The 72,089-nt window shown below is 42.3% G+C and overlaps 2 protein-coding genes across 2 annotated transcripts; both read left to right on the plus strand.

Annotated features, from left to right (window-relative positions):
* Window positions 1-1,576: 1,576 nt before the first annotated feature.
* ASZ1 (ankyrin repeat, SAM and basic leucine zipper domain containing 1) lies at window positions 1,577-41,702 on the plus strand (the record flags this gene model as incomplete). Its single annotated transcript, XM_082498564.1, has 13 exons — window positions 1,577-1,681; window positions 2,913-3,009; window positions 8,305-8,427; window positions 11,551-11,662; window positions 21,050-21,161; window positions 21,428-21,562; window positions 23,913-24,025; window positions 27,494-27,569; window positions 27,936-27,992; window positions 33,621-33,733; window positions 38,752-38,857; window positions 39,285-39,398; window positions 41,556-41,702. The coding sequence occupies 13 exons, from the start codon at window positions 1,577-1,579 to the stop codon at window positions 41,700-41,702; spliced, it is 1,410 nt and encodes a 469-aa protein (XP_082354690.1).
* A 9,405-nt stretch (window positions 41,703-51,107) lies between these two features.
* WNT2 (Wnt family member 2) lies at window positions 51,108-69,134 on the plus strand (the record flags this gene model as incomplete). Its single annotated transcript, XM_082494212.1, has 5 exons — window positions 51,108-51,201; window positions 52,711-52,934; window positions 56,028-56,305; window positions 59,304-59,568; window positions 68,905-69,134. Exons 1-5 carry the CDS (start codon window positions 51,122-51,124, stop codon window positions 69,132-69,134), a joined length of 1,077 nt encoding a protein of 358 aa, XP_082350338.1. The 5' UTR covers window positions 51,108-51,121.
* Between the last annotated feature and the right edge of the window lie 2,955 nt (window positions 69,135-72,089).

A 72,089-nucleotide genomic window follows, 5' to 3' on the forward strand; every position in this document is an offset into this window, starting at 1 on the left:
TTCTAGGGAGGCTGTGTGAATGGAAAGTTTTTTGCATTTCTATCAAGTTTCCAGAACTGGAAGTTTCTTTCATGGGCGTTCATTTAAAATGTTCAGCTGGCTCTATACCAGAGTTCCTCATTGTTAATAACCTGACTTTCATAATACTTTTATGCAAACAGGTTGTCATATTTTACAGACAAGCAACTAAAATCCACAAAAAATCAGCTGTTAAAAATATCAGGAGTGCACAATTGAAATATGCAGACCACGGGGTGTTTTAATAAGTGCCATTTTTATAGCACTTGTGTTCTGAGCACAGCTCTAGCAAACCTGCAAGCTCCCAAGATGGTAAAAATTGCCTCTAACATTGCATTGCACAAAAAAGAAGAAAGAAGAAAAAAAGGAAGAAATGCTTCACAGTCATCTTCTGATTAAGATCAGTGATTTGTTAAAACAAACTTCCCAATAAATAAACTTTTACGCTGTCATGGGTGCAAGGACTACACTCATCATTCCATACTAGCACCTGCCTTTTCTCCAAGACCAGACTTTTTCCCTTCTGTTCCCTTTCATTTGGCGGAAAGCCAAATTAATGTCAGACTGGGGCATGGTCAGCACTGAGCTCAAAGAGCAGTTTTGCCTGTGGATGAAACATAGAACATCGCTCCTCATTTGTTCTTCAAAGAGTTTCATGCGAACCTTGTGATGGCTGAGACATCACCCGTGAAATCCAACCACAGTTCTGAAAGCAATGCTGATATATGCCCAGGTGGGAAGGAGAGGCGTGAAAGTTTAGCTCACTATGCACGGCTGCTGTTCAACCTTCCCCACACAACTGCCACCACCGTGGGCTTTGGCTGTGGAACAGTGCATGTGCATACACACAGGTAACTCAACTGACTATTAGGTTAGGTGTATTAATGATGACAGCAATTAAAGAGAGAAAACCTTATTTTTTTACCTTACACATTTACCAGTCATGGATGCAGAAATACATAGCCCTGCTGTGTTACCCACCCCCGGCAAGACAGCTGAGCCACGAGTAACCCACGTCACATTCCCTTATTATAGAATGGTTTGGGTTGGAAGGGACCTTAAAGATCACCTAGTTCCCACCTCCCACTAGACCAGGTTGCTCACAGCCCCATCCAGCCTGGCCTTGAACACCTCCAGGGTTGGGGCAGCCACAGCTTCTCTGGGCAACCTGTGCCAGTGCCTCACCACCCTCAGAGTGAAAAATTTCTTCCTAATATCTAATCTAAATCTGTACTCAGAGAAGGGTCAGCTTGTTTTGATTAACAGAGTATACCTGGAAATTTTCCAGAAGACACTTATAAGCCCAGGTTTCACCTGCTGCTTTTTCCTTCCCCTCACAACCCACGGCCGCCTCGCCCAGAAGCCGATACCCACGAAGGGCCCGCCCTGGGGCGCCCTGCCACCCCCCCAAACACCGCTCTGAGGGGCACCGCCGGCGGCGCGCCACACCCCCCGCACGCGGCGGGCCGTTACAGCCCCGCCGGAGAGCCGCGCGCGCACGCGCGGGAAAGTCACGTGACCCGCCGGCGCTGGGGCGACGCTCGCGGAGCAGACCGCCATGGCCGCCGCGGCGTGGGGGTTTCGCGCTGTGGCGGGGGGGGACGAGGATGGCGACAGCGACGAGGACGGCTGGGACATTGGCGTCGTGCGGCCTGAGCCGCAGGTGGGGCTACGCCTCCCGCCGCCCTGCGGCCCGGCCGCCTGAGGGCGGGGGTAACGCGGGGGGAGGTGGCCTCGGCCCGAAAGGGCGGTGAGGGGAGTGGGGCTCGGTGGGCCTCACGGAGGAGGGCGGCCTCCGGAGGGGCTGCGGCGGCCCTGTGGTTATTTCCTAGCAGAGTCGTGGCGGTGTGCCCTCAAGCCAGGAGTAAATAAAACCTAAATTTGGGGGGGTTGTCTTCTTACATGAAACCTTAATATTTATTTAAAATACTTTTCTCCCCCTTAACAACAGACCCTAATCCCTACTTCAACATGAAAATAAATTTGAAAGCAGGCCTATAAAGCTGGTTTGTATCTTAAATCTCTGAGACAGTTTCTTCTTAACATGAACATTTAGGTGATTTTATTGTATCTAATAGGTTTGAGGCGTCTCATAGTGTGAGGCAGAGAGAGTTTCTGCAAGGCCTTTTAGCCATTTGTTTATCTCGCGGCTCAAATTGGAAGATGGAAGTAACTGAATGTTGCAGTGCTCTTGCTTAAGGTTATAGTGAGTTCTTCAGGGGACTTGATTGTTAAATTGAGGTTCCTATCCAAGGATATGCACTGTTTGGAAATTGTTGGCTAAGTAGAACAAAAATAGGGCTAAATTATTATATTGGCTGTTTCTCCCCTTAGGTTTTCTAGACACTAAGTACTTATTCAAATCTTTACAAAAGTTGTTGGAAAAATAGACTACAATGTGCTGGGGAAAAACATATAATTCTGAGTTCTCATGTTATGACTTCAAAACTTATAATGAAATATGACTTCTTTCCATACCCACTTCTGACTGCAAAGAAACTAGTGAATAGTCCTCCACTTACTGGTGTAGGTAAGTGTTTTGTATAATGCTAGCAGCAATCTTTAGGTGCATCTGATGGAAAAGAATCTTAATTGAAATCGAATACCATTGAGAAAACCTGAGAGTAGGTCTGTTGAGAAAGAAGATGCTTACTTTTTCAGAAAATGGCACCTTTCTGAAAAATTGATTTTAAAACTTATGTTTTACAGCAGACCTGAAGCAGGTCTACTGAGATGGAAGAAGGAAAGTTTTACCTTGGTCCTCCAGCTCTCTGCCTCCCCCCCCGGGCTTTGTCCTTGCGGAGATCATTAGTGCTTTTATACTGAAATCAAGCTGTAGTTTTTACCTTGAAACTGTTACTAGTTTGTGACTTAACTTTTCTTTGCTTGTCTAGCAGTTGGATCAAATGTTGCAGGCAGACAAGAATGAAGCGTTAAAGAAGGCTCTGTTTCATGGTGATGTGTCGTTAATTGAAGAACTCTTAAACTCCGGTGAGGAAAGTCATTTATGAAGTTGAATATTTGTAATTGAACTTGGCAAGAATTCTAAAGCTTCAAAGTTTCTCACTTCAAAATAATGCGTCAAGTGCATGTAGGAATATGTGAATGTTTCCAGTACAGGATATAAACTCTTATTTTAAAGATTAAATTACTTTTTCAGTGACTCAGCATGTGGTATTCCAGCATATTCCTTCTAATTTATATTTCTTTCATCAGTCAGGAGCCCTGAAAACTGAGAAAAATATCATGTGTGAACTATGAAATAAGGTGTTACTTTGTTTTCAGATGAATTTTTAACCTGAAAATATCAATTACAAACACCGAATTTGGGGTGGTTTAAATTGAGAGTGAGAATTCAGTGGGTGGTCTTACTTTGGTGTTGAAGGTTGCTGGGGTGGTGGCAAGAAGGGGAGGATGGCTTTTTTTGGTTTAGTGCTCTACCAGTTTGGAAATCCCTTCTCCCTTTTTTTTTTTTTTGTTTTTTTTTTTTGTTTTGTCCTCACTCACGGTGTTGTTAAGTTTCTGGTATGTGCCCTGTGTAATACTGCTGTCCTGGCAACATCAGCTGGACAAAGATTTTGTGATTCTTAAAGGTCTAATAGGGTTTGCGTGGCATTTGTCACTAAAAAGTAGTTTGACTTAACACTAAAAGCCTTTCTCCCTGTTCTGTTATTCAGTATTTGTCTGTAATGTGTTTCTGTTATTCAGTGTTAGGAAGATTGGATCACTTACTGAAGCATCCAAGGCAATCAAAAGCTGCATAGCTGAGTTGACTTGCCTAGTGATAATTGTCAGGGAGTTCTGCTTCAGCAAGCAAGCAGAATATAGCGGCCAAGAGCTTGTTCTCTGAGGAAAATCTGTCTTATGGCTGGGAGAAAGTAGTTTCCTAGTTAGCAATGGATTTTTCTGAGTTTTAAAGCAATGGCATTACTTGCCCTTCTAGAAGACTTCTCTCACCACAGTGGGGGAATAGTTTTCTTTTTAATTTAAGTAAAAACTATTGCACTATAGGCTGAAACACAGAGGTGTAGTACTGAGCAAAATACATCTTCTGTCTTGCTTTGAGAAAATACGTTCTTATTTACAGGTAGAGTTTTTAGTGATGTCTTAGTGATTGCTTAATCGTTCTGCTGCAGCCATCCATTTTTAATTGCTCGTATTTCAGTCAAACAGCAGTAGTTCACTTTCCACGTTGATGGCTGCTACATAATGAGTAGTTCTATGCTGTTGGAAGATGATGACAAGTGTCTGTCAGGCCAAAGATTCCTGTAGTCTAGTGTCCTGTCTCCTGAAATGCATAAGGCAGTATCACAAGAGAATCTATCGTTTCCTGAAAATATGATTAACAGTAAATTTTGATCCATCTAGTACTGTCCTGCAGAGCATTAGAACACAATGCTTCTCTAGCAGGGAGGTGTTTCTGAAGAACTGTAACATTGTCCTTCAGGTGATTGGTGCTCACTCAGGTTAAATCTTTGCCTTCAAAGTTGACTTTAGTGTATGCTCAGTAGAGCTTGTAGGAGGCTTGCTACCAACACTTGACCAAACTCAGGGTTTGTGTTGGAAGTGGATTTCCTAGCAACAGTTGGGGCCATTCTTTCAGGTAAAGTGAGAACATGTTGTCTTCTGGCTTGCTTAGCCATTGCTTTAAGAATCTTTGGTGCTGAGGCATTTTTACAGAACTCCTTTAGGAGATGGACAAGCACAATGTCTTCTCTTACCCCTCCTATAAAATGGCAACATACCAAGTGTCTGAAGTACGTGTCACAAAAAGTAATGCAAGCAAGTAGCAGGTTCAAAGATGACTTGGGCATTTTGATCTGCTTTGGGAGTAAAATACTTAACACGGTATAATTCATATGTTAGTTTTCCTTAAATGGAATTGAAAGTTATGACTTCATAGCAGTTTAAGCTAATCAAAGCTATAGCTACAGTCAAATCCTCTTTCCTGTCTTCATTCAGCAGTCTGTTGCACTCCTATCTTTGCATGAGTGCTGGAGCTCATCTGATCTTTTGTGAGCCGCTTCAGGGAATTAAAGTAGTAGTAAACTATGGGGGAGTGGGTGTGGGGTGTGAATAATTTTTCAGCCAGTTTAGGGCTCTGAACCCGGAGTCAGATGAAAACCATGGCTGGCACAACACTGGGAGACATCAGCAGCTCTGATGTAATTCAGCTTTAAGGTATTGTGGAGCCACAGCACAAAGTGCTGACAGACTTAAAAGAAATCAATACTTCTGTTAGAGAGAAGTCTTCTAGAATCAATCATTTTAGAACTTTTCCCTCAGAAAAACAGTGTCTGAATGTGAGTGAATTCTAATACTAAGAGCTATTCTTAAAACTAAATGAAAGTCTTTCAAGACCTCATTTTTTTGGTGTCAAACATGGAATTATTTATCATAAAAAGCTGTCTGTAGAGGTTGGTCATAGTTCTTCGGGCATTACCTTGTTAATCTTCTTGAATTTGAGATTACATTTTTCTGTATAAAAGCAGCCTTTCTACCATAACTATTATAAGCCACAGTCAACAAAACATCTGAAAGACATACCAGAGGAACTGTAGTAGTAACAGAAAGAACATAATTCTTCCTTTGCTGTTGTTTTTTTTCACTTTTTTTGTACAGTTTCTGCTGTAGATCTTGACTGAGGCCAGAATATGTTTCTCCCCATTCCTGGTTAAAGGGAAGGGTATTTATCTGTAACTCATATTGTAAGAAAGAATGTTGTATCTGCTTTGCCTCCTAGACATAATTTGTGAGGTTGTGTGACTGAAAAACTCTGCACATGCCCACAAAGGAAAGCAGAGAGGTAATGGCAGGTGGGGGACCCCAAATAATACCCTGACCCAGCTCCTCTCATGCCTGTCACAGAAGCCATCAGCCCATAATGGGCCCGTATCCACCAGCCCAGAGGAGCAGAGAGGCCCAAGGGCAGGCAGAAACCCAAATTATGGACTCAGAGGAAGGGACTCCCAGGGCTGTCATAGGGCCCTTTTGCCTGTGTGCCAACAACTGTAGAGACCGGAGTGAGTGAAAGGATGTGCCGGCCACAGGAATGGGACCAGAGGTCAGAGGCCCATGTGTCTGTGATGCCAGCAGCTGGAGGAGGTATATCTATCCCAAAGGGGAGCAAGATGAGACCATTGGTGCTGTCTGTTTTGACAAGTGCTCTGTCTGCGTCGATTGGTGTGGCTGGTGGTGTATGCGTGTGCCTGCAGGGAATACGCACTCAGCATCCATACTGGTTTGACCTGGGGCTGTGGAGCTGCAGCAGTCTCACCTCTCTCTGGGTGCTGGATCTCGCCTGACTTGTCACTAATTTTTTTTTTCTGGGCTTCAGTGTTGCCTTACAGGACTTTTTAAGGGTCATTTTAAATGCTAAACTAACACTCCTTGCCTCAACAACATCTCATGTAATGAGAGAGTCCAAGTAGTAACCAACGGGAGAGATTTCTGGTTCAGTCAGCAACTCTTATAATCATGCAGCCAAGAAGCAACATGACTGTTACTGTTTCGGTCCTTTCTTTGTCTTCCTCTGAGACTCTAGCAGGTTTGCATTGTGGCTTTCACACTGCGTGGTACTTCAAGGCAGTTACTACAAAGGTGGCAGGAGACCATGCAGGACAAACAAACTGTAACACAGCTTTGACGTTTCATTGCCAAGAAGACCATTCTATTTCTAAAATTTAGAAGAAGTGCCAACATCATGGCAGATGCTGTCTGCTAAATGCATAAAGAAAACAGCGAGGAACCTGCCTTCTCAAGAGTTTTAATAAGTCTCTATATGCCTGCCAAGTAGATCTTTTGTCACTATTGGTCAGATATGTATTAAAATAAAAAGCTCTAGATGGGAGCTCTAGTTACATAGACTGCTTTTCTTCTTGAGAGGAAAAGGGACTTCTTAAGGCTGACGGAGTGCCAGCTTTCTGGTATTCCTTTCCTATTAATGTTACTTCAGTGGGCTGTTGGATATCAGACTTTCTAAATTCTTGAAGTGACTTGTCTACAAGGAAGTTCAGATATAATTGCGAAGGGATGCTTCCTGGCTTCCCTCTGTAGAACTTTGGCTGTGGGCTTTAATGAAATGTTTTGTTTATTGCAGACAGACTGGCATGCTGTGACATTACTGTTGCAGCTAGTATGTATGAATTACTAAGATGATCATAAATTCTGTGGCTTGCAGATGTTAGAGTGCTTTAACACCTGGCTTTCATTGAATGTTACCTCTTTACTGATCATTTCTCGACTCCAGTGATCTTAAACAGTTGAAGAATCAATCCCGGAGCAGTGACCTGTTACTCCCTCGGCTTTAATGGCTTTATGTTGCTACACTGAGCACATCTTTGACAAACAAAGGGAAAGTAAATACATGTTTTGCTTGAGAGAAAGTATGCCTGTAGCTCAACTGTCACAAATTTCTTAGGACAGTTTTGGTTTTTTTTCAGAGCTGTCTCTTGTAAAGAAGTATTTTTGATTACCCATAATCACTGTTGCACTAGTATGGAACAAGCTGATGGAAACTGTTACAGAGGAAGTAATACTTGAGAAAGGATCGAAAGAAAGATGATTCCTCTTATTGCAAAAATGTATAGAGTTTTTTATTTGAAAGTTGTCAAATAAGTATCTCAGTCTGGTGCTTGGATCTTGGTGAATTTGGGAGGGATCTCTGGCAAGCTTACTTCTAGCCACAAATGAAGATATGACTATTATAAAAAGCAACAAACAAATCTGGTGGTTGTGACTGAATCTTGCATAATCTTCTATTTCTTCCTCCTGTTGAGATATTTTGTTCATACTGAGCGCAAAAGTGGTAACTGCAAGTTAACTCTCTTGCAAGATGAGGAGCTATGAAGCAGGAAAACCTTAGTCAATATGATCTTAATAGCCTGACAAGCAAGTTGCTTCCAAAGCAGTCCACTTGGCCGAGCAAGAACCAACATTTTTAATTTTGATTGAGGAAAGCTATTGCACATAAGTGGAGAAAACAGAGATTCTGTGCACTTTTCTGAAATTGTTTTTGCAACTAAATATATTACTTTTTTATTATTATTAAATGTAGTCTTTCTGTGGCACTTAACTTCTTGGACTCGTTGGTGTTGGTTCTAAAAGTTCTGGTATCCTAGATAAAGGTGTATTAAAAAAATGAAAATGGTATAAGAGACTTCTCTCCCTAGGACTAAACGCAAATAGTGTGTAACCTTTGTAATGATACATATTAAGAGTAAGGTTTATAAAATACATTTTTATTGTGGTGCAATTTTATAATTTTAGTGTCTTAAATTTTGACAGGTATAAGCATAGAATCTAGCTTTCAATTTGGATGGACTCCCCTGATGTGTGCTGCCAGTGTGGCTGATTTTGCAGTAGTGCGTCTTCTTCTGGACAGAGGTGCTAATGCATGTTTTGAAATAGGTAAGATGTGAATGAAAAATACTGGCCAGTAATGATCAGCACCAGACATTGTCCTATCCTTATTCTCTTTTACATATGTAGGGAGAAAATCAAAGTTCACAATGGAACTGGGACCTGGTCTGGCTTTCACAGTTTTGAAGTGAAAGTAGCAGTTTTAAAAGTAAGAACTATGTTCTTGGAACTGATCTGGAATCAATTGATGGGTTTTCTTGTCCTTTTTCTCTCATTCTCTCTTTCCCCCGTACCTCCCAATCTCCAGTAATCCCCCTTTTATAAAACGGATGTTTGGAAATACTTGTTCAGGAATTCTTGGATAAAGTTGTAGAGTTAAAACTTCCTTTGTTTGATCCTGTTATGAAGTATTTACATGCAGAAAGCAGCTGGAATCCAAAAAAGACAGGAACAGCTTTTGAATTTGTGGCAAACTAATGTGGACTTTTCTAAAACTAGAGCACAATTTTTCTATTAAGTGAAAACTGTTCTTCATTGTGTTGCTAGATCACCTTCTTCTGCAAGAATTCAGTGGAACTTCTAAGTGATATCAGTTCCTCTGTCAATTTTTATGGCTTAGTAATATCTTTTTCCTACTTAAACTGTGGTTATTTTCCTTCTCTTTCATTGTCTTGGAAGATTTATCCAAGTTCAAGAAAAAACATTGCAATACAGAAGAAACTGATGTGATACGTGATACTGCTAAGTACATAAAAGCAGTGATCATATTTTCCAGTAACTTGCTGGTATTTGTAATAGTGGTAGACTGAAATGCAGATGGTACAAACCTGGCTCTGAAAATTTTCTTGAACTTCTTAGCAGCTGATCAGAGTAGATTGCCGGCACCAAAAGCAATCATGCCTTTGAATTGCTGTCCTTGTAGCCAACCTCAGAGAACTTCCATGTGGCTGCCTACAACTAGTGGCTGCCTACAACTAGTACCTGTTCCTTGTTTATGGCTATAGAGAACTATAAATGGGGCAGAAACTGCTATGGGCAGCAGTTTCGGCTGACCAGTTAACCAACTTGCATGGCATTTTTTCAGTGTGACCAACTGTGTTTGCCCTAGGTGGCACCTTGCTAGGATCAGGTTTCTCAGCTTGTTTCCCTGTTAGTCTGTGTAGGGAAACAGTAGCTAGGGCATATGCGCAGCAGAGTGCTGTCCAGCCAGGAGCAGTCTTGCAAGTCTTTGATTCACGTCAGGCCACGTGTGTTTAGTAGAGCTGTGCCATCCTAAAGTGGTATTAAATGTCACCAGTCCTGCTGCTTTTTTTACATCAGAGTGCAGTCACATAAGTGATCCTGTACTAATTATCCTATAATGCTTATAATCCTAATAATAGCTATAGTGTTAATCACTGTCATTCTTTGTAATTGGTTGCTTAATTTTACCCTTGTCAGTAGTCATGAAGAACAAGGAACTAATGAAGCATTCACTATATGGTGGGATCAGAACGCAGCATCTTTGAGGAGTACATTCACTGGCTCTTCTGGGTTTTTCAGCTAGGCTGAAGATAAACTAATCTTTTTTGCCATCTCTTACCAGTTTTTCTCAGCAAAACAGAAACCTGAGAATACTAAGGTGTTTATTCCCCTTCTGTTGCTCACATACATAAGCTATAGGTAGGCTAACAGAAATTAATTTCCCACTCTTTGTCACTGCCTGAATTACTGAATACAATTATAACTACAGGTTCCTCCTAAATATCATTCCCAGATTAACGGCACTTATCACTACCTTCGTTCAAGGTCATGCCATCTTTCTGTTCATGTTATTATTGATAACCAGGTTAAACATTTTGAGTAAAAATATGTCAGTGTATGAAGTAATTTACTGAAATGTTAAATGCTTACTGTTTAAGTGTCTCTTTCAAATTTAATTTTTCATTTAATGTACTGATTGATGTGTGTTAGAAATTCTGCATGAAGTAGTTGAAAATTAAAAGATGGTGTATTAAAAAAACGTGAATTTACATGCAAAACTAAGGTCTTTGGTTGGAGGGGTGGGGTACAAGAAGTGGTGAGAAATAAGGAAAGTAGACCAGAAGGGATTAAAGTACATAACAAACTTCTCATGTTTAAATATAATAAAATCTGACATCAGTTGAAGAATAAAGGTGTTAAATGTACACACGGTCTTAAAATTTCTACAAGAATGTTAGAAACTATGTTGTAACACTTCATGGTATGGTTTGAAGTAGGTACAGCTAAAATTATGCTTGTTAAAACAAATTGTTAAAGACATGTTTGAACTTGTGAACAAGTTTGTGCAATAAGCAAAATGGGCAGTTATTCAAATGGCACTCTTCTAATTAACTCTAGGGTCGAGTAAATCCCTAAGGTCCTTGAGGTGTGATGCTTCCCAAATCTCTCTTGGAAAACCATGGGAAAGAGATCTCCCCTGTTCTGTGGGCAAACAGCAGTGGTGTACAGTCTGATTTCTGAGCCAAGGTGGCATGGAACACCCAGCTGGCTTCAGAACTGGAGGAAATATGCTGGTTCCTCCTGATGAATCTTTATGGACTGCATAGATGTTCTTTAAATCCACATCTAAACTCATACTTTTAATCCTCCTCCTGCCACTAGTAAACTTACTTCCTTCTCCTTAAGCCTTGTTACTTCAACTGTCCTTTGTATGGGCCTCTGTTTTGCCTAAAATTGATGTTGCTATGTGTTTATGATACATTTAATGCACTTTTTTTATCCATTGCAGTTAACTTCCTGTACGCTGTTTCTTCCCTTGACTATTTTGGGGAGAGGTGGGGAGGAACAGCAAATGAATCTACTGGTGTGGAACAAGATTTGAGAAACAGACATCTATAGTTAAGCTCCTACTGTTTTTTGGGGGTACCTAAGAAGCATCCTAAACTTCAGTAGGAATAGATGCTTTACTACTTTCATTCGCTCTCTTCTTTCTGAGTATATTCTCTTCTCAGATGCCTTTGTCTTACCTGATAATTCTAGTGACTTTCACTGGAAGGAAAACTAGTTTCTTACCCTTTTCTAAATATCTTAAGAGTATCAGAACCAATTAACAACTCTAGCAAATGTAAAGGCTTTTAAAGGAACTTCTGGATTAGCATGGTATTTACATTTGCATATGTAATTCTCTAACTGCAAGTTTCAAAACAGATAAGTACACTGTGCTGATGGCAGCATGTACTGCGCATGCTTCAGAGGAAAACATCTTGAAGACTGTAGAACTGCTTCTATCAAGGAATGCTGACCCTAACTTTACTTGCAGGTACCAAAAAACCCATGTCTGTGAATAGAGCATAAAATTTAATGTTAGTATACAGAGATTTCTTAATAAACATAGCTGTTGTTGGTTAAGATGACATGTACTTCATTAGGTTTTTGTAATTTCACTGCTCTCTGTATAAGGAAAGATTAGTGTCCAGATATTTATTTCTTCTAGTGTAGTCACTTGTCTGAGTAAAGAAGACTGTGATCGGTTTTATCAAATTTAAGTATGTTCCACAGCTGAACAAGATACAAATTTAGGATAAAAACGAATCTTAATATTTCAGATGACTGCAGTATAAGGGCATGAAATAGGTCCTCTGCCTTTCCCAAATCGTATTACCTCTTCTGTATAAGGATGTAAGTTAAATCAGTTATTTTTTTATTTAAATTCATGTCCTCCTTTTGAGCCTTTTGTGGGTATCTAGCAATATTCCTTTCACAGACAGCCTCCTATGGAAAAAAAAAAACTTTTGTGTAGATAAAATACATTTACTCCAGTACAGTCTGGAATAATCCAGATTGAAAGGAGATCTAATCTCCTTTTAAAAACAAATAACAGCTTGTTTCTTGAATTACCACTTTGTGTCTCTGCAGTCTGAAGCAGCGCATTGTGACATGTCTGTAGTTGCATAGCCTGTTGCAATGTTTCATTTTGCATCAAAAAGAGAGAAATTCTGGGCTGACCCAAGATAAACTGTCCTCCCTCTGCTGAAGGAAAAAAAGAAAAAAAAGATACTGTTTGGGTCAAATTGAAACTGCTTGTTTTTCAACTAACTGAAATTTATTTTTTATACTACAGCTCTTTCACCACATTACATGAGATATGTGGACTGTGTAGCCCTCTGAAAGGAACAGAATTGGAGGCCTGTTGGTTCTCATTAGTAGAATCCAATTACTCTGGGCCCTGAACCTCACTGTGAGCATAGTATTGATAGACAAGAAGGAAACATAGTTGTGCTGAAGTGCCACTGAAGTCTGGTGCCAAATTTAAATGCCATTCATTTATTCTTATCAGAGAGGCTAAAAATTCTTCATGAACGAGGAGAAAACTACAGTCTGAAACAATTACATATTGTTGCTGTCAGATAGCTGGATGTTAGGATAAACATCCTGATTTAAAAAATGGGGGAAGTCTTTGCATTGTTAAACTTTGTCCTGGGTGTTTGAAAATGTAAGTCAGAGTGCAAAGCTGTAGGTTTACATTTGGAAAGGCCTTTGGCTAAACTTTGGGGAAAAAAAAAGTTTGGATTCTGACACAAGAGATGGGAATTTTAAGGGCAAAAATTTATTTATAGAGTATGTTATGCATAGTTGGTCTTTATATACAAATATTTATTTGCTATCTCTTTGTTTCCTAAGACCTTGTGCTAACATATTAGTTATGCTTGCATATATCAGATACAGTGCCCAGTTGTGTGTTTTTCACTTTTGCAATAGTAGTCTTTATCAAATGAAAAGATAAATTAAGTGACAATCAGAAGTGTCATATTTGTAGCAAACAAAAGTAGAAGTTAGATGACAAGGTCTGGGTTTTTCCAAAATTTATGTGCTGCCTTTATTCCTTTCCAGTATTTAACACTTGCGCATACCACTCTGTCATTAGAACTGCTCAGGTAGCAGCTGCTGCTTCTCCTGGGCTTCTTCCACTGTGTTCTCAAACAGAGGGATGAAACGCATCAAACCATCTTCTGTGAAGATAAGGGATCAAAACAGACCCTCTGTGTGGCAGTGCAGTCCCACTTCACCTGTTTCATTAGAGCAAGCAGGATGTTCTGTAGAAGGGCATCAGAACTGTCAGTGAGTTGAGATTATTATGAGAGTACTTCCTGTGTGATCAGCTCACCACAGGTGTTAAGAACTAAGGTTCACATTATTTGGCTTTCTCAGCACGTAAGAACCGGGATGATTTTAGGAAGCTTCTCTTTTGTCCACCAACAACTGGTATGTGTGTGATGCAAAGCAGAATATTTAACTTTCATGTAAGGTAGAGTTTGGTATTTATCCTTACTTTGTTGCGCTGTCAGGGCAGCCAGTAGGCTTTTTTTTTTATTTCATGTCATCTGGAGGTGATACACAGAAACTTGCTTTTTTTTTTTTTTTTTTTCCTAATTAATTTTCTAAGTGTGCATGGGATGTGGAAGAACTATTGAGAAATAAACTTATTTTTGAAATGCAGCCTAAGAAAGAAGATGGGTTTAGGAGTGGGCAGGTAGATGGTTCCTTTGCCATAGGATAGAGTACTGAGGAGAAAGTATTCAGTAGAGTAACTTCTGGTATTTTTGCTAAATCAAAATTGGGAACTGAATACTGATGGCTATAAAATCAGTTTTGTTGATGAGAATGTAGTTTATCAAAGCATAAGTGCTAACTGAAGAGTTTTGAAAGACAAACAAGAAGTAAGGTAATGGCTGGGTGAAACAAGAAAACATCTTAAGACTTGCTCTGTATAGTCTTTGTAGAGCTACTATAGCTCGAGTGCTTCACTTAAGTGAACGCTACCTTGACAAATTTGTCCTGCTTATCTTGTATCATTCACCTCTTTCTTGCTCCAAAACGTAAATTATATACTTTATCCTTTTGTAAGGCCTCAAAATATTTAAGCAGTCTTTTTTTTTTTTTAAGCCTCTTTTAACCTGCAGTACTTTCTTAAAGGTACAATGGTTTTATTAACGTTAAGCTGTGATTTTGTTTTAGGCAGAAGGAAAAGGTATGACCAACTGATAACTAAATTACTCCTGCTAGGATTACATGTTGTAGGTTGTTTAGTAAATACGGATTTTAGTGATGACATTGTCCAAATTATTGTTTACATAGAGTAAGAGAAACCTAATGGCTTTGCAGGTGAGGAGGGTGTTCTGAGTTGATGTTTCATGCTGAGAGCTCTTTGTTAGAAGAAGGTAGAAATACGCGAATGACTGAAACCTCCTTTATTTTGACATAAGCTCTTTGTCTCTTGTTCTGTATGGGATATGTGGAGGTTTGATTTTGTTTGTGTGGCTTTTTTTCCCTCACTCTTAAAATTTCTGACACAGGTGAGTCCTGGTCAATGACCAAGTGTTTCTACTATAAAATGGTTATGAATTTTGTGTATATTTAGAGAAAAGTCTTCAGAAAACTTTGATTTTTTTTTTTTCTTTTTTTAGGATCAGTACTATAAGAACTAGACCTTTGTCTGTCTTTTGGCATTGTGCGGATTAAAAGTTGACCTTGAAGCATGCTGTCATGTACTTGAATGCCTATACATGAAAGTATAATCACTGCTCAGGTCTGGTATTAAGTTGCCTACATATATTCACTTATGCTTAAATTCAGAGCAGTTTTGAGGAGTATCAAAAATGGTTTTATGATGAAAGTTTTTGTGTATTTTGCCCTCTTGAGAAGATGATCATGGAAGTGGGAAATTTTCATGGGCGTATTCCCCAGTTCACAAGGTGGGTCTCTTCAGGTTGTGTAGTCAAAATAAGGCAGTTGTGTAACACCTCGATTTTAGCAAGGTATTTATTGCTACTGATACAATGGTAAGTCTGTGCTGCTGCATAATAATGTCAAAGACCTTGACATTATCATTGTGTGATAGTTAACCATGCCAAATGGCAAACAATAGATTTCAGTAAAGGTAAGTAGCCTGAGAAAAGTTAATGCACTACAGTGCATTTTATGGCTAGGGCAAGAAAATCAGGGTATTTAATATTCATAGAATCATAGAGTGGTTTAGGTTGGAAGGGACTTTAAAGATCATCTAGTTCCAACTCCCCTGCCATGGCCAGGGACACCTTCCGCTAGACCAGGTTGCTCAAAGCCCCATCCAGCCTGGCCTTGAACACCTCCAGGGATGGAGCTTCCACAGCTTCTCTGTTCCAGAGAGACCTGTTCCAGTGTCTCACCACCCCCAGAGTGAAAAATTTCCTGTCCTGTCACTACATGCCCTTGTAAAAAGTCCCTCTCCAGCTTTCCTGTAGTCCCCCTTCAGATACTGGAAAGTTGCTATAAGGTCTTACCAGAGTCTCCCCTTCTCCAGGCTGAACAACCCCAACTCTCTTTGCCTGTCTTCTTAGGAGAGGTGCTCCAGCCCTCTGGTCATCTTTGTGGCCCTCCTCTGGACTTGCTACAACAGGTCCATGTCCTTCTTATGTTGGGGACTCCAGAGCTGGATGCAGTACTCCAGGTGGGGTCTCAACAGAGCGGAGTACAGGGGGAGAATCACCTCCCTTGACCTGCTGACCATGTTTCTTTTGATGCAGCCCAGGATATGGTTGGCTGCCTGGGCTGCAGCTGCACATTGCTGGCTTATGTTGAACTTTTCATCAACCAACACCCCCAAGTCATCCTCAGGGCTGCTCTCAATCCATTTACTGCCCAGCCTGTATTTGTGCATGGGATTGCCCTGTCCCATGTGCAGGACCTTGCACTTGGCCTGTTACTTCATGAGGTTGGCATGGGCCTACCTCTCCAGCCTGTCCAGGTCCCTCTAAATGGCATCCCTTCCCTGCAGCATGTCGACTGTTCCACACAGCTTGGTGTCATTGGCAGACTTGCTGAGGGTGCCCTTAGTCCCTCAGTATTGATTGAGTCAAGGTCTTTGATCCACTTCAGAATGGAAAATATGTATGATGTTATGTTCTATTATACTTCATGCCTTTCAGAGATTTTTTTTATTCTAGCATTATGAACTTAGGACAGAAAGACTTATTTTATTATGTTGGTCAAACATCAGGACAGAGAGACTAAATATAAAAAAGTCAGATGCAAAATTACATTTACCAAAGTACTGTGTTCATCTGGACTATGTCCAGACATCTCTTCCTTCCTCTTATCCAAGTTAGGGAGAAGTCAGAAGCATGGTAAATGTGTGAGTTCTGTGATTTTGAAGAGTGGCTTTTGAATGTAAGTATTGAGTCTTGTTCATCGTGTCTTTTGATAGGGGGAAGGAATCTAGATGCCAAACTAGATGATTGTACTTTTCCCAGCTCGTATTGACTGTACCATGGTACCGACAGGCTTACAATTGTTGATCACAGTTTCTGGGCAAAAGTGTAAAATACTTGGGAACAGTAGCAACATTGGGTGTTATTTTTACCAGAGGCATTCTGACAATGTACTGTGGTGTCTTGGAATGTCATCTGAGCAGCTTTTGTGTAAAATAGAAACAAAACCTGCACTGAAATCCATTAGCATTATATCATCAACATTCTATCACAAGTATATTAAACTTCCTGTCATTGCCACTAGCTTACCCTGATCATGGGTTATTTGCACAGAATTGGTTTGGGTTTTTTACATAATAGAGATTGCCCTTTCATTAGAAAGGTGGAGTAAGTTTCACATGTATGTGCTGAATTTCTTGACCGCAGACTTTACTCCCACTTTGAAAGTAAAGTTGAAAATCGGAGAAGTTTCTGGCTATGGCTAACTTTTGTTTTGCTACTTTACATCAAAGTGTGCATGTTTTTAGCTAAACCAGCTTGCTTGTAAAAATGTGGTGGAGTAAGGATGTAGGAGAACAGGGCAGGATAATTGGGAATGTCATAGCATAGAGTTCTGCCATCCACATTGTTAATTTTTATGCTAATCCCTTTTATAATCACATCCTTTGTATTTTTCTAGTCATACAAAGATAACTTTGTAGCTCTCTTATCTTCCTACTTCTGTGTGATGTAGAACTTAGACAGATGCCTTTTTTTTAATTTTAAAACAATCATGTAAACAGAGTTCAGAAGCAGAAGTGTACAAGAACTGACAATTTGAAATGAAGCCCAGAACTAGGGAACCTGAAAGCTTAAGCTGTCACCTTTTCCAGCCCAACCTTCTTATTAGGGCTGTATGTTCCATTCTCCTAAAAAGCTCTCCTTCAAGAAGGTAGAGGACTCTCCTACCTTGACTGTCACTTGAGTGTTTTGTTCAATGTGGGCAAATGTCATGTGGCAAATTGTGCCACAGAAAAGGACTTTGCAGGTGTTTGGACAAGAAGGTGATCTGCAAGCCAGATTGCTGAAATGCGAATGTCTGCATGGTTCCTCAAAATGACAAAAGGATTTTTCAGATCTTTTATCTGGATGGTTATCACTGTGCTTTCTGTGTACATTTTTAGATTGCAGTAAGATGTACATTTAATACATTTATTTTCTCTTCAATAGCAAGAAACAGTGGATATGTCATCTTAAAGCTTGCTGTTGTATTTACTGGAGTTCTTTGCAGGGTTAGGAAAACAAAATTTGTTTTCCCTAATGCTCTAGTCTCCCTCTTGTGGACCTACACGTGAATGGACCTTGCTTTCTGAGGTGGTGCCTATGCAGCATGTGTTCAAGACAGTAAACGGTAACCCCTCATATATAGTGGTGCGTAAATGCAATTGTAAATTTATGCAGCGCTATATACATTTCTATCCTGAAACAGCCTGCAGCCTTTGAAATTAAAACTCGAACATTAAAATGGAATGCTTTAAGTACTAATTGTGTATTCATGTAGGTGGACCTTTTAATCGTCGTTTTATCAGATTTCACTTAAAAATGGAGGATTTTTTTAGTGGCTTTAATGTTGTTGAGTTGTTGCCTTGATTTCAGATGCCACGTATGCAGTACTGTACAGCTGTAACCACTACATGATGTTCTTGGGAGAAAAGACTGTTCTGTAGCCTCTGGACATTTGTTCAGTATTTTTCCTTTGAAAAAGCAGAAAGTAATTGTGAGGTAATAGTGTGCAAATTTAAAAAAAAAAAAAAAAAAGAGAAAATGGTTGAGAGCAGAAGAAATGAAAATGAAAACAAGCATGAATGGACTGGGTTTGCAGTCAGATGTAAATACTTCGAAGGTAATAGCATGGAAAGTCTGTCAAAGGCTACCTGCTGCTGAATAGAAATAAGAGTGGGAGTGAGTGTTCACATTGGGATGGCAGGTCTGATTTCTGTTGCTACAAATTAGTAGGTTGTAATCATCTTCTGTTCATTCTTTAAAATACACATATCTATAGATATCTGTAGATATCTATAGATATCTGTATCTCACTGTCTCATCAGTTAGTTGTTAAGTTACAGTGGAAAATAGTAGAGTCTTTTTTTCTCTATTTTTGTACTAATCTTCGTAGGATCACAGGGTAATTCTGGTCAGAAGGGTCCTCATGAGATCTCTAGTCCAATTTCTTCCTTAAAGCCACCTCTGCTCTGACAATGGGCTAGGTTGCCATCTGGTCTTGAAACCTGCCAAAGATGGAGACTACAGAACTTCTGAGCAACCAGTTCCACTGATTGACTGTGCCCCATGGTATAAATGTCTCCTAAAGTTCAGTCAGAACTTCTGCTTTTGCAGTGTTGATGGACTAAATTGAATTAGTTATAGACTGATGTAAGTCTTTTCATGCCATTAACAAGTTCCTTTCTCTTACTGGCTCTGTGTCTTGAAGGCCTGGTTGCCTTTCATTTTGCTTATCTCCAAGTAATTGACTTTTTTCCCCCCTATCATAAGGCTTTTTCAGATTTGTAATATGACTGGATTTTTTTCATTGCACTTTTGACTGTGTTTGCATAAGACAAAATATTATCCTTTTGTGAATGAGCAATAACGAGGAAACATGAGCAAAGCCTTAGTTCTAGCAATACGCTGGAAGGAGGCAGAAAGTCTGTATTTTAAGATAGCTGCGTTGGTATACGTATGCTTTTCAGGGTCCCTCTAGTGGTCAATATTGAACTGAATAATAAGAAACAACACTCGAATGGGCGATCCTCCCCTCAAGTATATCCTAACATAATAGAATAATATTCTGACAGCAGATTTTAGTCATAGAGCTGCACATTAAAAGCAATACATGATAGTTTTTCAGGAAAAAAATACTGCATTTTAAGATAGAATAATTTTTAATTGAAAATCACCGGTAAAATACTTTAACTTAAATATGATTACTTCATTGCAACCAGAAACTCTACATCTTTGACCTCCAATACTGCATTTTTTTTTAATTCTGCAATCTTATTCCACCAAAGAATAAGTGTCCTGCATCTGGAAAGATACTTTTCTAACAGAAGCTTTTGAGCAATTTTTTTTTCTCTCAAAAAATTCAGAGCAATTCACAATGGCTTTGTCTTTTCAGTGTCTCGGTAGAAGCATAACATCAATAGAATGTTGTCATAATGGTTTGGGGATATAAAAAAAAAGAAGCAGAATAATGGGAAAGGTGGTGTCTGTAAGTACTCACTTCTTCAGCAATTGTAAGCAATCGTAATATATGTAGGAGAGAAAGCGTCCACACATACACTTCTGGGAACAGAAAACGAAAATGGGATAAAGAACAGAAATATTTTGATGTGCATTTAATTTTAGTATTTGAAAAGTTCAGATTTTCGGTATGGTATTTGGATGTAATTCTGTGAACCCTCCTCTCAGGCATGCTCAGGGCAGGGGGCGTGGGGATGGGTTCGAATGTTGAAAATATGTGTGTACCCTATGCGATTGAAATACGCCTGGGCACGCCAGCCAGAGTTGTGTGACCTGTGATTCTATTGCTTACATTGTTTTTACCAGAGAGGGTTTTGCAAAGTATGTACATAGTTGTTGCTGTTAGTCTTTTTCCTCTTAAATACTCAGTTGTGATTTGCAACTTGCCCTCCACAAAACTGCATATTTCTTTTCAGAACTTTGGATTTAAATTAAACTGTATGTAGAATTTGTCACTTTAACTGTGTCTTCTAAAAATAATTTTTGGACTAAAAAATTAAAGTCTCTGTGACTTTTTTTTTTTTTTAATTGAGGGGGAAAAAATGGGTGATTTAATCTAGAGTTATGCCCATTCCCTTCTCATGAAGCTGGTCCGTGTGCTAAATGAGAGGCCTGCCACTGGGTCTGTAGTAGCAGCAGGGGGGATGGTCTTTAAAAACTGGTTTTGTGTAATTCGGAGCCAAAACAGAGATGGTTTAGTCACCAAGCTAAAACACCAAGTGTTTCATAACTGGCATGTGTTAAGGTTATTTGTGTTTTAATGCACTACTTGAGTTTGGAGGTGATAAAAGATTGATTTTTATTTTTTTTTAACTTTTTCTCCCGGAAGTATTATAAGTCTTTATTCTAAACTCCCTGGAATAGACTTGTTCAGTTTCCTCTGAGTTTCCTTTTTGTGAAGGACAACAATTGACTACTTGAATTCATTTAAATCACGAAATATGCCAACTCTTAAAATATTTAAAAATAGCTAACTGGACATAAATGAGTTGCTGAACCTGTACGTTCTGTTAAGTTGACCCTTGCGCTGAAGCATGAATGTGGTATCTTGGGCTTTCATCCTCTGCTTAGTTCTTCTATAAAACAAAGAATCTTTACAGAATTGAGGTGTTCTACTTGATAATGCAGTTAGATTTTGATATCGTGAAATAATTTTTTTCACCCGTCCCCTTTTTGTTCAGGAGAAAAATGACTCCACTGATGTATGCAGCAAGGAAAGGCTATCCTCAGGTTGTTGCTCTTCTTGTTGCTCATGGTTCACACATAAACGCCCAAGATGAAAATGGATATTCAGTAAGTGATTTACTTCTCTGTATTGTAATTAATGATAAAAACTTTTAAAAGCAAGAACCCACAAACTTGTTTCTAAGTACAGCTTCCTCAGAAATACTCATTGGTATATTCTTCTGCTTTACCACCACTTTGAGATTGTTTTGCATTACTTGTCTTTGTCTCCAGATTCTGCCATGTAAGAACTTGTGCAGGTTGCATTATTGATTGAACCTCTGTGCTTTTTTGTTCCATATGTAAACTTGATAAAACGAAATTGCTCTTTGCAGGCATTAATATGGGCAGCACAGCATGGACATAAAAGTGTAATTTTTAAGTTGCTTGAGCTGGGAGCTGACAAAAATCTACAGACTAAGGATGAGAAAACAGCAGCAGAGCTAGCAAAACTCAATAAACATTCAGAGGTATTTAATTTCATTTCTCTTTGAAATGCAAATTCTGTGTTTTACAATTAATGAACAGATTTTTGAGGTATCTTCTGTAAAAGTATTAACTAAATTATAGCATTTAGTTGAGTACTTGTGCTATTACATCGATACAGACGATTTTCTATTGTATCCCAACTTTTCACAGGGCTTTAAGTGCTATAATGTTTTGGGAATGGTTTCTTTTTTTTTTTTTTTTTTTGTTTCAGAATCCTTGACTTCAGATATTGAATACAGAACAAGGGATTATTCATGTTAGTAATGTTGATACAAGAAGTAGAAAAATAATGTTTTGATGTTTTCCTGTCTGCCAAAGCATGTGAGAGAATGCAGACATCAAACTAATTTGCAGCGTATAGCTTCTGACTGAATTTGCAAGTGAAAAGACTAAAGCTAAAAAGCTGAGGGGGTGGTACTGGCCATCTTCAAAATCCATTCTTGGGAGGGAAGAAGGTGTAAAAATGTTTTTAAAAAAAAAAAAAAAAGAGAGATATGCTGAAGTCAACATATATTCTCCTAAAATAAATACTGTTTACTGCTGTTACCAAATGATGCACGGTGGATCAATCAGACCAGATTTCTGTGTATTTTGCTTTGAGTTGCTCGTACCAATGGTGTGCCTTTTTGCAGTGGCTCTTCAAAAATTTATATGAGTTGCGATTCACTTTACAGCTTCTTTTTCTTTCTTTTTTGGCTAGGCGGCAGCAAAAATGATAACTATGCACAAAGCTGTCAGTGTAGGCTAGCAAGATCAGTGTCTGAGGCTTAGTGATCTGTTAGCTCAGGTTACTGAAAAGGGCTACAAATGCTTTCTGCCTTTGATAAATTACTTGTTCAGCAGGCTACGGCCATATAATCTTATAACATGACTTTGTCTGACATGGAGGGAATGCAGGCTCCTCACACTTGAGAGGTGGGTCTTGCCTTTTGACCTGTGAAGCGCTAACTTTCACACAGTTACTGCAAAGTCTTCGGATGGTATTGAGATACTCAGTGGTCATGAGCTGCTTCCAGCCTGGGGATCTGCTCTTCAGGCTGTTGATAGCCCCTTGGGTTGTCATATAGACTATGTCTGCAGAAACCGTATCTGGGAGAGGAGATATTCTTACATACTGTTCTCGTTTTGGCTGGGATAGAGTTCATTTTCTTCCCAACAGCCTGCATGGTGCTGTGTTTTAGACTTGTGACCAAAACAGTGTTGGTAACACCACCAGTATTGCTGAACAGTGCTTGTGCAGCATCAAGGCCTTTTCTGTTTCTCACTCTTCTCCCCACCCCCCAGCAAGTAGGCTGGGGGAGAGCAAGAGTTTGGGAGCGGGCACAGCCAGGACAGCTGACCCCAACTGACCCAAAGGATACTCTGTACCATATAACATCGTACTCAGCAATAAAATTGTTGGGGGACTTTTTCCAAAGTAGCCATTGCTTGGAGACTGGATGGGTCTATTGGTGGGAGGTCATGAGTGATTACCTTTGCATCACTTAGGTTTTGGGAGTTTTTATCCCTTTGTTTATTGAACTGTGTGTATCTCAACCTGTGATTTTTTTTTTTCTCGCTTTTACCCTTTAGATTATCCCCCATCCTGCAGGGGAAGGGTGAGTGAGTGACTGGGTAGGGGCTTATTTGTCAGCCAGGATCAATGCACCACTCATACATATATGTGTATGTGTATATAAAACTAGCTATTCACCTGAATTTCAGGGAAGTGGTTTCACCACTCCTTTAGGTTTATTGAGGTTCTACTTGTTTTGCTGGATTTCCTCGTAACTATCTCAAAACTCATACAGGGGCAATTCAGTTTCTGGAATCCATCACTGATGCATAGTGATGTCTGGCAGAAGGCTTGCTTCTTTAATCAGTTCAAAGAATCCCTGTCTGTCAGATATAGTTAACTTAGATTGGCAGTTGTAAATTGCTAAATGTTGGGTCCACATATGCACTGGAAATGGAGATGTTAAAATAGTCATATACCTCATGCTCTTTAGACAACTTATTCCCTTGTGTATGTAGAACTCTTGTCTACAAACCACAAAAATTAGTATGTTGGTGTATTGCTGCTTCTGTGGTGACATGCTAACTTTTTTAGACTACCTTATATATACTGTTTTGCTCTGCATCAGTTCATTGTTGTGCTGGAATTTGGTTAATCAGAAATGCTCTTGATAAACTCTGTGGGCTTGGTCTTAACTCCTACTTGTAGTTGTAAGCTTTAGAGAAGAAGTGGCAGATTTTTCATGTTCCCTGTAAGAAGTAATTTATGGTAGAACTCTTTGTAGTCTTACTCCTGTGTATTTCTTTATGCATTTTGATTCATTTTGGCTCTTCCAGATTTATAGTTTACTCTCTTTGGCTGCAAATCACTTGCAAGGGAAATACCATGAAACGATTAAGCAAGAGGCTATCTACAAATTTCTGACAGCTGTCCCTGACCACAGAGTTGGGTAAATACAGTCATAGTGTAATTTTAGCTTATAAACATTCCTAAGAGATTGTATTTGTTCATATCAATGATTAAGTCATACTGATATATATTGTGTATTTTTTGGAGTGCTACCAAGAGTCCACAGTAAGTATATTAATGTACTATTAATTTTTCAAGATTGCAAAGTTTCTTTGCATTATAAACAAAGAGCATGCTCTAGATCTTCCCTTCCTCTCACTTGGTGTGAAGTATAATAGAGCCAGGGTCCAATGTCACTTCAGTTCATTTCAGCTCTGTTAAATTTGTATGCTCCCCTGTTGGATACCAATTGTTGTGTGGTTGTCTTCATTTGATGTTCAATTTTTGATGCTTTCACTGAATGCCTGTTTTCAGCTTTGTGCCACCAGCAAGAGCTATGTCCTTTCCTTTTTTTTCTGCATATATGAGAGTCAAAATTAATTATGAACACCAGTCAAGCTCTAAACTGTAGGACATGCATAGCATAGCATGCATGCATATGCATAGCATATGTATTTGCATAGCATGCCCCTGACCCTGAAGCTTGCAGGTGTCCCATGACTGAAATCAGCCTCTGCTTCAGCAACTTCGAAGATCTCTGATATGGTTTTGTCCCAGAATGGATTGGCTAGGAAGTCCTCAATAAACCATTCACTTGCCTGCTTGAGCTGCACGGTCTTGAAAAGACAACTTCCAGTGCCCATAATCTGTCCTGGTTGGTCGGATTGATTCTTTATGTCTCTGCTCAGCCAGGTCAGGCTGAATTTGAAATTCCCTAGTTTTGTATCATCAGGCTGATGGCAGTTCACTAGGTAGCAGTTCACGTTGCGGTAGTCTTAGTCTCAGACAGAGTACCTCAGTTTGGACAAAGCCACACGAGGTTCTGTTGCTAGCTAGATGAATGTGTATGTCAATCAGATTTTTATTCTCTAGTGCATCAACCACAGTGATCTTAGAGGTATTTCTTGGAGCAGAGGGATGAAGGCTTTGCATGGTAAAACCAATTATCTGTGCTGTCCTCTTTGTTCTCGCATGTTACTACTCATGGATTCCTGAAGGCATTGTTCTGGGTATGTCTCCCCATCTATGAATTAGGTCTCCTGTGAGATCTGTCTGTTCCTCAGGGATCATCTTTTGAGTCCCTGTACAGTTGCCATGAAGGTGACATTCTTTTAAATATACTGGTCTTCTAGTACTCTTTCACAAAGGCTCGTAGTCTTAGAGTCTGTACTTAATGACCTCAGTGTTAGAACAGATCTCTCTCTTTTTTTAATAGGTTTAGGTTATTTAGGAAGTTTCCCAGGCTTTTTCTGGTGTAAGGAAATAAACACCATGTAGCAGTTATCCAAATGGATTTAGTGCTGTTGAAACCTGAGGGTGGCTAGAGGACATTCTACCAGTGTTTGGGTAATCTTGATAAGCTTTTAAAATGTGGCACTGAAATCCTGAAGCCGACCTAAAATACTTTGTGGCAGCCAGATGACTATCTAGGCAAATGTAATTCTGTATTAGGCAATTCTTGGGCTTCCAGAATTTCACAATGTTTCAGTGTTCTTTTTCTAAACTCTACAGGTTTTTTCTGCCTCAGATGAGAAACTGATTTGTTTGAATGAATAAGCTGTCAAGCTCAAGGATTTTTATGTTAATTATATTAACTATAGCTAGTTCTGAAGTTTCATAACTTTGAGCATTTCTGGTAATACTAGAACTCTTGGTTTCAGGAAGCAGTCCACTGGAATATCGCAGATGTCTGGCTGTTAAATGCCTGTTCTTACAAATATAGCTTATCTGTTTCTGCACACACATACCCACCCCCTAGTGAGTTGGTTTTTTTCATCTAGTGATAGTCAAGAGGTACACTGATACCTGTGTTTACTCCATCATAGTTCCTTGAGCTGAATGCCACTTGCCTGCATAATTTTCATCATAGGCATTGCCAGTTGTCTTCCCAAGTATTTGTTCTTTCAATTGCTCCTAATGCATCATCGGGTACTGGATATCATTTGTGCCCCACCATGCATTGGGAAGAAATGTCCTTTCCTTGCACCTTTAGCAGAATCAAAAGTCTTGAGTTATACAAGAACTCCCAAAACCTTTGAAAATCGGGCACTTTGAAAGCCTAAATAGCAACACTTCATCATTGCAGGTTATTCACGGTCTCCCTGTGCCAGTTGAAGGGCATTGGCTGTACATACAATGTTTGGATGTATATGTGAATTGCTTACTTCAAAGATTGGTTGTTGCTGTCTGTGTGATGAAGGGGGAGGAATTGGGCAGAGGATAACAAAGTCTACGCAACTCCATGATAGGGATGATGGCATTAAACTCTATTAAAATTATTTTAAACCTGGTTTATATTTTGCCTGCTGACAGAAGGCGTGCTCACAGAATTATCGATGTGTTAGCACGGAAGTTGCATGAACTCCTTCATATGTGATTTAGGGTGTCCATCCTCGTAAAGGGATAAGTATACTTAAATACCAGAAATCCTGGAATGCAAGATTCTCAGTGTGCAAACCTGAAACATTTTCTTATGTATTCAGAATAATTTTCAGAGAGGTTTATTTTTGGGGGGTGGGTTGGTTGGTTTGTTGGGGGATGGGGCTTTTGCTTTTGCTTTTTTTACACCAATTTTAATAGGAACTCTTTAAGTCTTTGTGGGAAGGAGTCAAATCTTTATTTCAGGGCCTACAACAACGTGGAGCAAACTGTCTCTTAACTCAGGGTTTTGCCAGAAGAATTGCAGTAGTCCTTTCTGTATTTCATATGAGTTGCTTATTGTTTTAATTCTGTTCATTACAGTTGTTCATCTTGATTGTTGAAAGCTGTTTAGATTTCCCCCCCCCCTATAATTTTATATCATATGGTAGGGTGGGGAATCAAAATTTATATATTACCTTTGTTTATAAATATTAGAGTCTGAACCTGCAGTGGGTTATACTACTTCCTCAGTCTACCTTCTGAACAGTACTCTTCTGACAACAAATTTCTTATTGGACTAATTTCCACTATTTTTTATTATAGATATTCCTGTTTTCTTGAAAACCTTTTTTGGTTTAAGGTGAGGTGGAAGGGTAACAGCTGTGGGCTGAATCCAATTTATATGAATGTTATCTGATAAGAGTACATAGTTATCTTGCTTAACCCCACTTCCAAATTTTTCAGGCACTTGCAACCCAACTTTAAGGTTCAGTTGGAACATTTTGCTACTTAAAATGACATTTCTTTATGAAAGTCATTCCCTTTAAGGTCAATTCAACTCATTAGACAGAAAAGCCATTTATAAAATTTTGAGAGATTAAATTGTACCCCATGATGCTTATGAGATACTGCTGTAGGTCTGTACAGCTGTAAGTTGTTCCCCAGTGCTTCGTCTGGGGAGCTTTTCTATAGTATTTTGTTCTGGGTCTTTTTTTTTTATTATTATTTCCACTGTTTTCATCTCAAATCTCATTAATTATATTTGCAGTTCCTATTCAACTTTTGATGACATGGAAGTGTTTTTACATGGTCTTGGTCTAGAACACATAATAGGATTATTGAAGGTAAGTTTCTGGTGTATCGCTACCTGTAAAGTAATCCGTGAAAGTGAAACACACCTACAGCATTAAAAAAAACACCTTCTGTCACTATTAGTATATTAATTCAAATAAACTTATTAAACAGAAGTTTATGTATAAAGCGTTAAGTTAAACTGCAATGGACTGGATTGGATTGCTTAATTTTGATTATGTTCATTAGTCACAACATGATGTTTCTAAACTAGAGAACTCTTTCATTACTTCCATAATGGTGTTATGTAGCTGTTTTTATTTCTGAAAACAAGTAAAACATAAGTGGAAAAGAAATAAGTGAAAAGTGTTTTCTTCTGAAATTCTTTTTAATGGCAGAAAACCCTTTGCTTTATACAGGAAAGAGAGATAGCTTTAAGACAACTTCTGATCATGCGAAAAGATGAGTTAATACAGGTCAGTTTACTACTTTAAAACTTAATTTAGTTTTCTCCTCCTATGTTTTTAATGTCTTAACTTCTCTTTATAAATGTCTAACCTTATAAGAATTCTTTTTTTTTTTTAAGATCTGTTTTCAGAATCTTCTGCAACTTCTTAAATTTTAATATAGACAGACCTTTCCTGAATTATGTAATCCCACAGATCAGCCTTGAATTCTATGAGTTGAATTTTTGCATCATGTCTGCCTAGATCTGACTACGAAGTGAAAGTCCCCAGTATTTCTTTGCTGCAATGATGTGGGAATTGGAGTGAGCAGGAAATATTTCTGTTTTAAATTTTACTTGTTACCATTTTTAATATTTAAGTATGCTTTCCCTGAAAGGAAATGATTGCTAGGATTAACAGTAGATAATCTTAAACAACTACGTTAAATGTGGTCCTCCTCTAAGGTGGTAATTTCTGTTGGAAAAATGAGAGCTGTCTTACATTGTGGGATCTCATCCCACACAGGTTTGCAAAACCTTATCCAAAAAAAAAAAAAAAACAAAAAGCAGGAGGAGAGAAGAAGAAAATTTGGTTTGTTACAGTTTACTGCAGCTAGGAAGGTTGGTATTTTGCTGTTATTCAGGATTAAGTGATGCATTATTACAGGGTTTTGGTTTCCAGTTGAGATAGGGTGGTTGTTTTTCCTTAGTCTTCGGTGGAATTATTCCTGTGGGAAATGAAAGACTTCCTGTGCTTCCAGGAGGATGCCATAATAAAATCCAATTGTAGAAGTCTCCTTGAAACAATGTAAGTACTTCAGGCTTCTGGGTACTCTGTACCTGGTCTGGGGTACCAAAGACTCCTCATTAAAACAGCTGTTTCAAGCCTGCTCCCTGGTGCTAGCCATGTCCTCAGTGTCAGCTCTTTTCCCCCTTTTCAGGTACCAAGGAGGCATGTGTTCCAGCAGCTGGAACCAACATTTGCATACAGATGTTAAAGTTCCTTCAGAGTTGGTGTCACAGATATATTTTGTGTGAAGTTTTGTCTTGTAACTGAGTAGAGTTTCAGTGTTTGACAGAGCTCATGAGTAACTGTGTATTCCCAGAGGGTGCACATATAGGGAGCTTTGTCGATGAAGAGGTTAAGAGTTCACTTGACCTAAATATTATAAGGCATGTCAGCGTGTTTTGATATTACTGCTTTTCTGCAGCCTCAGGATCATGCCCATTAGACAGCATCCTGGCGTGGGCTTTATATAAATCCTAAAGCCCCTGTTGACAGGAATTTTGCTCTTAAAGGAGATTTTTGTGGCTTTTTTCTCATTGCTGTGATCCTGGCCATGATTGCATTAAACTGCAAATCTGACTGAGTATATGTTCGTATTGATGACCTGGTTTGATGTGGTAATTGTTACTTGTTTTTGTCCAGGGGACACCAGGGGAAGGGGAGAGAATTGTGGACTTTAGTGAATGGCTAAGCCTTACGGTATCAAAGAGGTATAATTTCACACAAAGTGATAACTTCTGTTTCAGTGTTTTAACACATTTGAGGCTCCTCATTATAAAGAGGGCTTTTTTTGACAAACTGAAACCTGGATCAGCTGCTCTTGCACAGGAAGATAATATCTATAGGAACAAAATTGGTTTGCCTGTTAGCTCTTCAACAGCAGGAAACAGCAGTTCCTGGAAAATAAGTTGTGCTTTGTGCATGGCCATAAATTAATTAGTGAGTCTTCAACTGAGAATTTTAAAAATGACATAACACTCCTGGCTTATTAGCACTTCATAAGTTATCCTAAATTCTTGATGCAGTCTAGTTTTAGAGTTCTACTAACAGTTTGTCCCCACGCTGCTGATAGAACAAATCTAATCTGTTTCCTCGTAACTCCAGAGTTGAAAGTCTTTAGTGTGATGGCAGATCTTCAACTAACAGCCAGCTATTTTAAAGAGCCTGGATCTTATTACTACAGAGATTAATGATGGCCACTGATGGATGCCTCTGAACCAAGCTGCTTTGTATCCAGAGAACTGGGGAGAAATCCTGTCACTAACATGATACACTTTCCTCCATCAAACAATATCGGAAAGATATTTTCTCTGTAAATATCTTTATCTGTATTCTACAACAGACCCTAAACAATGACTCTTTCAAGCTGAAATCCTTACATTCCTTAAGCTTATAAACTATTCCATACTGAGACAAGTCTGTTCAATATACTGGGTCATGTCCATTCAACATTTGGAGGTTTTTGTCGGATTCTGTGCTGCTCATAACACTCAGGTCTTTTTTGTCTGTTTTTTTGAACACTTGTCTCACAAGGTAGCAATAGAAGTAATTTTACTTCTGGATGTATTTGGGACTAAGAAGGTTTCTTTCTCCCATGTTTATTAGTTTAGAATAAGAGAAATTGGCATCCTATTCTGGCTTTGAGAATCCATAATGAAAAGTTGACGCATCAAAATTCAAAATATAACCTAGAAGTTTAATTTCATCATTAGAGAATTATCTGGTCTATGTGCTTCCATATCACAGTTCCAGGACTTTCCTTCCTCTACCCTCACTCCCCACAAAAAAAAACATTTAATATTTGGCAGAAAATTGTCATGTTATTAAAATTAGTGGCCACTTGGACAAGAAGGTAAGGATGTGTAAGAGTTCATGCATAACTTCACTGCTTTTATCTGAGAAGTATGTCATCTTTCATGTGTTGAGGCAATCTGTTATTCACCTCTTCTATAGTTTCCATCTAAAGAATGACAGAAAAGTCATGTTGATGCTTGTGCGTAAGTTTGGGCCGTGGATTTTCAGGGGTTAGAGTCTATTTATTTATTTAAGTAAAGGGTAAAATAGATGATGTTAGAGTTGATATGCCTAAAATCCAGATCCAGACTGCGCGTAGTCTGTTTTACAGATATCAGCAAGTTCTTGTACAACGCTTGTACATCTTTAAACTTATGACCACTTTACAATAATATTTGCCTTATTTGGACTGCAGAGGGTAATTAAACCAACACCAGCTTAAATGCTTGCTTATCCGTAAGGAAGAAGGGCATCTTGCACTGTGTTTGTTCCATGCGGTCATCATTGCATGAGTAGTCAGCTTCTGGATAACCCTCTTGTTCAGCAGAGATGGTCTAGAAAGGGAAAATATGTATGCTTTGGGAAGTAGTTTGGACTGGTCTATATACTTTCTGTCTCTTAAGTTGTGCACCTAGTACCTCTGAGTTCAGAATTACTGTGGTGGTGGAAGGCTTTATCTGTGATGACTTTTTGCACATTCTTTACTTCCTAAACTGTGTTTTCAAGATGTGGTGGTGCTTAGTCACCGATCCATTTGCAGAAGGATGAAATTATATTTTATTTATAGGGAAACAAAGTACAGCGTCTTCCTAATACACTAGTGAGAAAGCTGTATCCTGATTTGCTTGTTCCAGGAATGAGAAGACGGAGTCAAAACCAAACCCAGTCTTTGCAATAGTTCCTGCTTTTAAGCAAGATAGTTTTAATATTCAAGAATAGCTGCCATTCTGTCCTTGGAAGAGCTGATTTGATTTGTTAATTATAATTAAAAGTAAACTCGCTGCTCTTGTATAAATTGTTTTACTTCTGCGTCATGAAATGACTGCTGTAATGCTTTGTAAGCATTAAGGAAACATTAGTTCATACCAAATCGGGTGACACAAGGCAAACCTGAGAACTAATAAACTGAGCAACCTTACAGTTTGACATAAGTAAAGCATATAATTTCTAGGAAACCCAGATCTTTCTGTCTTAAGGCTGCTAGTGGTATTTACCAAAGAGTCTGAGTACAATTTGTTCAGGTACCCATATCAGCCTATTGGAAACTCAGAAGTTCTTGACACCTGTATTTCAGCTCCCAATTAATTGGGATTTTACATTACTGAAGAACTTACTTGTCTATAGACTTATAACATGGTTTTGAAATGTTTAAGGACACACTTGTCAGCCCATACGTGTTACCTGTGATTTACACAGACCTGCTGGAGCATGTGCAGAGGAGAGCCACGAGGATGATCTGAGGGCTGGAGCACCTTCCCTATGAGGAGAGGCTGAAAGAGTTGGGGCTGTTCAGCCTGGAGAAGAGAAGGCTCTGAGGAGATCTTATTGCGGCCTTCCAGTACCTAAAGGGGGCCTACAGGAGAGCTGGGAAAGGACTTTTTACTAGGGCATGTAGCGATAGGACGAGGGGGAATGGCTTTAAACTGGAAGAGGGCAGGTTCAGATTAAACATTAGGAAGAAAATTTTCCCTTTGAGGGTGATAAGGCACTGGAACAGGTTGCCCAGAGAGGTTGTTGAGGCCCCATCCCTGGAGGTGTTCAAGGCCAGGCTGGACATGGCCTTGGGCAACCTGGTCTAGTGGGAGGTGTCCTTGTCTATGGCAGAGGGGTTGGAACTCGATGATCTTCAAGGTCCTTTTGAACCTAAACCATTCTATGATTCTATGATTTCTGAACACCTGGTAGAGAACCTGGAGGACTGTTTTGTGAAGCCACAGTGAGCACTGGGAATCAGAAACAATAGTCTTGCACAAAGGAAGTGTTTCGATAGGCACCTTCTCTTCCATAGGAAAAATCTCAGCCTAGAATTTAAAAGTGAGTTAAATTTTAATCTGAGATAGTTCGTGGATAACAAAGCTGTTTTCTGTCCCAAGCATCACTTGGAGAATCTCAGTTACATAGTGTATAACTTCTGAAGAAAATTGTGCTTTTCTTCAGCCAAAAAAAGACGAAAAGCCTTGAACACTTTTGAACTTTTCTGTTGTTGTTTGCAGCATTAGTCAAGAGTAGAGAATGTGAACTCATTTGAGCTTAGGGACTGTATAAGCTGATGTTGAGTAGTATTTAGGCTTAGTCTTAATTTCAGGCAAGAAATCTATTCTAAGTATGCTGTCCATCAGATATATAAAAAGGCTGCTTTTACAGGCTATTTCATGGTAGAAACATTTGGCTGTATGATTTTTAACAGTTCGTATTCTCTCTCTCTCTCTCTACTAGTTTCTGATCATTTGAATTTTTGGAGGTAGTGTGAACCAACTAGATTTCTTTGTAAAGGTGACTTATTTTTTAATGAGTTCTATAAGAAATTAAGGTTTTAAAAGGTGTCATATCTTATGAGACCGGTTTCTCTAACTGGAACAAAATACACACCCAAAAGCTTGTAAAAGTCCATCTTAAAATCTGGCCTCTTTCTGTGAAATTCTCAATTTGATGCTGATTTGCTAGTTTCCCTTCTTTCTTTTTGAGTTAATGCTGTATCACCATCATGATGATTGGTTGTTTTGCTATAAGAGATGACTGAGATAATTGTGAAATAGATGAGCATAACACCCTAACAAGAGGGGTACTTACAAAAACTGCTATGAATTTTTTTAATAAAAGTTAAACAGGTTTTCTGAGTATCCTGTGCAATTTCTGTTTCACCCTTCCTCAGCTCTTTTTTTCTGCATCATTGAATAATTTCTGTGATTTTATTTTTTTCTTTGGCAGTTAACATACATTGTAGTTGGCTGCAGTAACTTAAAAGCAACTTCTTTTGACTCTTAATAATTAAAAGCTCACGCAATAAATGCTACTGTACTGTTATGTCTAATAAGTATTAAAAGTAAATAATATTTGGAATTAACTCTTTAAATTTAGATTGGCATTACAAATCCTGGAGATCAACAGAAACTCCTAGATGCTATTAACGAGCTACAAGCAGAAGAAATAAGAATTGAAGACCTCCCTGAAGTGATGAAGCTGGAATTGAGGTATTAACTGTGTATCTAAGCAAATGGAAGTGAAATATGAACTATTTGAGGTTACTGAATTGTTTTTTGTAGCTCAAAGGTAAAATTCTCTCACACCTTATCCCGTGCATAACATGCATGAGAGTTAGTGGACTATGAGGGCTGGTGGTAGGTATTTTGTACAAAGTAAGTTGTGGAAGCATAGATTCCTGTTGTAGGAATCTTGTTATAGGTTATACTGCTATTACATGCTGTTACTTTGGCCATCTTTTTGAGTGGTGAATTCTTTCTTTGTAACTCAAACAGGATTTCCTGGCCTTGCTGTGCAGGGTTTTCATATAATCAACTCTGAAACTGGCTTCTCGGGCTTCAGTATTAACTCATTCTTTAATTTCTCGGATAGGCTTCAGTGAGCAGATTTTGTTATTTCGCTGTGGAAACGGGGTCTTGCCCGCCTTGCTTCCCCATGCTTCAAGAGCGTCATGGACCCTTACAAACTGCACATGATGTGGTCTCTGTAATTATCCATTGTGTCTGTAGACAAGGCAGGCTCTATTAGTCTTGCAGTCAAATTTGTCTGATAGTCAGGTGCAATAAAAAGATGTGTGGGAGGGAGAGATGCATGTAATTTCTGCATAGGGCTTAAATTTTCAGCTGATAAATTAATTACTTTTACATTTCTCTCTGAACTCATAAATGTGACTTTGGTGTAGATTCAGGATTTTTTCCTTGCTTTTCTCTTCCGCTGGAAGCAGTTTTAACTGACTTCTAAAAGATCTTATTTTTTTAATATTACAAATTAAGAACTACGTAAGATATTTTCCTTATCATAGATTATATGTATCAGTAGAAATAGGTTTCTAAGGAAACTACTTTTTAAGAAAGTGTTACTCAAAACTGCCATTCCAACTTGATATTTTTCCCATTATTGGTTCTTTCTTACAGCCTGAAGCATCAGCTCCGCAGTACCTCTCATACTTCTCGTGTAATTTTGTGCAGTCCCATGAAAGCCAGGCCTGAGCTGAGAGAAACATCCCTCAGCAACCTTATTAAACTCATCAGTCCCCTAAGTACTGTTAGAGCACTTCCCACATCCAGCACATATAGAAGAATGAAGGCTATAGTAAGTGCAAAGGTGTGCTAAGATTTCTTAAACCTCTTATTTTGTTCTGTAAATACCATTTTTTTTCCAGGAGAGACCTGGAGGTGAATTTAGGTTCTGTTCTCATATCTTTCCTCTTTCTGCTTCACAGAACTAAAGAAGAATTGCTTCTGAAAATAGGATTAATTTGGTATTTTCATTTGCAAAAGTCTTAGAGATGGACTTAGGCAGAAAACTGTGGCTTGCCTTTCAGAGGCTTTAGTCAGTTGAACTGTGTTTACTTTGGAGAAGACGGGTTTGGAGATACTGCTCCTTCCTCATGCCATAGCTGCGTCTCTAGTAAATTAGGTTCTCTCTGCTTGTTTCTTTCTTCCCAGTCCCACCAGTATTTGCATAGCATTGTGTTGCCTTATTTGCAGTGACCTAGCTGGAAAAAACTCCTCCTTGCAATCCAGTCTACTCATTAAATATCTTTATACTGTCCAGAAAAGTAAGGGTTCAGTTCCTCTTTAAAGTGTGTATTGACTCTTGACTAGTGACCTGACAGCTGTGCTGCTACTCTATTAGATATTTCTTCCCTCTCCAAAATACTAGGGAGAGCTGTCTGCATTATTTGGGTACTATCAGGCTAGATAGACTCTTCGTTAGTCATCTTGTTCATTGGACCAAAGAATGTGTTTGGGTTCGAGTTCATTCTGTACATGTCACTACCCTTTGGAGGCAGCTGAATCACACTGACACTGTGTATTAGCAGTCATGTCACGATGTGGTCCTGCCGTAGCGTTGTCTTTTGTGCCTTGGCTACATGAGTCTCTTTAGTTACATACTCTGCTCCTGTCTAGTCATTCTTACGTGTACTGATTGTTCCTGATGCTGGCCCTGTGCCCATATCTGTATCCATTACTGCGTTTATACAAGAGAGGCTGTGTAGCCTGCTTGAGGTACGTTTTTGCAGCACGACGCCAAGTTTGAGCTGTGGGTTGCGGGAGGACATGCAAGGCATTTGGAGAAGCTCTTGAAAGACTGAGGTGGGCTGAAGAGCAGGGTGTCCATCAAGGTCCTAATACGGGACCTTCATGCTGCTTCTAGTCTGTGAGACGATTTCTCCATCAAAACAAGTACCTGTCTACTTGCAGAAGAGAATCCAGGTGCAAACTAGTACATGTGCTGTACAACTGAAGAACTGAAGTTCCAGCATGCAAGAGGGTACAAACCAGTATGATAGGGATACACTGACATGGGCATGAAATGGGGAGATAAAAAAAGGAAAAGCAAAATATTTATACTTCTCATACTTCTTTATGATACCAATAACAGTTCTTAAAAACTAGAGCCATTCCTATTAAAATAGAGGCTTTGCTGCTGAGCTGAGGTAGTAAGCCAGGCATGTGGGTGTCTAGCTGTCCAAGTTAGGCACCTTTAGAAAAGGATGTTGGCTCTTCAGCAGGGGATAATTAGCTGCAGTTAAAGAGGAATTTGCTTCCTCTTTTTTACACGAAGTTTAAGCTTCGTGCATTTTTCTGCTAGAAATATATGCTTTTTTCAGGTTAGTCCACAGTGATGGTTAGTATAGACGTTCAAGCAGAAAGCTTAAAAATTTGAACAAAGGTAGTAAGTGGAGAAATACAAAACGTTAACCGTTCACTGTATGTATGGCCAAGTACAATAAAAAAATCCACATGATGTCTTGGTGCAGTCTCACACACCAGTGACACATGGAATTCCTAGTACAGTATGGTTTTAGATCATACGTATTTCTCAAACCCCCCAAAAATGATTGATTGATTAAAGATTGAAGTACACAAAATATGACAGCATTTCAATTATGGCGAGCACTGCATAGTTTTCTAGAAAATGACTTGACATGTATTCTAGGAATCTGACCTTGAGACTAAAATCATAGGCTATGTTTACATGCTATTATATAAAGATTTTACTTCCCACTTGTTCAAAGTCATTCTATGAGAAGGAAAATCAGTCATTAAGTCATAGAAAAACTAACATAGCAGAAAATGTTGAACTGATTGATTATAAACTCACAGAGTGTCTAGCACTGTTTAGCCACTGGTGTTTTGACAGCCATTAATTCTTTTTAAAACTGATTATTTTTTGAAAACATTATTTCCATTTGCAAATATAAGAACATGTCACCGCAACAGATATAAAATTACATGGAAATGGTTTTTAAGAACTATTATTGGTATAATAAATTATGAGAAGGATAAATATTTTTCTTTTCCTTTTTTTTTCCTCTCCCCATTCCATGCCTATGGCATACTTTATTTTTGCTGAGAATCCTTCCAGAATTCCTAAGAATAATTCCCTTTGTGATAAAACACAGAAGGTGCCATAGCTGATCCTAGCCAGCTAAAAAGTTGTCTTTCTAAGTAGAAGGAAATTTTCATGAGCATGGCTTGACTGTAGTAATGTGGGAAAAGCTGTCAGACTATCTTCAGATGTGACTATTTTGTTTAGTATTTGATTTTTTTTTACCCTAAATATTCAGTTCAGTTATATTGTTCGGGAATAAATTATAATTTATTTCATGAAAACAAGCTAATAAGCTTCCTTACTTCCCCATCTTCATAAAAACAATGAACGGGCTTGGTTTTTAACCTCCTGCATCCCTACTGATATTTCTCTGTGTTTTTGTTTTAAGTGTTAAATGCCTTAACAGTTCAGCAGTGTTGCAAATCACAGATGTCCTGGGCAGTGGTGGAAACTTTGCTCATTAACAATCTTGTGCCAAAGTTGAGGGAAAACACTCTCTGGGCTAAATTCAGTCTCTGTTCAGATGCTGGCATGGAGCTTAGTTTAGCTGTTTGGCAAATTTCGTGTATACCTGTTTGCCATCAGAAGCAACAGTAACTTCTGTAACAACAGTAACTTCTTTTTTTTTACAGTAAGCAACTGTGTAAAAAAAAAAAAAAAAAAAAAAAAAAAAAAAAGATTATCTTCTTGCTTGTCACCCTTTCCTCTGCCTGGTCAGTGGCAACAATCTTCTGGCCAGTACCGTGAGTTACAACTAACACTCTCTGAGGCTTACAGTAAAATAAATTGACTTGAGTGTCACGTGGAAGCTCTAGAAACTTAGCATTGAAATTAGTATGTTAAATTTTTGTATCCTTTTCTCCATTCTTTGGCAATACTGATCAAACTGATTTTCAGCGTTGTCTTCCTGCTTGTATTTTGCGACCAAGTATAAATTTTCTTCAAAATAGATGATACAGATATTTTAGGCTTTGAGGAATATAGTTCCAGGGCCAGGGGCCAAGTCAGTATTATTGGATTCTTCTTTCTTCCACTGTGTTGGAGACTAAATGACTCTTGACCTAGTCATTTCAGTCCTAGCTCCTAAGGACAACCAGATATAATCTTTCTTCCCCAACTTCTTCCTCAAAAATGTAAGCTGCAGATCCGGAATATTGATATGTCAGCATAAAATTGACTATAAATTCTCTGTTTCTGGTGTTGCAAGATGGTGATCTGTATGCACACGTGTACAGGAAAACAGAGTGTTGCAGTTATGCATAATGTGTTACAAAATTACTCATGCAGCAAGTAATGAAATGTTTTCATTGATAATACAGGATTGATGAGAGTTAGAAACAGCTGTGGAGGTTAATAGAATGTTTCCAAAAAGTTTTTGGGTGACACTTTTTCAATGTGTCTTATAGCTGAATATTGCAGATAACTTAATGATTTGTTGTCCTTCCAAAAGGATTGGGGGGGGGAGCAGACACGGGACACCAGCTTGCTAAGATGTTAAATGTAATGTTTAACTAGCCCGTGTTAAAATGACACTAGATTATTTTTTTTTATGCAATGAAACTGCATGTCTGATTCACTAACCAATGTTGGAAATGCATAGATAATATTCAGCTTGCAGAAAGTTACAGCCTTTAACAAATAACAGAATATCATTTTATTTTTGTAGTGAAGATGAATTCCTCAAGTTTCTTCAGAAGTTGAATAAAGAGTGTAGTAAGCTGACCGTTCCTGTGCAGACTATGAATGAGCATTTCCTCAAGAATTCTCACAAGGTATTCAACCAAAGAAAGATTGACTTAGAGTATATTATTCCATTCTAGAATAGTATTCTACCTTGTAAAACAAAAAATACAAACAGTCATCAACATCTTCATTATTGTGTAGTTATATAGAGCTGTCCAACGTCTTTTCTCTAAAAGACAACTTTTTTTTAATAATTTATTTCAAAGTGTTAAGCCACCCAATTAAAGGACGTAGATCTGTTTCTTTGTGTTTCTGCTGATAGGGGAGTTAAGGTGACAAAACGTTCCCACAAAGGCTGATGGAGAGTAGTAGATCATGTTGTGCATAAATCGTACAATGAAAACCCAGCATAAATGCAGTTAGAAACTTTTTTCTGACACTGTCTTTTATGATATGCTAACTAAAGCATATTAACGTATAATCTACGGTAATTCTGACAAATAACTGTATTAACAGATAGTACTGCAGTGGGCACCAACTGAAAGTTTTATTGAAGTCTGCAAAGGCTTGGTTTGCAGTGTTGAAAAGCTGGGAGAAGAAGTTACCAAACTGAAGGACCTGGTGGAGAAGGTGGGTATGTGTGAGTGAGGCTATTAAATGCTGCATATAAGTTTCTGCGTGCAAGCTCAATGTGACATCATCAGTGAAATGTCTTGTACCTTGGTCTGGCCCATTTTTCGGTTGCGTTAAGGGGCAAAGTAGTTTTGGCAGAAAATAAACCCCCTTGCTCTCTAACACTCCTCACCGAGGTGGGAGGCTAGGTGCGGCTAGGTTTAAATTCTGAGTGATGCCCAATTCACCACTATCAGTCCAGACGTGTCTAATATTTATTAAACTGTTACATTTCTGGATACACTAATAGCGGACTGCACCTTCAGCCCAGCTGTGCTCATGAACTAGCATGGCCACTCTTTTGTCATGTTCAATGAGAAACCCAAATGCCTAGCTGCCTACACAATGCAGTTTATTTAAGCAGCAGATACGCAAGGCGTAGTTTGGACATTGCATCTACCTCTCCCCAATCCCGCTTTCCATGGACAGAATGAGAAATAATCTAGAATATTCCACAGCAGCGTGGACGGTCTCCAAAGGAAGGCACGATCTTTTTCTTTCTAGCACAGGAAAGAATCAAGTGGAATGTATCCCTGTGCTCTTGGACAACGACTGTGACATAAATGCCACTCTGAATACTTAAGACTCTTACTTCTTAATTAAGGAATCTTTTGTTTGGAATTATTGAATCACAAGGAAGATACTAAAGTTTTATGGATTGAATGGGAGGCATCCCAGATAACTGCAGAGTGACAAAAGAAGAGGGTGGGAGAGGTCAAGGCTAGATGTTAGCACCACATCAGTCATTCTCAAACCAACACAATGACACCCTCTTGTCAGATGGGGTCATTTTAAGTAATAGGCTAGTAAAAGGAATGGCCGCTGGGATAGAGTAAATGGAGCATCAGTGTCAGAAAGGAATCTGTTGCTGAACGAAGCCATGTGGAACTCAGACCTTGAGTATAATGCTAATGCAATTTCCTGTAGTTTAAGTAAATTTAATGTAATATAACAGCCTTCTCCCAATAAATCACTTAACACCAAATATATTTAAGAGGTAGATTGAGGTTGTGGCAAAGAACTTTCTAGCTATTTGTGTTCCATATTTTGCATATGCAGAAATCAATTGTATGTATATATTTACCTCCTGTATGTGCAGGCCAGTTAAAAGGGCTGGGGGTATCTGAGTTGGGTGCCACTTGACTTGGCTGTCATCTGTACTTAAGGTTTTATAGCTGTCAACATGAAGCACGGTGGCTCTATACCCAGTGTTAAACAGAGGTATTAAACATTAGCCTTCTAATTACTTCAAAAATCGAATTCCTATTCTATTAAAATTCGGTAGTGTTTCATGAATTTCACTGAGGAAGACTAATACAAAACGGTTTTGTGCTACTTAATTTATGGTGGGGCACTCTTGAATGACTGAAACATTTATTATGAATAGTGCCAATTTAAGTGAAACGGTTAAACCTCTTAGATAATAAGCTTGTATAAATTCCCTTAAAACCTTCAGTACTGTTTGCTAAGCTTAGTCATTACAAGACTTTGCCAGCAGTACATTTTATGTCTGTAGCATGTAATTTTTGAAAGCGTGGTAAATGAGATGGCCTTCCAAGCGTTATAACCTAAGGTAGGGAATCCAGACCTAACCCGGCTGCACTGCATGACAAGGCTCCACTCAGCTTCAACATGTATTTGAGCAGGCACTTGAAAGATACTTGCTACTCTCCCTTTAATTTCAAGGAAGCCTAATCTGTTATATATTCAACTTGCTGTTTTAATAAACAGTTGCTTTAGTAATTAAAAGGCAAAAGTTCTGGTTAAAATATTTGAGCATTGGAGTCGAATGTTTTGTTATTAGAATTTTGTAGCATCTCTTAGAAGTGTGTTTTACCCCTGAGGAATTAAGTTTGTAAACAAACAGTTTGTTTTTCTAGTATGTCGTACAGAATGATTGAGTATTAGATAAGATACATGTTTGCACACATTTATTTCAGTTGAAGTAGGGCACAGACAGACGGTGAGAAATAAATAATATTAGTCCTAGATGCATGCAGAGTCTTAGGGCTGGCTGCTTTATCACATACTTCAGAAGCTTTCACACTAACTTTTTTACACTAACTTTTTTTTTTCTTTGATGCATTTTTTACATGAACTTAACATCTGCCTCAGCATGAACAGAAGAATGACCCCAGCCGAGTGAGACTTCCAGAAAAAGCAACCACCTTGGAAAAAAGATTAGTAAAAATGGGAGTGGTAACATTGCTTGGATGTGGTTTTTTCTTTGTTATAACTAAGTTAATGGTAAAGAAAACCTGACTTTAAGTTTAGTGCTATGAATAATTTTGGAAAACTTGGTTGCATTATACTTCTGTTCAGTAAATGCAGCTGAGCTGAAGTCATGTGAAAATTTATGTAGTTCCTCGTATGTGTAATATTTGCATCTAGTAAGTACTTTGATCTAGAAATAAAGTTATTAAAAACTAAAACTGCTACTTAAATCTATTTTAAAGTTTTATTTTTAAAATTATTTTTGGTATGGACAGTAGGTCTAAAATCTTGTCAAAGCTGCATTTCGTTTGGCATAAAGCTGGAATTATTGCTTACTAATTACTAGTTTCATTTTTACCTGTAGCTGTTGTTCAGAGGTGAACATAAGCAAATAATTATGATTATATCACATCTTTGTATTTAAAATTATGATGCAGGTGTGTTTTGGGGGTTGGGAGGGTTTAAAATATTTTAAGTATGTCATGCAATTTTATGTTGATAAAGATCTTTTCTCTTGTGGTTTTTCATATGAATCTATCATATGAAAAACTTCCTGGCAAGGTGTACTTTTTCTTCCTTTGTCACAATCACAAGACCGGAGATCTTGTTACACATTGCCTGAAAAGTCGTTTCCCACTGAACTGTGATATCCAAATTATGTCTGAAATCTATTTCCTCAGGGGTACTTTCTTCTATTAAGAGTTTCATCACATGTATTAAAAGGATTATAGCAGTCCTTTGCTATAAGAATGCAAGCAAGTTAGAAGGCATAGCAACATGTTTTTTCTTGGTCTGTCTTTCACTCCAGCAGCTTCATGTTTAGAGTAATATTTTCTTAATATTTTCTTCACTTAAAAAGGTGCTTGTAATTCTGCAGTGAAACGTTTATATCTATTTTTCAGCTGGTTACCAAACCAGCTATGTTGGAAAAAAGGGAATTGGTATGAGTAATTCAAATCACAGTTAATGTTTTGGCAGACTTCAGTAAATATCTGTAAAAATGCTGAATGTTTCTGAAGGGACATTCTTCTGTCAAAATAAACCAGAGGCAGTCTAGAAAAATGTAAGCCTCAATGGGTGTCTCCTCTGTTTTCAGAGGCAGTGTGTGGAGTCTTAATCTTTGATGTTCCCTCCAGAGACTAGTAATGAGAAGATAAAAACCTGAGTGCTACTCCAGTTGCTGTCACAGTTGTTCTCTGCTTTTTGTTTTAGAGAACTAAGTTGATTATTAGTATGTTTCCTTGTTACTGCAGTTGTTATACTTCGTTTCCTCCCAGGTTTCTCCTTCAATGCAAGGAACATCCTACAGAGTGATGAGGCCAGAGGCAAATACAACATAAGCCGGGGTTTTTTTTTCCCATTCTCTTCCCAGCTTTGGGTCAGAGGGGATGAGCTGCATTCCCCACCTCTACCGTCTGCCAGCAGAAGTAGAGAAGTGCGCATACTATCAGCATACTAATTAGAACCAATGAAGTATAGAAAAGGAAATATTTAAAAAAACAGTTCTCTATTACTTGATATGACATTACAGTAATCCTGAACTTGTGTATCACAAAAGGAAGAAGCCATGGAAATGGAAAAATCTGTGGAAATACAAAAATCTGTAAAGTGCAGTTTTAACTGTTTGTTGTACACATGGACCCTTATATATACACAGACAGCGCTCCTCCTCTAATTAGCTCAAAGTACAGTTTAAATGCAGTTCACAGTGATGGGATGGCTCACGGGTATTACTAGAACTTTGACATATAACATCTTTGGGATTTTTCTTTTGGGTGAGGGATATTTTTGCCTTTTCTCTTTTTTTTCTTTTTTTTGGGGAGTGGGGAGGTGGACAGGCATTTTGTTCATACTATGTTTCTGACATGTAATTTCACTTTAGTTAAGTGGCATTATTTCAACCACTAGTAAGATTTCTGTGATACTGCCCTTGAAAAGATTGTTATTTAGCCTCACTATTCCTTCTCCACTTCAGCGAGAATTTGCATTAATGAAGCTACTTCAAAGGACACTGAAAGCAGCTTCCATTTCAAGAGATGCATTTCCTGCCAGTAGTAGATCTTGTTATTTGAAACAGTAACTAAACAATTAAATTATCTTTTTTCATGAATTTGAAGAAAAGATCCACTTGTATGGAGGCTTTTGAGCTAACCTTGAAGGTCTTGCAGTTGAATAGGAAATCTGTTCCAGAAAATAGTTTTGTCAGTATTTAACTAAATTATAACAATGTGAATGATGCCATCAGTGTAAAATTCCTATGAGGGGAAAAAAATAATCACAGAGTCATAGAATGGTTTGGGTTGGAAGGGACCTTAAAGACCATCTAGTTCCAACCTGCCTGCCATGGGCAGGGACACTTTCTGCTTGACCAGGTTGCTCAAAGCCCCATCTAGCCTGGCCTTGAACACCTCCAGAGATAATGCATGATACTTGCTGATAAATGTTTTCTAGTTTGAGAGTTACAATAAAATATTCTTTGCAGAAATTAATCAAAAGTCTGGATGTTTTGAGCTGACCTCCAAAACGCCTTCGGGAGAAGCTGGTCTGTTAAGTTACCTTATGGCTCACTTATTTCAGGTACTTATAACCATGATTGCAAACACACATGTGAACAGCATTTGGGTTAAACATAGGCTTTCTGCCAGCAGCATCCTTAGCATGGTGCGCTGTGGAAGAATAGTTCAAAATGTTGTAAACCACACAGGAGAAGCAAGACTCTTGGAATAACCATTTTGAGCTGTCCCATTAATTGATCAGTCATGATCTGTGTTGTGTGAGTAGGATGTGTTAAGAGCCAAATAAACAAAGATTATTTTAATGTACCATCTCATTAAAAATGTCTGTTTTCCTCTTCAGATTCCAAACTCGGGCTTAAACAATGAATTTCAAGGTCCTTTATTCACTGTCGTGTTGTTTTAGTGCCTCTTTCAAATTCTCTGTTTGAGAAGGTATCACAAGATGGTTATGGTAGGGTGGGAAGCAAAGAAGGAGATTCCTTCAACATCTGTCTGCTGAGCTGCACTGTCAAAATTCTCACCCCCACCGGCACCCGGTGAGGAAGCCTTCAGATGAAAATGTCCCTGCTGAGAGGCCTCCTTCTGTAAGTCATCAAATTAAAGTCATTATCACAAAACAGTAAGAATACAGTGATTTGCACATCTATGAGGGGATTGAAGGAGAGTGCTAAACGGTTTTGCATGCATTAAGCAGGTAAGCTGCACTGCCTGTGGGAGGTATTGTTCTCCTCTCACAGTAGTGCAAATTGAGATGCGGGAGGATTGAGTGGATTGGACCTGGGGCCAAATCCTGCAGATACATAGATGCTTAAAGGTGCAGCGAGGTTCCTACTTGCAATACCATTGGATATCTAACTTCTTGTGATACCGGTGAATATTCATGCAGTGGCCTTTTCTGAATCTTTAGACTATTATGTAAAATTAGGGCCTTGGAGATCTGAAAGAACCTAAAGAATTTTTGTTTCTAATTTGTCCTGTCCAAGATCAACTGCAGGTTGTGTGCGTTGTGTCTCTCTTCCTGTGCTTTGGGATTTGCCTCGCTCTTCAAATTTGACCTGTGGAGTACCTGGCCTGTCATAAGGCATTGCCCAGTTATTCCTGTTGGGTACCAGTTGCAAATAGTAGACACTAATTTTGTGTATGTGCATTCTTAAATTGAGAGAGAGTGAGCTGCTTTATTACATTCCCCATTGACTTTGAAAAGTGTTGTGTTTGGGTTTTCTTTTACTTCATCCAGCTGCCTTGTTGGGGACAAGACGTAAGTTTGAGCTGTGCAGTGTATTCTTTTTCCTCTTGCCATCTTTGAACCCCTTCAGGTGTTCCCCAAAGCTGTAACTTGCTAGTAAGCGTGAGTAGGTGTTTGCTTGTGTTTGCCTTCTCCGGTCCAGCAGTTCTGCAAAAGTATTTGGGAAAGATGTCCTGTAACAGCTTCTGTGGTAGCAGTAAAGTGCTACAAATGTTGCTTTGGGTCTTACATGGTGGAAGATTTTGAGTCTTCAGCTTTGGTAAACAAGGTAAGTCCTTGCCCTGTGTCATGAAAGGGTGGCTAAGTGATCCCCAGCTTGTCTATGTTAGTTGTCCGCTTCCTTGCCGTCTGCTTTGGTATTCATACGAGAGGTCATCTTTCTGCACAGATAAAAACCCTTGAAGGTCTTGCAGGTACCGTAACTGATTTCTGCTTTTAAATACTTTTACTGATGTTTCTTTGTTATGAAGGCACAGGGAAAAATGTGTATTTGGAAATCTGTATTTCCCTATTCTAGAAATAGGAGTTTCCAGGTAGCGGGGGTCTGTATTTTACAGACCAGAAATGATAAGTGGTGAGGTATGAAACGGGGTATTACTGGCATTAAATGAATACCATGATATGTATCCTTAACAGCTTTAATTGCTGTTAAATTACTTTAAGTTTTTATCCTGATTCAAATGGTGTAGTTTCATGTAATACGGAGCCATAGTCCCTGGAAGTGGGACTTAAAGGGTTCCCTCTGGGAAGGATTTTTCAGTTCTTTTTCTTTTAAGCTGTGCTACTGACTGTGACATATATGGAAAGATGCCTACTACTTAAGGGTTTGGTGGGTTTTTTTCTTACTAATTATCCTTCTAAGATGAGCCTTCCATGCCTTCAGCTTTTCTGAAAACAGTCTTTATTTGAATGTAGAAATACAGGTTTAACTACATTATCTTCACTATTGTATTGAAAAACCTCAGCTCAGTTTCATAAGGTGTGTATTCAGAGAATTGGGCTTTCGGTGTTCCTGGCTACTCTGCTGTCATCTGCATTGCACATGGTGTGATTTCTTGACTGGACGGGAAACTGTGTGCATAATACTGGTTGGAGTCACACAGAGCTTTGTAGGTTCAGTCTGCTCTTGCGGCTGGGGAGGCAACCAGCCTCTCCCGGGCTGCACCAGAAACAGCATCGTGTCACCTGCACATCAAGACCGTGATCCTTCCCCTCTTCTTAGCACTGGGGAGGCCAGTTTTGGAGTGCTGGGTCCAGTTCTGGGCTCCCCAGTATGAGAGGGGCATGGACGTAGTGGAGTGAGTCCAGTGAAGAGCTGGACTCTGTGAAGTGAAGCTGCTGAAGGGCTCGGAGCATGTGAGCTACGTGGAGGGGCTGAGAGAAGGCTCAGGGGCATCTCACCCATGTGTAAGTGTACCCATACCCGAGGGGGTGAGGGAGTGAAGATAGAGCCAGTGTCTTCTCAGTGGTGCCCAGGGGCAGGCCAAGAGGCACAAACTGAAATGCAGGGAAAAAAAAATTATCCCGGGTCAGACACTGGAGCAGGTTGTAGTGTTCCTGTCCTTGGAGGTGTTCAAAACTGGACGCATCCTTGAGCATCCTTGAGCATCCTGCTGGCTGACCCTGCTCTGAGCCGGGGCTTGCACTGGAGGAGGTCCCTGTGGTGGGTTGACCTTGGCTGGACACCATGTGCTCAGGAAGCTGCTCTAGCACTCCCCTCCTCAGCTGGACAGGGGAGGGGAAATACAGCAAAAAGCCCGTGGGTCAAGATAAGGACAGGGGCATTACTCAGCAATTGCTGTCATGGGCAAAATGGACTCAACTTGGGAAAATTAATTTATTGACAAATCAGAATAGGGTAATGAGAAATAAAACCAAATCTTAAAACACCTTCCCCCCACCCCTCCCTTCTTCCCAGGATCAACTTCATTCCCAATTTTCTCTACCTCTTCCCCCTGAGCGACACAGGGGAACAGGAAATGGGGGTCACGGTCAATTCATCACATGTTGTCTCTGCCACTCCTTCCTCCTGAGGGGGAGGACTCCTCACACTCTTCCCATGCTCCAGTGTGGGATCCCTCACACAGGAGACAGTTCTCCATGAACTTCACTCAAAGTGAGTCTTTCCCAGAGGCTGCAGTTCTTCATGAACTGCTCCAGTGTGAGTCCCTTCCCTGGGGTGCAGTCCTTCAGGAACAGACTGCTCCAGCATGGATCCGTCACAGGGTCACAAGTCCTGTCAGCAAACCTGCTCCAGCATGGGTTCCTCTCTCTGTGGGCTCCTCTCTCCTCGGATCCCCAGGTCCTGCCAGGACCCTGCTTCAGAACCGGCTCTCCATGGGGCGACAGCCTCCTTTGAGAATCTACCTGCTGTGGTGTGGGGTTCTCCATGGGCTGCAGGTGAATATCAGCTCCACTGTTAACCTCCATGAGCTGCAGGGGGACAGCCTGCCTCACCATGGTCTTCACCACGGGCTGCAGGGGAATCTCTGCTCCAGTGCCTGGTGTCTGCAGCGTTGTTTCTCTCAGATATTCTCGCTCCTCTCTCCACCGCTGCTGTTGTGCTGCAGGTTTTTCCCCCTTGTTAAATATGTTTTCCCGGAGGTGTTACCACCGTTGATGATGGGCTCAGGCTTGGCCAGCAGTGGGACCATCCTGGAGCCAGCTGGCATTGGCTCTATGGGACACAGGGGAAGCTTCTAGCAGCTTCTCACAGAAGCCACCCCTGTAGCCCCCCCGCTACCAAATCCTTGCCACACAAACCCAGTACAGTCCCCCAGGGCCCATTCCAACCTCATCTGTTCTGTCATTGTGTGTAACGAGAGTGGTGAATAGAGAGAAATAATGGATCCAAGGGGAATTCACATACCGCCAGCAGAGAGTGTAGTACTTGGAGAATGGATCTGGAAAGCAGTAAAGCTGGAATGCAGATGCAGTAGATGACTCTTCTGGAGAGGGAGAGGACAACGCTCATGAGGCGCTGGTGCGGTTGTCAGAGGTAAAGGAGCTCCTATTGGTACAGAAGGGTATCACAGAAAAAACACAAACAGGTCAACTTCTGACTGCAAACCTGAGAAGGTTTGTAGCAGGAAGGACTGTCTGCTCAGAGGTGTCTGAAATACTGCTGGAATTGTCCTCCCTGACGTTCCTCTTTCTCTCCCCTGCTAATTGATCTCTTAAACTTCAGAAACAGAACTTGGCCAGCAGCTGAAAATTGGAGTTTTTTTTCACACTGATAATACTTTATCAAATAGATGTTGAATGCCCATCTGTTGCTTTTAAGACCTGATGGAGGTCAGAACTGGAACTGTAGTTGCCTCCAGGCAAGGAGTACTGCTGGCGGAGCAGTCCTGTGCTCCAAGCTTCAATTGCCCCTGACCCAAAGTCTTTGCAGCCAAAAGCTTTCCTCACATTGGGGGAGTGGGTGGGTGGGTGGTTTCTGTGGAGGTGTTTGCATTTTGAGTTTTCTTTTTTAAGTTAAATTGAGAACTGGGTGAATGTTAACACCTCAAAAGTTGATACAACTCTACCTTTTGCATTTTCTTTCTGAAAGACTCCATGCTCACATCTGGTTGTGTGTCTGTGATCTCAAGGGGTCGTACTGAGTGGGAGCCTGCAAGGCTGATACCTGCTGTGCACACACTCGCAGCTGTAACGTGCTGCTTGAAGAACAGATCTCAAGGGTGCTTCCTAACTTGCTTTTACAGGATTTTCACTTAGGGTTGACAACTGGAGGCACCTTCTGATTCTGAAGTTATTTAGCAACCTTCAAAGTTTCTCTTTGTTACAGCCAAAGTGGGCTGACTTTAAACTGGGGCATCTCCATCTTGTTAATGATGGTTTGGGTGTGTATGGTTTGGGTTTTTTTACTGTTATCCTGTATTTGCCATATAGAGATGACACTAAGTAAAAAAAGTTGCTAAATTCTTTGTTCTTGAATTTGCTTATTTGACTACCATCAGCCATGGGGAAGTGAAGTCAGACTGCTTCACCCGGAAGCTCTGATTTATGGGCAAGCTGCACCAAGGCCTCCGTGCCACCAGGCATGCAGGCTTGATGCTGGAGTAGTGCCAGTGTGAAAGGACAAGACACCTTTCCTTATGGCTTGGAGTTGAAGGACAGCTGCTGTCTTCTGTGGCCCCAGCCTGACTGCATTTGTTGTGGGTGAGATGGAGCTGATAAAATTGACTTGCTGGAGCTGTTCTGCTGGTGTGCTCTGGTTGCGTCTTGTGATGGCTAAAGAAGCTGTCGTTAACAGCAGGGGGAAGAGCGAATGGGGAGTTGAAGAGCAGAAAGGTTCTTCGGTGGACATCTTGGGGTGGAGAAGTTCTCATCGCACTGGGGGAGAGAGGAGGCAGCCCACGCCGTGAAGAGCTGGTTTAAGGTAAGGATGGGATGAGGGGAGTGAATGGTGCACAGGTGAAGAGGGAAGAACAGATTAAGAACACGCGAGAAGGACAGGAGGGGAAAGAGGGGATGTGACGGCCTGAGACCTGCTGACAGCCGGCGGGGCGCTTCACCCGTGCCTTTAGCAGCGAGAGACCGCGTTTTCCCCACGCGTGGGTACGAGGGCAGGACACGGGGACTGGGCTGGGGCCGGGCCGGCCGCCGCCGCTCCGGTTGCGGCGGAGGGTGGAGGGAGGGGAGCCGGAGCCGCCGCTTCTGCCGCTCCCGGTGCCGGGCGGGAGCCGCTCCCGCGGGCGGGCGGGGCGGGAATCCGCCGGTCCCGGAGGCATCGCCCGCCTCTCCGCCGCTCCCGGCCGCCTCCCCCCGCTGCCCCGGGCGGGACCCGCTGGGTGGCCCCTGCGGCGACAGCACACACACACACACCCCTTCCCGCCCTGGGCTTTAAGCTCCGCGATGGGGCGCGGAGCCCGTGTCCCCCCTCCCCTCCCTCGCCTCGCCGGAGCCCGTCGGCCGGGGGCCTCGGAGCTGCTCCGGCGCTGGTGCCCCGGGGCGAACGGGGGGGGCTGTGTGGCACCGGGGCTGTCCCGGTTCTCTGCTGCTCCTCTCGCCACCAGGTCGCAGTTTCGTTCGGTGTTGGCGGGTGCGCGCACGGAGTAACTAATAAAGGGGCGGCGTGTCAAACCCCGAGCGGTGCCAGGCGCTGCCGGCTTTGGGGTTTACCAACCGGGGCGGTAAAAACCCGCAGCGGACCGCGTAGCATCTGCTGGCCCGTTTGAACGAACTGTCTGCTTGTAGGGTAGTTGGAAAGCGACTGGCTCCTCGGGATTCCTCGCCTAATCAGAGGTGTTACCTCCTCCTCTTCCCCCAGTGTCTCTTGACATCATTTCATCCATCAGAGTTTCAGAGGAGAAAAAAAAAAAAAAAAAAACAACCACCAACCCAAAGCAGAACCCACCCAGTCTGCGAGCAGCCCACACCAGCCCCTCAGCTCTGCTGGGACTGCAGGGAAGAGCTGGATCGGGGCAAAGATGAAGGATAGGAGCGGGGCTGAGCTCCTCGTCCTGAAGGATTTGGTGCGGGGCGAAGCGGGAGGAATCCGGAGCGATGCACAGATGGGTATCCCCCGTACCCCGGGAGGGAATCAATAAACGCGGTGGCCGTGCGTGGGGATGCGGAGGCGCCTGACCCACGGCAGAAAGCAGCCCTCGAGGTGCGGTCGCTCCTGCCGGTCGTCGTTGCTCCATGGGATTTCTTCTGCCTCCCGCGACTGACCTGATGTGGACCGAAGCGTTTCTAACATGAACTTTCTCTCTGGGATCTGGTGGTCTCTTCCCTTGGTCTTGGTCTGGGCGACCCCACCAGTCACCTCCTCATGGTGGTAAGTTGTGCAATTCCAGGAATTTTTATGTGCTCTTGGGGAAGGTGGGGTCGGATTAATTGTAAATTAGGGAGGCGGGGGGGGGGGGGAAGCCTCTCCCTAGCAGGCTCGTACAGCTCGCTGCTGCCAACTGCCCCGGTCCAGAAATCCCGACCTTACAGCCAGCGGGGTCAGACGGTCTCGGCGACTCTCCTTCCACACCCCGTCCCTGCTCCATGGCCTCCTCCTTCGCACAAGCACAGAGCAGCTGCCAGGGCTGAGCGGGGCTTTCGGTAGGGCTGAGGGGCACGGGGGGGGGGGGGGACCCTGCCTGTCCCGGGGAGGGCGGGGGGACAGCGGGCACCCCCCCGGCCGGCGCTGCCAGTGGGGCCGGAGGGAGTGGGAGGAGGGCGGGCTGGAGGGAACACGCCCGCGGGGTGCGGGATGAAGCGCTGCTGCTGGCAGCCCGCCCTCCGCGCCCCGGCGGCTCGGGGAGTTGGCTACAGCGGGGATTTCTTCATTATTATTATTATTATTATTATTATTATTATTATTTATTAATTTTTCCCCTCCCTCCTTCGAAGCCGCTCCTGGCTGAACTGCCGACTGCAAGTGCAAAGGGGCGACAGCCCCGCGGGCAGCGCAGGGCCCCGCTTCAAACCGCACCGGGTCTCGCTGTCCCAAGCGCGGGGCCGTGTAACGGGTTCGGCTGGGAACGGGAAACTGCCCCGCAAACTGGGGACCGCAACCAAGCCCCAGACTGAAAAGTCTTGGCGTGGGAAGAGGAGTTAAACCGCTTCTTATGAACCTGGGGAACACGTTTAACCTTGACACTGGCTGACGCGGGATCAAAGCCTGATTTATCAGACCGAGCGTATTTCAATTAAATTACTATCTGTGTCCATAGCCGTATAAATGTAATTTATTGCGCTGGCTTTTTGTCATGGTGTCTTTTAACTGCCACTTAACTATATATATTTTTTTGGAAGTCACGGCTTTAACGATTTTATGGTCGTATAAAGTAATGAAAATACAAGAAAAAGGACATTTTCTTCTGTTTGATCCCTTCAAAAGACACCTATAGCAGTTTCAGTTTTATAAAAGGTGCCTTTCGAAACATTTCAGGACTAATAGAGACCATCTGGATACAGATGATGATGTAATTTAATTTTTTTCAAGGTTTTTGTGTTTTGGGTTGATTTTTTCTTTTCTTTTCTTTTTCTTTTCTTTTTTTTTTTTTTCCTATAAGTACTACACGGAGCTGTAATAGCGGGGTTTGGGGTTCTCCTAAATGCTTCACGTTATTAAAAAAAACCCACTCAGCATCGGAGACTAATTTAAAAGGATTTCCAGCAAAAAAGGCACAGGCAGCTGCAGCTCTGGATCGACCAGAGGAAGGCTCCTGCTCGCAGACGGGGCGAAGGACCGGACCCCCACCCATCCTCCCTTTTCCCCCTTTCCCCCGCAGCCGGTGCCCGGGGATTTCCGCGGTCCCCCGGCGCTGCCCGCCCTTCCCCTTCCCTCCCGCAGGTACATGGGGGCCGTGGGCTCGTCGCGGGTGATGTGCGACAACGTGCCGGGGCTGGTGAGCCGGCAGCGGCAGCTCTGCCGACGGCACCCCGAGGCCATGCTCTCCATCGGCCGCGGCGTGGCCGCCTGGACGGCCGAGTGCCAGCACCAGTTCCGCCGCCACCGCTGGGACTGCAACGCCCTGGAGCGGGGGCAGCGCCTCCTCGGCCGCGTCCTGCTGCGCAGTGAGTCCCGCGTGGCGCGGCGTGGCGTGGCGTGGGAGGTGCCGCCCCGCGGGTGCGGGCGGGGCGCGCAACCTCCGCCGCCGCCACCGCGCCTTCGGGCTGAAGGGGTGTGTGTGTGTGGGGGGGTAACGGGGCTCCTCGGAGGGGCAAAAGGGGGGATTAGGGACGGTCGGCGCGGGGGCCGGCACCGCCGGGGCGCCGTCGGTGACACCGGGGGAGCAACGGGAGGACGTGTCCCCCCTCCCGCGTCCCTTGTTCTCCGCAAGGGTGAAGCCGCGTTTTATGTTTTGGGGGGGAAAGGAAGGGGGAACGCAAAAGTACGCGAGGGTCCCCCAGCCAGCAGAACAGCATGTACGGTGACGAGAAGTGCTGCTTTGCTTAAAAACCTGTGTTGAAGCAGAAGGACGTGGACGGATGAGGTTCAGAAAGGGGAGGAGGGGGTTGGCATATTAGGGGCTGGCCCTGCAGTTCCCAACTTTTCCATTTTTTTTGGTGTGTAATGGACCCCCAAAGCACAAATTAAGGGCTACAGGGCAACCCAGGTGCCAGAACGCAGGAGTTGGGCAGAGGACTTTCCAGCACAGCCCACCCCCTGTCTAGGGACAGCGGTACTCTGGGGGGTTTGAAAGGGGTAGCCCATGTTCAAACAAGACCCCAGCACGTTGGGATGGCAGATGCCAACCCCTTCCGCAGGCCAGTTCCTGCTGGAGTATTTCCCCAGGGAAGCGCAGCGGCAGGGTGCAGTCCCAGCAGGGCAGTGCTGCCTGCGAGGTGTCCCGTGGCCGGGGGCAGCGCTGCCCTCCAGGCCCTCAGCAGGGGTGCAATAGCCGCTCCCTCAGATCAGGCTCCGGGAGAGAGATGAGCAGGGGTAGGTCTCATAGGGATGAGCGAGGCTTGTGCAGACCCCAGGCAGCTGAGGACCACAATGTGCTTCCCACCCTGAGGGAAGATGGTTAAGCAGGGTGGTGTTGGCACCTAAGTGTAGGATGAAGGCATCTAGTGAGTCTCCAGAAAACTTATATGGTCCTTTTGACTCGAAGAAAGGGCCGAGATCTGTTACTGTGCCAGGATGTCCCTACCCAAGAGATAAATCTGCTGAGATTCTTCTAAACTGCAGCTCTTTTAACCAAACACCACACCTGGGCACACAGCTGTGGTGCACAGCTGGTGGGGCTGGCCCTGCCCTGGCACTTGTGTCCCTGGGATGTCCTCAGCACCATCTGAGACAGCCTCTGCAGGCTGTGAGCAGCGTGGCACCTGCAAGTAGAGGAGGAGGAAAGTACCCTGGGTCAACTGCCCCACCAGTGGGGTTGAGGAGGACAGGAGACGCTGGGCATGATGACCCGAGCAGTGGGATTCATCCGTGGAGCATCATTCGGTGCCAGGCTTCGCTGCTGGTACCCGGTTGGTTCCAGTAACCGGCTTCATGTTCCCTTAGCAATTATTTGTGAGTAACCAGTAACATCACCCATCAGCTGAAGTTTTCGATGAGGTTTCTCTGACATTCAGGAAAACATGTCTGGCAGAACATGGCCTAATTCTGGTGAAGCTATTTCCTAAAAAAAAAGAGTAAAACTGCAGTTTTTCCAAAAGTGAAGTTTTCACTGTCGGCTCAAGGGAGAGAATTAAGGCGTTGGGCTTCCGAGCTCTATGCTGAGCCTTACCAGGCAGTGATTGCGATGGGAAATGTGGCTTGATAGTGCTCAAATTCGAAATGAAATGTTTTTGATTAGTTTAATAAACTCAAATGAAACATTTCTCTTCCAACGACATCCAGTGTTTCTTTTTAAACTGGAAAATTTAATTTGTAAAAGTTTTGATGTTTCTGAATATGTTTTCTTAGAAATTAAGTCTTCAAAAGAGCATGATTTGTAGCAAGCTGTGATATCTCCTGCCTGAATTTGAAGGTGGTGTGGGGAAGGCAGGGTTTGCCCAGTCCTCTTCCAAGCTTCTAGTTGCCATTTGCCAAAGGTTTGCCGAGGTCTAGGGCCCTTCCTGTTTGAAACATCTAGATGCTACTGGAATATAAATACTAAATAATAAGTTATAGAGCGTAATGCTGCCCCTACTATAAAATCACAGGTAACATTCCCTCTTTGGGGTTCTACTTTACTGTGCTAATACTACTTAAGGCTTACAGTTCCTCCCAACAGGGGTTTCCCACTGCTAGTGGCCTTAGGTACTGCACAAAAAACTACTTCTCACTCTTTCCATGCTAAAAAAAACTTTAAAAATATTAAAATATCCCATTGCCATGAAATACAGTTGTACCAATATAAGATAGCTCTGTATTGTAAATTACTACATCTTAAACTTAAGCAATTACTGCATTGAAGTACGTACCCGGTAGCCTGAGAGCAGGCATAGCCTAGAAATACAGATAATCTTTGGTATAATGAAATATCTTCGTTAAGAGAAGGGAAAACTGCCTGCACAGCTGGCGTGTAGAAGTCACAGCTGCCAGGCCAAATCCTGCCTCAAGCATGACACAAGCAGTGCCATTGATTTAATGGAACTTGTTTGTGTGGATTACGGTTACCAGGCTTGGTTCTAAGCAGAAGACCTAAATTTAACTTATTTGCAGAAACTAACACCCAAGACTTCTCCCTACCACCTTTTAAGCAATTTTTTCTGAGTGCTTCAGAAGAGGAAAAGCTGGTTTCTAGAGCTATTTGCAGTATTTTGCAATGTACATGTTGTTCCGCTGTCCCTATTTAATAATTTCTTAAACCTATCTCTGAGATAGCACTTCATATATTTTCCTAAATCGATGAAACACGATAGAAATAGCAGCTGTCCGATTCACGTATCTGTACGGAACAACTGATCCGTGAAGGTATATTAATCAATATCAGAAGCACGCGTTTAATGTTTTCCAACTCTAACACTATATTGATGAGCTTTTACCAGGGAGGGGTCCAAGTTTAAGCCATGACTAATTCTGGCTCCAGGGAATGTGTGATTTCAGCCCAGTTTTATCTTTTGCTCAGCAAAAAAAAGTCCAGGCTGAATGGCTGGAGTTAGGATAGCCGCTCAAGCTAATTATAACTACCCCAACGATTTTTAAAGCGACTTTTTGTTTGTTTGTTTCAGGTAGTCGGGAATCTGCTTTTGTACATGCCATCTCCTCCGCTGGAGTGGTTTTTGCCATCACCAGGGCATGTAGCCAAGGGGAGCTGAAATCCTGCTCCTGCGATCCCAAGAAGAAAGGCTCTGCCAGGGACAGCAAGGGCCATTTTGACTGGGGGGGCTGCAGCGACAACATCGACTACGGCATTAAATTTGCCAGAGCCTTCGTAGATGCCAAAGAACGGAAAGGAAAAGATGCAAGAGCGCTGATGAACCTTCACAACAACAGAGCCGGGAGGAAGGTGGGTGTCCATCCAACTGATGCCTGGAGATGTTCTCTGTGAGCTCTGGCGGGTCTGGGGCAGGTAACGGATGGCCCTTGCTGACTGGTCTCCGCGGTTAGGAAGAAGTGCGGGATGAGCAGGAGCCTGAGAGGCTGTTTCTGTCTCCTTTGGAGGTTTGGGGTGGTAGGGATCTCCAAACAGGCTGAGCGCAACTGCTGAACAGTGCTCCCGTCGGAGTCAGTTCAGTGGCTCCGTGTGTGGGAAGTTGAGCCCGAGCCCAAGGCGTTGCAGGATCGGTTTGGATGGAGGTTTTGTTTTGAGCCTAATCTTTATATATGGAGGAGTTTTACTTTTGGTTAATACAGAACAGAAATTCCTAAGGGAGGCCGAAGACCACACTGAAGATCAGGCTTGACTATTAAAGAGCAAATTCAGAATAGCATTGGAGAAAAAAAACAAACCCATCCTGTCCATTCCTGTATGTACACGGTAAACCGAAACACAGAATGAGCAGAGAGAAAATACAGTTACTTCACTTTTTAAGAAAATAAATCCAAAGTACATGTCCCTCCAAAAGGCGTGGGCTTTGGGGTATGACCTGCTCTAAGCAACCCCCTTTTCTAAATGTTGTATGAAAATACCATTCCCCAATTTCAACAAAAAGAGGCTTTGCTTTTTTATTGTAGGTGAGTAGAAGGAGTAGTTGCCAGGCTTATTGCCCGCTGCTGGTGCAAGGGCTAAGGAATACGTGCCCCAACATTTTGTGGTGGTAGCTATAAATAGCAAGAAGAGTGCATGAAACTGGAATACACCATTTCATTACTCGAAACGTATTCAAAAGTTGCTGCCTCCACGGCATCTGAAATAATACAAAAGAATATTTTTCAGTGCTAGACCAGGCACTTCTAAAACGATTCGTAGAGCCTTCTTGTTTCTTGTCTTTGGTTTTCCTTAACGTATATTCAGTACGAAGTAAATTGTTCGTATTATGATCTTTTTGTATTAAAAAGTTCCTTTCATAAACTGTAAAATTGTTCTGTATTCACTAGCTCTTGGTAGAGGAAAAGATCCAATTTTAATGAATTGTACTGCAAGTAGATGTTTTTTTCTGATAAATGTTTCTACTTCAACATCTTTCCTCCACCTGTTTATTACTGACAGGTGTAATTAATATGTAATATAGACAGATGAGGCTATTCAGATCAGTGATACGCATATGTGATGCTATGGCTGTATTTATATTCCTGTCCAAAAGCAACTGCAGTCTACAACACAAGCAAAGACGTTGTAGGGATGAATTAGCTCCATGCTGGGAAGTGCTTTCTGAAATAGTTGAGTATCTTAGTAAGTTTAGAAATATATGTATATGCCAAATAATAAGACAGTATAGGTAAGCAGATAGTTTTTGTTTTGTTTTGTGTTTTTTTTTTTTAGAAAAAAGATAAAGAGGCGTTAATAAATGTATTTGATTCAAAATAATCAACATGTTCTCATATGCTTTAGGAGCTGCTTTATAGAAAGAGATGCTGATTTTTTTATCCCCAGTGCAACAGTGTACGTTTAGTTTTGCAGGGAAATCGCTACCTCAGCCCACCCACAAGCCTGGCACTGGGATCTGGATAAGCCCAGATGTGCCCTTGGCTTTTTCTCACCCCGAAAAGGGGATGCCTGTGTTGACAGGTTTCTTTTAACACTAGGCTATTACGATTTTACTAATTTATAAATACATTATATAAGTATTTATAATAATCCCATATGAATCATATGAAGTAATATGCTGTGTACCAGTCCAGGAACATCATTGAAAAAAAACCCCAACCCAAGTCCTGCATCCCTATGTGCAGCTTCTGCTCTTCCATGTCTCACTCCAGCAAGTTGTTTTAAGCAAACGAGTAGTTTAACTTATTTCTACTCAGGTAATTAAAACCAAGCATCTGCTTAAATCCCTTTCTGAGCAGAATCCCAGTTTTGTGATAGCACCATTGGCAACAAATTGGGGCTGTGGGAATGTCAGTGACTTCTTTGAAGCAGTCAAATCCTTTACCAGTTGGAAAGAAAGAAAATTAGAAGTACTTTGGTTTTATAACACATTCTCACATTATTACTAAGTGCTTGACTGAAAAATGCTCCCCGCTGTGCGTCAGTCTCACTCCTAATCATGGAGCTTTCCTCTCCCTTACCTTCCTCCCACGATGCCGTTCCTGTTGTACAAACTCTAAAATGTTCATATTTCACAAACCCTTAAGGCATAGTATCTATAGACCAAATATCCGTATCTTCAGAATTAGGAATTCATTATTTATTGTATATGAACCCATCTGTTGTTCTCCAACACCATACTGATAGCTTAAATGTCTGAGACGAAGCTGAAATGGCTTTAATGCTATTCAGTCATTAAATTAATGATGAGGGTGATCTCTCCAGCACAAGGTAGTGAAGGTCCTATTCCAAAATGTTTGTTAAAAGGTTTATAAGGTTTTATTTTAAAAATAGCATAGATCTGATGCCTAGCCCAGGTAAGATACTTTGCACGGTTTCTGCAAAATTATTTTAATATGAAATGCCCGTGAATTTCTAGGCAATATTTGAAAGACTATTCAGGGCAAAGGGCAACTTCATGGAGGTGAGCTAGAGAGGGTCGGTATGGCGATGCTGGAATGATGGGGAAACGGGGTACTTGGCCTACCAAGGGGCTGAGTGATTCTGTCCACTTCCCAGATCGTTTCCTACTGTCCAGTCTGTGTCCCAGCGTTATGGACCATCCCAGTCCTCGGGGTTGACTGGCAGGAGCAGGGAAGGGAAGCCCACCAGCCAGAGGATTGTGTGTACGGTTGAGTCAAGCAACCAGAGCAGACCAACCATGTGGGGATGACTTGATGCTACCAGTGGGTGTCACTACAGACCGTGACTTGGAGACCCACTGCAAGTCTGGCATTACAGCATGAATGGAAAAGAGCTGAGAAGCATAAATTACAGTTTGTTTTACCTGTGTGTATTTTACTGCGTTTCTAAACAGGCCGTGAAGCGGTTTTTGAAACAGGAGTGCAAATGTCACGGTGTGAGTGGATCGTGCACTCTAAGGACCTGTTGGCTGGCCATGGCAGACTTTAGGAAAACAGGAGATTATCTGTGGAAGAAATACAATGGAGCGATTCAGGTGGTCATGAATCAAGATGGCACGGGTTTCACTGTGGCTAATAAGAGATTTAAGAAGCCAACTAAGAATGACCTGGTATACTTTGAAAGCTCTCCAGACTACTGTATCAGGGACAGGGATGTAGGTAAGCCTCTATCATTACACATGAATGGTTTTATTTCAGACATTTGTACCTTGAAGGTCAAAAATTATCTTTATTATTGAGTGTGTGTGTATATATATATATATATTTTTTTTCTATATAAATCCATGCATGTAACCAGAAGGAAACGGACAGGAAGGTGTTTTGGAAGGACAGGTCTATACTAGAACAATAGCTCATCGATGTCCCTAGGTGTAGGACAGCCAGTTATTCTAACATAATTCAGCAGTTTCTTCCAGGTGCTGTGGAGCCCTGGAGACTCCGCAAGGCAAAAGCTGCTTTTAGAACTAGTTTTGAGTTACGGTCTGGAGGCAGGTCTGTACTGTACACAGCCTCATACGTGCTTGTATCACACAGCTTGCTCCAGAGCTGCCAAATCTAACTACAGCAGCCCCAAGTCCCGTGATGTCCCTATGATACCACCTCCTGTTGCTTCGCTTCTCTTCCATATTGCTATACTGCTGCTGCAGACTCCCAAGAGACCAGTGTCCTCCTTTATTGGCACATTCCCCGCAGCTCACTGTGGATGGAGGTAGCCCTAGAACACACCTCTCCCCATTGGTAATGTAGGAGGTACAGCAGCTTGGTGCAAACCATGCTTGCACCAGTCAACACTGGCTGCCCAGAGAGGTTGTGGAGTCTCCCACGCTGGAGACATTGAAAACCCGCCTGGACACCATCCTTTGGAGCCTGCTGTAGGTGACCCTGCTCTGGCAGGGTGGTTGGACTAGATGATCTCCAGAGGTCCCTTCCAACCCTGACCATTCTGTGGTTCTGTGAACACAGCTGTCGGTACCGTGGTGCAAGGCAGCCGGAGGACGTGCAGGTGGGTGAAAGAATAGAGGTTGGTGGGACACAGCCCACTGCATCGAGTGACACAGCTGCTTATTCCTCTTTACGAGACAGTGTTGGCTCCGTCCATGGTAACCATCACATTTTCGGAAGAGTCCTGCCAGCCCCAGTGGGAAGAGGTGAAGTTTCAGGGCTGCTATTAACAGTGAATTTTCCTGCTCTCGGAGATTTCGGTAGAGACACTTAACAGCGTTAGAGGATTCGAGGCATTGCCAGGCAACAGGAATCCTGCTAACGGTTCCTGACCTGTGTATAGTATTTCCTGATGTGGCAATTAAAAACTAGCAACTAGAAAAACAGAAATTTGGAAAAGAGAGCCAGAGTGAGTAATGTATGAAAGATGTTGTGGAACTAATTAATAGGTTGTATAATGTACCAGATTGCACCCGATATGACATATCCGTAAGTATCTGGATAGCAATGCAGCTCGACTCTTTTTGGCACCGCTGCCTATTTACAATCCAAGTTTACTTGGAGTGAGCATTGCAAAACAACTGTACTTAAATAAGAACAATATGTGAAATCCTGGTCGTGTACTATTGACTTCGGGGAACCCAGAATTTCATCCAGTACGCTTATGTTGTATGGTGTTACTGGTTAGTTGAGTAGTCAAGGTAATTTTAAATGTTACTTATGGCTTTCGTAGGTGATACTTATTACCTGCACAAACACATATTGTTCCTTGAATAGTGACTGATACGGTAAAGTCTAATACTTTAATCCAAGTGAATAAATGGGCATTTTGTGGCATTGTGCAGAGTCTGACTTTGCAGACTAGCATTTATTCAAAACTTTGTTCCTTGAAGTTGCCTCATTCATGCTAAAAACCCTGATTTCATTCTCCCCAAAAAGAAGACCTCTTCTCTGCGCGACCCATTTCTGTGTCAAAAAGCTATTTGATAGTCTCATCTGTTGGTCTTGTTATGGTGGAGGAGAGTGGGCACTTTTTTCCTGCGGTGTGTTACGTGTGCTTGCTTGGTGCTGTCAAGCCTGCCCAGAGATGGCAGAGTCTAACACATGCTTTGGCTCAGCTCAAGATAAGGCTGTGGATGAGGCGGTGTTTCTCTGCCACCCAAAATTCAGAGAATGTGGTTGTTTGGAAGAGCACAGTTTTGGCAAGCTGCAGTAAACCTTTAATGGGCTGCCCTGCTGCTCGTGTGGAGCAGAGAAAGAATTGGACAAACAAGAACTGATCTGACTTTGAGACAGGTAATTTCAGCAGCTGAGCAGCATTTTTATTTTATTCCCTTTGGTTTGCCCTGTTGAGCGCTCTGGAGCGTCCGCCCTGTTAAATGACTGGAAATGAAATGAGACTATGGAAGCCTGAGGTTTGAAATAGGTGAGGAGCACCTCGGCGTCGGCTAAATGTGATACCACAGCACTTTAGGATGTCCTTGAATACAATTCTGCTTTTCATTCTCCACGGAATTCAAGCAATTTAGTGCTACAGGAAAAAAAAAAAAGAAAAAAAAAAAAAGAGTATCTGGAGATTAGTTAGTATTGGGACTGAATGACGGATTCCCAGAGCAAACCTTATGAAGCCTCAGGGCTTGACCAGGAGACAGCTTCACAAACTGTAAAACCACCAAACCCACATCCTCTGTGGCTTGGGTGTGTTAACACACACCAACCGGTAAACTAAAGGTGCTGCGGTAAAGGTGATGCGGTAGCATCAGTGGTCCATCCAAAAAAACATATACCTCACTCGTCTTCTGCCATCGGAGCTTTCAGCGTTGGCACTTCTCACTGGTGGTGGGCAGCCACCAGAGGGTGCTGGGACTGAATACACCCCATTGGGACTGGCAGTCTGTCTGGGGGATGCAGCTGGACATACATACATGGATCACCCCTACAACGTGATAAATATGATATTATTATTTTTTTTTTCCTAGAAGCAAAAGAGGATTCATTGATTTTGGGAGAGATATAATATGTGCAAATCATTAGTAGCAACTCAATAGCCAGAGAACATAATAGCTCAACCACCTCTCGTTGAACATTAAGTTTTCACGACTTTTAGAAAAGAACCAAAGGAAGATTTTTCAGAAGTGTTCAGAATTCACTTAACTCTGCTCACATGGATGCTGAAATAATTTTTACTCACAATTTTGTACTCAGAATTTGATAGAAACAGAGGTAGGACATCCCAGAGGGCTTTTGAAAATCTTGTCACGAACTTACAAATTTTGCCACACTTTGCCTGGTCGTCCCTTGTATTATCATAAATTTCCAGTTCCCAAAACCAATCTGAGTATACGCAGGACTGCACAGGGATTCACCTGTTAGAAATGCTCAGGCTGTGAAGGGAAATAAAGTGACAGCTACACAAGTGGCAGTCCCGCTGTTCACCTCCGAAATGCTTTAAAAAAACCCCAACCTCTTGCTTGTCTGCTTATAAGTTTCTGTTAGAATCATTTTAAGTTTTAAAAGAGCATAATTTGACCATCCACGCAGGCTTGGTTGTTTGAAAGCTGTTGCAAGTTTATGATGTTTTGAACGTACCGGTGGACAAGCAGAGACTACTTTAGGAATAAACATAGGAGCAGCCGTAGCGTGGGCATCACCAGCTTGCTGGCCGAGCCCTCGTTACGGGCTGTTGTTCATAGAGACTATTAAAGCAGCGTAACATCTTCCTGCAAAAGAAAGCATTTTAGAACGGGTTTATTAAAAATTAATTTGTACAGAGCAACCAAAAAAAACTTAGGCAGTGTTTGGGTGAAGCTTCTTCCTGCATGGAGACCCCCACCAAAGTGTGTAGAGCAAGTGAGATCAGCTACGCATGGTGAGGTGGTGCCTGTGGAGCGGAGAGGTTGTGTCTCCAAGCATGGACACCAAGGTGGAGGTGGTGGGCGAGTGACAGGATGGCATTGGTGAGCACGTGTTGACTGTTTGTGACTGCTCTGGTGGCAACAAGGCTTCAGCTGTGTGAAGGTGGTGGTGGAGCAAAGAGGTAGATTGTGTCTCTGTGCAGGTGGTCTCAGGCTGCTGCAGCAGTCCCTCAGGACCTGCTGCAAACCCCTGTGCCATGTGCTTCAAGTTATCTGTAGGTTTCTCCCAACACTCACATGGTCCTGCTTTGGGCACTGTCATAGCCAGTGTCGCTGCCTCTGCCTGTGCATAGGGTGTGGGTTGCGTACCTGGATTGTGGTGGCCATCTCAACAGGCAGGTGGTCTTCAACAGGCAGACAAGGTGCTGTGGCTGTGTCTGAGGACCCTCCACACGTGGTGTCCCACTGGGAAGCACTGTGGAGATGCATGCACAGTGCCACGGGCAGCCCCCTGGAGCTGCGCGTTGGGTGACAAACCACATGCTCGAGATGACCTGCTTCGAGTCCTCCACAGGATAATTTTTCTGTTAATTTATTTCCCTTGCTGCCCCACATAAGCCATTTTCTGCATTTTTGAGATTAATGAGGCCAAGTCCAGAGTGAAAGAAAAACATGAACTTAAAGTATAGCCTGCAAAGTATTGGTGTTGGGCAAGATGTGTTAGTACTTGAGGTATGTAACCCATGGAGGGAAACCAACCCTCATCTATGTCAAAACCTTCTCACTGAGGTTAGCCGCATACAGGCAGTCCCTCTGCGACTCCTTGGCCCGTATCTCCCCATTTATGCATTGCAAACATGTTGGGTGCAGTCCCAGCCCTGCTCAAGCTGACGGTGGAGCTTGTGATGACTACCATCAGAGCAGCTCTTCTCCAAGCACCGTCCGGAAGGGAGCAGCACAATCGCCCCAGGAGCCTCTGGGAGCTGAGAGGTTATGACAGCTATCAGTGGCTCTGGAAATTAAAGCGAGACACATCTTTACTCTAAACTCAATCTGGATAAGCTGCTTTTATCAGCACGTTGCTGTCTCTTCGTTGCCGGCCTGGGAAATCCCAGCCCTTCCGAGACAAGGCTGCCTCCGGTGTGTGCTGCTTGTGCTCTCCAGCCCTGCTGTACTGGGGTGTTGTGCGCAGGGTCCACGTGAATCTTTCTTGATTTAGTGAGTAGCTTCTGAGCTACTTTTCTGTATTTCCTTTTTTTTTTTTTTTTTTTTTTAAAAACCCAAATTCTTGTGTAGAAACTAGTTTATTGTTGTTGGGGATTTCACTGCCTCCTATTTTTTTTGTTAGGTGAAAGTCAAGCAATGAGCTTTATTGCTTGAAGCCAGATTTTTAATCAGTAGAAACAGAAGGGAAATTCTCACATTATAAAGGAATAAATTCATTTTATTGCTTTAGGAATGGGAAAAAATATTTTTCAATTTACCCTGTGTTTGCTTAAGAAAACAACTGTGCACACCAAGAAGAAAGAGTTTGATGTACGGACCGTAAAGTTGGCAGTGTTAAAAGCTGTGGATGTTTTGGCAGGTATAATGTTGTGTGTCGGCATGGCAATTCCAAAACTTGAACTGAAAACAAAGAGGTCGCATGAAAACCTTTTGCAAGTTAGAACACACTCCTGCCTCTTAAGTGATGAGGAGGTGCATTAGCCGGCAAAGCTCAGAAAACTCCACCTTAATTTTGTTTAGTGTCTTCTGTTGTCTTCATCACCCGGGTACGCGAGTGCCCACCAAGGAACGCAGCACCTTGCCTGGCTGCTCGCTGACAGTTATTCCTCATTTTCCTTCTCATGAGAGAAGCCGCAGAGATCCAGAAGATGCTGTTTGAACTTTTGAAAACCATTGATTCTGCTCAGAAACTAAGCCTTTACATCAGCCTGTTCTCTCTTTCATCATTTCCGTGGATAATCTAGTCTCCTCTCCTAGTGGTGTAGTCAATGTTGATGTGTTACGGGCAGTATCAGATGATACCGGCTTCTGGCTAGCTGTTAGGAGACGAAATAATTTTGGTTTTGAAGTCAGTGGCAAAACTCCCATTGAAACCAAGGGCCGTATCCCGCTCAGGTTCTCCTTTGCTGCTGTGCAGTTTCCCTCAACATCTGGAAACAAGAACTTTGGAGTTGGAAACTAACCTGTGCCTTGGCTGAGGAATGTGGTCAGACGTTCCTGGAGCAGCTCCTGCACCTCATCACAGGCGGGTGCGATAGCCTGCGCTTGTCCTCATGTGGAGGGGGACGTGGGGTCTTCCTTCCACCCCAGGAGCCCGGTGGCATGGCCCTGCTCTGCTCCCGGTCAGGAGATGCTCTGAGGTGGAGAGTGGCTTTGCTTTGCCTCCGTTGGAGGAGTGACACCTGGCTGGCTGCCACGCGATGGTGGCACGGCGAAGGCTATCGAGTGTCCACCTTGTTTCACACAAACCACAATCAGAAAGCAAAGCACCAAAACCACCAAGCGGTTTGAAATGTACCCCAAATCGTGGTTGTTGGAGATTGTTGTCCTTGGTGTGCTGCGTTGGGCAGCCCAGGCACTCCGGGACTTGGGGGCTGCGCCCCGTCAGCGGGGTAAAGCAGCACCCAGAGGCAGGGAGGAGTGGGGGAGCCTGTGCAGGGAGGTAAGCAGGAATTCACACCGAATTCCAAACGCAGGACATGAATCATGCGAGTTGCAAGCTTGGCCTTTGTACCTTTTTTTTTTTGTCTGAGCAGAGAGGGCAGGACAGGCCCCTACAAAAGCGGTTATTCAGTTGTATTTTGCACGATCTGGGATGCGACGGGTATTGCCGTGGGCTGACACAAGCACCAGCACTTACTTTGGGGCGTCCCAGCTGTTTGCACAGCGTCGTGGATGGGGGAGAAAGCGGCAGCCGGGAAGCAGGGATTGGTTCGCTTTCCTATGGGACCGCAGTCAGATCAAGTAGCTGTGTGTCCTCCTGAGCCCTTGTCCCTGCCTAGATCAGGGGCACCAGGGGCCACTGGAAGTCTCTGTCGCTCAGTGTGGAGCTATTCCTGGAAAAAGGATCTGGGAAAGGCCTTTTGGCATCACTGCTTTGCCCTGGTGCAGTTGGCCTTGCAGGGAGAGCTGCGTGGCAGAGGGCTTACTAGGGGTGGTGTGACCCATCCAGGTCATTGCTGGTGGGACCTCTTCTCCTCCTCCTCCCCAGGATGCCCTGAATGGGATGGGATTCAGGTGCAGTCACTGGCTGCGGGGACAGACCAGGAGTTGCTGCCAGTTCCTGATGCAGGGTATGCCCGAGGCAACATGTCACTGTTTTTTACATCAATGTGAGGTGCTCTGCAAATAGCAGAGTTGTCCTGGTTTGAGGACTTTAAAGTGTTGTTCAGCTGCCTCCCCAAGGATGCTGCACAGAGTGCTGGTCCATGGGCAGCAGGATGAGCAGGCTCGAACCCTGAGGAGGTCTGGGATTTATCAGGCTGCAGTTGCAGGAGCCCATCACTGGCTCTGTTCAGCCTGTCTTCTCCTCCCTCTGCCTTTTCACTCTCGGGTGGCTCAGCAGGTCTCTGCTTGGTCAGTGCCACAGCACCTTTGTAGCCTAGGACCCCTGAGCCAGGGCCGGTGTCTCTGCTGTCGCCAGCCGTGGGCACCCGCTGAGCCCAGGGGGCAGGCAGCCACTCAGCACCCTTCTGCTCTGCTCCCAGAAGACGCGGACCAGCGATTTGATATTGAAGCTTTCCAGGTGTATATTTCCACCTCTGGCCCAATGAATATTTAAATAAATACAGGAATATAGGCTATGGGAGAGAAGGCTGAGATGACTTGTAGGGACTTCTTGGGTGGTGAGACACTGGCACAGGTTGCCCAGAGAAGTTGTGGGTGTCCCAGCCCTGGAGGTGTTCAAGGCCAGGCTGGATGGGGCTTTGAGCAACCTGGTCTAGTGGGAGGTGTCCCTGCCCATGGCAGGGGGGTTGGAACGAGAATCTGTAAGGTCCCTTCCAACCTAAACCGTTCTATGATTCTACAACTGAAACACTCCTCTGGGGCAGCAGTTGAAGCCTATTCTGCCTTAGATGCAAGAAGAACAAAATTTCCCCCACTGTGGCTAAATTGTGTGTCAGTCACATGTCAAACCGCAGTCTGAGAAGATGACTTTACTCAAGTGCCTGAGACCACTCAGTGCCTCAGTGTCTGGGCCAAGACCCAAAAAAGACATGAAGTCTCCCTGATGCTGGGGACGGTAGGGGATGGAGGAACAAGGAATACTTGTACATTGTGAAGTGCTGAATACAGCCGTGGTGGTATGTACAACCATACATACACCATAGGGGGAAAAAAAAAGAGAATTATGCAGCTTAGTTTTTTCATAATTACAGGGTAATACAGCTTAAGTTTTATTAATGAAGATTGGTTTGCTAATTTGAATTAATGTCCGCATGCTTTTTTTTTTTCTTTAAGAAGGTAAACTGTCCGTGTTTGATGTACACCTGTGCATACACTTTATAAAATGTTTCCGTAATGTTTAATTTAATGGCCACAGTCAATAGTTAGGGAATCTCATTTTGGCCAAGAACAGAAGAATGGAGCTATAATCGGGTCTAGGGAAAATGCCAGAACAATGTTCATCTCATGGCTATACCTGAAATTGATTTATAATAGCAGTACATAAGAAATTAGGTGAAGCAATGAGTATTCATGAAGTTTCCAGATTGATGATAATAATGTGTCAACAGCTCTAGTGTAGATCCTGAAGTGTACTCTAACATAAGTTGGTATGAGATGAGCAGCAGCGCCTATGTGGCACAGTAACTGGGCTAAAACATGCCTTAAAGAGCCATTTTGTGCCACGTGGAGACGGGAAGAGGCATTTTGGCCACTCCAGAGAGATTTTAAGAACAGGAAGAGGTGGGGGGGTGTTCCCTTGCCCATCCTTTTGTCCACATCAGGCTGCTATTTAGTTTCTTCTAACCTCTGCCAAGAAAGAGGAGAAGAACCCTTTGTGCTTACCCTGCAGAGATGAGAGGTGGCACAGAGCAGCCACTCTTCAGCTGCCATCTGAACTGGTGGGCCCAGGGGCTGTGGGTGGACGCTGCAGGGATGCCAAGCAGTTGGGGTGCTTCTACGCTCGCTCCTGCAAAGACTTCGACCACTGGCAGCACCGTTACTCTGCCCATCGTGTCCCTTGGAGCCACCCAATTTAGCAATATTCTCATTCCCAGCCCTCCCCTGCCCACCCACAGCTCCTCTGCAGAGCCCACGAGCTCCCAAGCACCGGTGGGGTGCTCCTCCCGGGCACCCCATTTCACACAGCCCGGAGGGACTGGACGCAGGGGGCAGGAGGGGGCTGCACGGCTGCCCCGGGGAGGGAATTTGCTCCCTGGAGAGGAAAGAGGTGCTACAGAAAGATGAAGGAAAGCACGATGATACGAAAAGAATCGGGGAGAGCCTTGAAGTATTTGGTCCATTTTACTCCTTCTCATCTCCAAAGCAGATTTCCAGGATAAATTTGAGTATTTGTGCGAAATGTTACCCCATTATAGGCAATTTTTCTGGCTTGATATTGAACCCCAGGTTATATGATGTTGAAGGATCTAATACATTGCAAATTGTATTTCCTATACCTGTTTTCATGTGCTTTCTGTCCTTCCTTAAAATCCACCTCCTGACCTTTCCTGCGTTTCCTTCGCAGGGTCCCTCGGGACAGCCGGTCGGGTGTGTAACCAGACCTCCCGCGGCATGGACAGCTGTGAAGTGATGTGCTGCGGGAGAGGCTACGACACCTCCCGTGTCAGCAGAATGACAAAATGCGAGTGCAAATTCCACTGGTGTTGTGCTGTGCGCTGCCAGGACTGCCTAGAAGTGGTTGATATTCACACCTGCAAAGCACCGAAGAGCGCTGGCTGGATCTCCCGGACATGATGTACCAGGCTACTGATGCTTGAGGACCACAGCCTTTGCCCTTCCTGCTCCATGCAGGGAATGTGTCCGAGGCCTCCTCTACTTTTACACCATTTTTGCCTTTGTCTTTCATTGCACGGGAGCTGCTGAATAATTAATACAAACTCTGCAGGATTCACTTCCCACTTCTGCATGGCGGCGTTGCTGCAGAGTTGGCTGTGCATAAACTGATGCAACTCTGGAAGGACGTACTTCTGCCGGGACTCTTCCAACCACCACGCAACTCTCCTCCAGACTCCTTGCGGCAAGTTATTCCTGCCATCAGGAACGCAGCAAGACGCAAAGATGAGGCATTTCTAACAAGACCACCACCACCTGTGTGAGCTGATCTTGCTCAAACGTCTTCCAAAGGATCTTGTGCTGGTCACAGTGGTGCCCTGGATACTGAAGTGCCCGGGAGCTTGAGCACCAGCTGGTGGTTGCTCCATGACAGAGTGAAACTCTTTATGGGAGGGATGTTTGTCCATCCCTGGTGGACTGGAGTTTGCAGTGGGGTGGCCCAGCTGCCATCTCGTGTGTCGTCCAGGGCCACCCTGGCTGCCATTAGCACCCTGTGGCTTCCCATGGGGTGGAAATAGGGCCCATGGCGAAACGCGAAGGAAGCTGTAGGAAATATATTCAGCCACAACATTTTCATAAACTATTAAAGAGTCAAAGCAAATGTCAGTTATATATTTGTGAAAAGTTGCCTTAAAAGCTTTTAAAAGGTCATTAATACTAACTGCTGAGTTTTTTTGTGATCTGAAGGATCGAAGAGATTTGTTTCTCAGCCCAGTGAGAGCTCGGTATAGGACATTCAACCACCTGAGGATAAGGTTTCCTATTTTTCATTTACTGACTAAACAGAAAAACATTTGCAGAAAGCTGATGGAGAAGGAAATACCTTGCCTCAGTAATGACTTGGTTTCTAAAGAATTTAACAACTTCTATGTTCTTTTAAATTTAATAAATCTATTAAATGTGTTCAGAATGGCACTTTCCATTCAGATGGGGACTTCCAAATGAACTTTTCTCTGAATACTTTCTGCAAAAACTTACGCCTGTGATTAAGGCTGCGTTGGCCATTGATGGAGGCAGTTACAGGTTGTGCCAGGTCCATATGCTGGGCTGGGACCAGCACAAACCCACAGAGCGCTGGAAAGACGTGCAGGCTCATGAGGCTTAGAAATCCCAGTCTCAACGGGAGAGGAGCTGGGTCAGAGAGGGACCAGTCCTCTGTCCTCAGAGCAGAGAGCAGCAAAAGACGAGAGATGGGTCCTGTGCCGGTAGGTCTAATAAGGCTGTGGAAAAGCACCCATGAAGGGCAGAGACAGGCAAAAAGTAATGAAAAAAAAAAAAAAACAAAACCAACAAAAACCAAGTAGGAAAAGGAGGCTGAACGGGTGATAAAACATATTGTCGATGTAGGTAAAATTTCCATATGAAAATAAGAAAGACTGGAGGAACCCCCCCCAGCAGGTACAAACAGTGCATGAAAAAGTAATATAGCATACCATGGCAATAAAGTGAGTATGCTGGTTATTTATTTATTTTTTTTTTTTTAAAGAATATTTAAAAAGAATGGGGTTTTGCATTCAGTGGTCTTGAGAGAGCAGTCATTTACATCTGAAAGGCTTTGGGAAAAGTTTGCATCATTTAAATGGGCAAGTCAGCTCCAGAAGGCAGAGCTGGCATTAAAAGATTAGGAGGATCCGGAAAGGTATTTATTTGGACGATAAGATAATATTTCAGTTACCGTACACGGCATTAAAGTAATGATCCCGGTTAGAAGTAAGAATAATCATCCTTCTGGGTATAAAGCAACTGCTGGTGGGAACAGCCCTGTCATGGTGTTAGTGTACAGCGTGTGCATTGCACACACACGTAGTGTGTACATCCGTATACACGTTCGGTTCAGTGGTTGTACCGTTGGCCTTATTACTGCTGGTAATTCTGGCTGTGGGCTGGACAAGGACAATTTCACACCTAATTGTATTTAAAGGTGAGCCCCAAGGAGAATTTTTATTAGGATTTCATTGTGAAATCAAATCCACGTGGAGTTCGCAGCCTGAGCAATATCACATTTTAAGCCTTAAACTTAAACAAGTTAAAAGCAATATAATATTTTTAATTTTTTTTTTTTTTTGTGCCAGGTGTTTTGAAGGATTCAGAGACTCTTTGAGTAGTCTACAAATTCACCGTGTAATCATGCAGAAAATATTTCAGTGTTCTGGAAAAAAAGGAAGCCTCATTCTTACAAGGGTACTTGTTCTAGGAAGCCGGGTAAAAGGTAATAAAATCAGATCACTTCTCAACTCCGTCATTTGGTTAACACAACAGAAAACAAACCCACCTGAATTCTGCAGTCCCGGGGAAAGTGTTTTGGGGTCACTATATTAAAGGTGGAACTTTCATTCCCCAACCTGGTCGTCTTCCACCAAGGTATGTCTTCTTGCTCCAAACTTCCCCCTGGGGGCCTGTGGTTCCTGAATGCTACTCTTACCAGTAAGACCAGGAAGATGGTGGCAGTGAGTACCTTGGCCTTTTTGGTGTCCTTTGTCACCAGATTCCCTGCCCCATTTAGCAGTGGGCCCACCAAAGGTGCACAGCAGCCTGAATTTTATATTCCACACGTGCCATATTAATAAGCTGCAATGCAATTCCCCCACCGAACCTGCTTTACCAGAGGAAAAGCAGAATATTTTGCAGCACAACAAAAGTGGAACAGCTGAGCTGGCCAATTGTTTGATTAAATTTTTTGCTGCATTTATGATTTTTTTTTTTTTTTCTTTTTAAAGAGAAGAGCTCGAGGTAGGCTTCTTACAGCTGTAAGCATTTCTGCTGCCTCTTCCATGAAGAAAGCACTCCCGGGAGCTTTTGCTATTTCTTGGTGGGAAAAGATGCTCAGCGGTGTAAATATTGCTAGGAAAGGCACCT

Source organism: Vanellus vanellus (genome assembly GCF_965231255.1).
Source record: "Vanellus vanellus genome assembly, chromosome: 1".
Lineage (NCBI taxonomy): Eukaryota > Metazoa > Chordata > Aves > Charadriiformes > Charadriidae > Vanellus > Vanellus vanellus.